This window comes from Coenobita brevimanus, chromosome 4, assembly GCF_032717465.1.
Source record: "Coenobita brevimanus isolate Jiangsu-jjx chromosome 4, ASM3271746v2, whole genome shotgun sequence".
NCBI lineage: Eukaryota > Metazoa > Arthropoda > Malacostraca > Decapoda > Coenobitidae > Coenobita > Coenobita brevimanus.
In genome coordinates this window covers 9572466-9644554 of record NC_136957.1, presented here as the reverse complement: position 1 = coordinate 9644554, position 72089 = coordinate 9572466, and positions in this window count along the sequence as shown.

Sequence of the window (72089 nt, the reverse complement as noted above, 5' to 3'; positions counted from 1 at the left end):
GGCCAGCGGGCGAGAATAGGGAATGTGCAGTTTAATGTGATGAGGCATTATAATTGTGTGAAAATGTTAAGATTGGTGAAGGATTGTGAGAGGGTAAGAGAAACAGGGTATGGGTTTGGGAGTTAGAAAGGCTGGGTAGGGTGTGCGTGTGGGAGGAAAATAGGTTTTATAGGACTGTGGGTTTATGATAGAGGCAGCATGTGGCTTTGGGAGGGTGAGATATGTAGCGTTTGGGTTTGAGATGGTAAGCATATCTGTATACTGAATATGGATGGGGGCGAATGAGAAGACATAAGTATATATTGGTGTGAGGAGCGATCAGGAAGGATCATATATGGCTGAGAGAGGAAGAGTGAGGAAGGGTGAGGGTGGATATAAGCTGTCCCGCTCACACCTTAAGCTGGTAAGAAATAAAAGCAGAAATTGAGACTGTATGGATATAACGAGGGGCTGAGGGAGGCAGCATGTGAGAGTGATTGAAAGAAGGTAGTTAAGAGGCTGTGCATGGGCCTACGAGTGTGAGACATGGGGGCAGGAAGGTGAAGAAAAGTGTTTTTTGCATGTAGGACTGTGTGAAGAAGGTACAGGACTTGGAAGGTGTGATAAGTGAGTGAAAAGGTCGGTGTTGATGTGGTTGAATGTTGCAGAGTCTTTCAGTGTGTAGTACGGTGAGATGGAGCGAAGGAGGATGTAGCATAGGTCAGAGAGGGTGCACTGGTGTGGGTGAGTGTTGGAGGGTCTGACTAGGATGTGGGAGGGTGTGGCATGAAAAAGTGAATGAGAGATGAGACTGATTCAACTGTATGACGAGTGCAGTTTGTTGTGGAACTCAATTTGTAAGTGACAGCTTGTGGGAGGGTGAAGGGATAAGCACGAGAAGTATGTATGGGATTAAGAATGCCGGAGATGAGTGTGGGAGTGTGGGAAGTTGCATGTTACCTGGTGCCAGCCTGGAATAGGAGTGGTTTGTGAGCTAGAGGTTTGTGTGGGTGTGGTGGGTGGCAGAGAGATCTATCAGAATGCGAGAGGCTGAAAGAGATAGTGTAAGAGGCTGGAACTGGAGGAATATTGGTAAATGAGGAATGCTGAGACAGTGAGTAGTTAAAGAAGATTATGCGAGGATATTTCAAGGCAGTGGATATGATCATACTAGCATACGGAGAAAGGATAATTACAGTAGGACGGTTAGCCAGTACCATGAGGCTACTGTCACGTGAAGCTTGAGTAGTTTACGAGTACAAAACACAGCACAGATTATGGGCAAATGTGTATTTTTGGAGATTGTGGGAAAGATGAGTGCAGAAACGTGCGGTTGGGGTGTAATAGGACTGGACGAGTGTAAAAGGATATGCGTAACGTTGCAGTTGTGATGGCGGTGTATAGTATCGGGTGTGTGAAAGAGTGTGTATGGGTGTGAACTCCGAAGAATGTACTATTGCGGCCAGGAGTTCTTAGCCACCCTTGTCCAGCCAACCCGTGTATATGGCAGGGTCGCATTCACGAGCACAGAAGTTGCCTTCGATGCATTTCTGTCGAAAATTATCCCTTCAGCTTTGGGCTTGTACTAATGGATAAAGCAATTGTAATATTTACTTTGAAGGTTTGACCCTGAGAACACGAATATATCATATTGATTATTTAATAACTTGTTTCTCGTATAGAGCCAAGCAAGTGACATATGTATAATTGGTTCCACTCCACGACTTCCTGTAGGGTTGAACCTGCGAACACAGAGTGAACAAGTTCGAAGCATTCATTTGTTAAAAGGAGAGAGAGAAAGAGAGAGAGAGAGAGAGAGAGAGAGAGAGAGAGAGAGAGAGAGAGAGAGAGAGAGAGAGAGAGAGAGAGAGAGTAGAGGGTGCCCATGAATTTTTGAGGAATGAGGTGGAGAAATGAGGTGCTCAACACAGTTAAACAGGGATTTTTCCTTTAATTTCGGTTGGCTTTCTATGCCTAAATGACTAAATGAAAGTAAATTATGAAATATAATAACTGGATGACGAAGTGGTAATAGGGTCTGGCTAATGGTTGTTTGGTGCAAGGTGTGCAGTGGTAAGCCTAATTCCAGGCAACGATCGCTGTTAAAAGTTTGATATTTTAGGTCCCATTTATTGTAAATATCTCCATGTATGTTTACAGTACGAGTATGGCCCTATGGACCTATTTTCACCCCATGAATATTTCATCAATGGACATTTTCACCACTTGGAGCACAATCTCCCATGGACCTATTTTCCTTAATGACTTTTTTTTTTTTCAAAAACGCCTACTTTTCCACGTAACCTATTTCCCCACGAGCTAATTTTCCCCATTGATGTATTTTCTCCTCACGGACCAATTTCTCCGTCGACCTTGAATCTTTCCATGGATGCGGGTTTCCTACATGGTCGTATACCCATGGATGTATTTTTCATAATGAATCTATTTTCCCCATAAAACTGTTATCCGACTTGGTTATATCACCCACTGATGCGTACAGTTGAAACACAGACCTCTTAACCAACAGACGTATTGCTCGATGGACCTGTTGTAACCCACTGAATATATATACCTACTTCAGCATGAGTCCAGAATAATATCCCCTGTGCACCGATTTTCCCAACTCGGACATTAACTCAAATCACTTAACTCCAGTGGACTGTTTTCCCACAATCCGTCCATCCACCTACACACCCACCATCAACGGACATACCCACAACCTTACTTAATACAGTATGTCTCAAAAGTAGGACGACACAAACCCGTCTCTTGCCTTGTCCTACAGGTAGCCCCACCACCCACCCCACTTAAACAATGCACGAAACCCACTCCACCCCACTTAACCAGCCCAACAACCCTTTCCCTCCCTCTCGCCCACTCACTCCACCTAATCCGCCTGTGAAACAACCAGCCTACACTAACCAATCCACCCACCCAGTCATCAACCTACCAACCCTCATACCGTGCTCCACAAGTCAGATGACTCTTAATTCAACACACACACACACACACACACACACACACACACACACACACACACACACGCACACACACAGAGGCGGGGTGGATTTCCTTACACGACAGATGAGTCTCATCGCCAGGGTTGCCAAGTCGCACCCTGCTCTGCCCGCGGAAACCCAACTGAAAACCAGCCCAAAAGTAGCCCAACACCAATAATTATTTTAAAAATCCTCTTATTATGCGAAATTAGTGTTTTATATTAATAATTCATATATAGGTCCCTATTAATGCCTGAAATGATCACTTGATTCACTTAAACTTTCCCTATTTCCCATAAAAACACTATTGCCCATAAAACAACAATGATTCTGTTGAAATATACTTATCATTACACTAGGTAATACAACATGCAAGTGAAGGTATTTTCTCTCCCTCTGAGTCAACTTTCCATCACACTTATATTATTCAAAAATCTATATGATCATCATCACTGTGTTTCGTTGCTGTGTACGTCATATGTGAAATTTGCTAACAATTTTGTTTGTGAAATCATTACAACACATTTTATGTCTGCATATTGCTCTAACATGAAGAGTGTTTTCAACTGTTTCATGTTGCTGTCTGTTTCTTCATTTACTTTTCGCTAAATTATACTGAGAGAAAATCCTCTCTACTGCAGCAGTGCTTGCTGGCAACGATAATTGGGATAAAACAAAACTCTCCGGAGTCTCCGCACTGGCTGCATCCACTGATCCCTGTCTCTCTCCGCCATATGTTTAAACTCTCTCTCTCTCTCTCTCTCTCAGCATATTGTCGTGATGTGGTTTAACTCCATACTAGCCCAAAAAACCGCGACAGTTTTCAAACCAGCCCAAAAAACCGCAACCCGCGACCGGTAAAATCTGCCCGCGGAAGAGCTTCAAAACGAGCCCAATTTGGCGGGAAAACCGCGACCTTGGCAACCCTGCTCATCGCTTAACTCAGTCTGTCGGTAGAAAATAGTACCGGGTACTCTTTACAGGGAGTTTGCCAGGCCGTAGATAAGAGGCTTCGTTCCGGCTACAGACACGTAATTTTATGCGATATGAGTAAATAAGGTGCTTGACCTAAACAGGGAATTTTTCCTTTGGCTGATGACGAAGGAGTTTAATCCCAGGATAACGTCTCGTCGGACAAAATGAAAGACGGGTTTTATTCTGGGTAACGCCAGTTGACTTTGTCAAATAATTTGGCAGGCCGCGTAACTTCTGTTAAATGCCTTATGTTCGCATTTTTTTCTCTCTCTGGTGGTTGGCACCTGGAGATTTTTGGCAAATTCATGAGTATTTTTCTCATTAACTGGATATCTCGCTCTGGACAGAGAGGCAAATTACTTTCTTAAGCACAGCTTTTTGTTAAATCAACAGCATTTATCTCCTAATTCATTATTCCAACGAAAGCAATCCTAAAAAAAAAAAAAAAATCAAAGCAAGGCAAGTTCTAGTGACTGATGGAAGAAATATTCACACTGTGGCCTGTTTTCAATGGATCACAGGAATCCAGGGTTTCTCATCCCTTGCATTTCCCTGCGCCAGTCTGCCTTCACCTCATTATTCCAGAAATCACAGGCGCCCACCATATACGCTCTAACTCTCTCTCTCTCTCTCTCTCTCTCTCTCTCTCTCTCTCTCTCTTCTGTTAACAAACGAATGCTTCGAACTTGTTCACTCCGTGTTCACTGGTTCAAACCTACAGGAAGTCGTGGAGTAGAACCAAATATACATATTTGTCACTTGCTTGGCTCTATACGAGAAACAAGTTATTAAATAATCAGTATGATATATTCGTGTTATCAGGGTCAAACCTTCAAAGTAAATATTACTATTTCTTTATCCATTAGTACAAGCCCAAAGCTGAAGGAATATTTTTCGACAGAAATGCATCGAAGGCAACTTCTGTGCTCGTGAATGCGACGCTGCCACACACACGGGTTGGCTGGACGAAGGTGGCTAAGAACTCCTGGCCGCAGTAGTACATGTGTGTGTGGTGGGGGGGGGCACTCCATACCAAGAAAATACCGCTGTATTGGGTCTGGTCAGCGTCTGGGCCACAAACAATGATCTGCGGAAAAAGCAGAGCCAAACTATGCAGCCCACTCCACAGCATGAGACTCCGAACCCTAAAAGCCGACCTCAAATACAAATAATACCACTGGTGCCTTTTAAAGAATTTCCGTAGCAATAGCACAGGTAGCCCTAAAACCGATTTCTGTAACTCTCCTAGACTCTTCCACCCCCATTAATGCTGGTCGTTGTAAAGCAGCGTATTCAGTTCGAACCACTTCCTTCTCCTTCTCCTCTACCTCATGGAGAATGTTCGCAGCCTTCCCACTCTACAGAATAAAAATTAACACACACACAAAAAAAAACTTTCTCATTGTACAGTTGGCCGCACTCCCGCGAGGGCCACCTTAGTGTTGGCAACGCTGGCCGAGATAGTAACCGCGAATCATTAGTAGTGAGCTCTGATCGAAGCATTCACAGGACTGAGGGAGGGAGCGGGTTTGAGGTGGGTAGGTGGGTGCCTGTACACGAGAGGCGAGATATGACGATTGTTGAGGCGACAGAAAAGTGTAATATTTATTAAAAGAAATTTTTTTTTTCGGTGTTACTTTTGCCATCATGAAAAGTAAAAAGATCAACTTTAAATATTATACTGCAAAACAAAGACAACCGATCAAGATTCATAATTGTAGACTTTAATCGTATTTTATTTTATTGTCGTTTCCAAGCAATGGACGCTGTAAAATACAGACAAAAACTGCCTGAAAATAATGAATCAGAATGCTGTTTATTAATCACATGTAACAAATGTAAGTTACTTCATCCGGAATGTGGCAGCTGCTGACACCACTGGCACATATCAACATCGCCCATATCTAGCGTTATGTAACAAGCAGTTTAAAATCGCATCGTTGCGTCATCGCATCGTGGAGTTATCAGGGCTCCCATTGACCTTCACATGATAGCACATTAAATATATATATATATATATATATATATATATATATATAGAGAGAGAGAGAGAGAGAGAGAGAGAGAGAGAGAGAGAGAGAGAGAGAGAGAGAGAGAGAGAGAGAGAGAGAGCGAGAGCAAGAGCGAGAGAGAGAGAGAGAGAGAGAGAGATCACAAATTGTTTAAAGCCTCATTGGTCAAGACGCCCATAATTTCATTTTTACAAACAACCATCTGTTGCCATCGTGTCCGTGCCTCTTTGCCTATCTCGTACTATGTAAATTTTTACATAGCAAAATCTGACTATAGCATTTAGCGTTTAGTATCATTAATCAGAATGTAGAAAAAATAGTAAGGTAAAAGAGTGATACAGCATCCCTAAATGCGGTGTTTGTTGTCGGGTGTTAGGAAACGCTTGATAAGGAGGATACGGAGGTGTGTGCTAGGGGTGTCAGCAATTACCGCATGCAGTATTAAGGATTCACATTTGCTATATTCAATAGCATTATACTTTATGGTTTCCAAGCATTAACTGTGCCACTTTTCACAGCGGTAATAACTTGACAATAAAGGTATTAAAATATATATGATTTGTTACCAGGTATTGTAGATTTTTATTATACATAGCTTCCAGCCTTCCACTCATCTGTTTCAGACGTCATCCCTCACCTCTCGTGCATAGGTATCCCCCCACTCTCCTCAAACCCCCTTCCTCCCCCCCAAACTCTCTCTGTACGACTCTCTCTTACTGGCTGTGGATGCTTCGAACGCATCTCTCTACTAGTGTTTCAGAGTCAATATCTTGGCCAGCGTTGACAACGCTGTGACCCTCGCGGGAGTGCGGCCAGCTGTACATAGTTGGATTTTTTTAAATCTTCGTAACCTGCACCCTGACTCAATATCTGATTAATAGAATGTGTTATTTCTAACTGAAATATACATAATTTACCCTTAATCCCTTTATCCATCGTTTTTATCATTTTTGTTACGCCTACCCTATTTTTCCCATATACATTTTGTTTGTGGAGAGGATGGAGAGTGAGAGACTGACGAGGAAAGTGTATGTGAGTGAGGTGGAGGGGGGGAGAGGGAGGGGGAGGCCAAGGATGAGATGGATGGAAGGTTGGAGTGGAGAGGTATATTAGAGAGGGTGGTGTGAGCTGGGAGCAGGGCAGTGAAATGGCGGGGGACAGGGCGACATGGAGGCGATTTGTTTGTGGCCACCCCTTACGGGATTAAGGCGTCTGGCAATAGATAGGTAGATAGACATTCTGTGTGTATTTTTTTTAAGCATCTCGACTTGGAAATACATTACTAGGCTCGCTGATGTATCATATCCCACTCCTGTGCTTCTCTGATCTAGTTTTTGGATCTTGCCTGCCCCATTTTTGACCCGGTAGTGGGGAAAAGGGCTTAGAGGGATGCGCGACATGGTCCATAAATAACACTCCATTACAAACTCACCTGGAGATATCTTGTGTGTTGCGGATACGACTCTTTCCGCTGTGCCGGCGTGAGCATGGCAGTGAAGGTAAGAAATAAATAAATAATGCAGGCTAGATATTAATGATGAGAAAGTCGTCCCTACAACACACGAGAAGCCGTCTGGCGGACTGCAAAAGGAGCGTTATTTAAGGGCCACTGTGTGTGTGTGTGTGTGTGTGTGTGTGTGTGTGTTCTGCTTTTGTGCTTTTCTGTTCCATTTCGTAGATCCCATCCTTTCCATTTTACTACCGATAATGGAAAGGGAGATAGAATGATTTTACTGATGATATTTTCTCTCCAGCGAAAACAAGACGTGCGAATGTGAAATTTGACAGTTTATCCCCTTGAATCCGGTAAAATATTTCTTACCATACTGCCATCCCAAAATCTTTTTTTTTTTTTTTTTCAGCTAAATTCTGGCCTTTGATAATAATTGGGTTGATGAAGGCTATACATCTCACAATGCAGGTCATAAAACAATGGAGGTAATATATCTCTTGATGTTAATAAAGTCATCTGAGAAGAGAAAAAAAAAAGACATGCTACCAAACTGAAGGGCTTAAAAGAATATTACTTAACCCTTTGACTACAAAATGTTTCTCTGTAGTGTATAAAACTTGTCAGACATTTACCAGAATATAAACCAGCACTTATCTGCCAATGCTTTGAAAGGGGAAAGTGGATCTACTTTTACTTTTCACTTCCTAATAGCTTTTTCCTTCTTAATGAAATCGTTTGTAGGTTGTGAGCAAGATATTTTGTTCTTAAATATCGCAGTGGAAGGGTTGATGTGTTTATCTCGTCATTTTCTTTAGGTGAAAAGGTAATCTACTGCAGCTGGTAAATTAACTCCTTTAAACTACTGGGGTTTGTATGTTATATTCCTGTTACAAGATGATTTTTTCTTGATCTTAGGACAGAAACCTCGTAGTGAAGGGATTAGGAAGAACAAGGAGGATATACCGGGGAGTTCGGGGGGCTGGGGGAGAGGGAGACGTGGAAGTTGTTGGGAGCAGAGAAGCGGGTAGCTGAGGAGGAGGAGACATAACGGGGAGAGAGGGGGCAGAGGGAGGTTGAAGACAGTATTCTTCCCTCCACCCAGTAAAGGTGAGTGATTTAGAGAAGAGGTAAGAGCTCCTTGGGATGTGGCCACTCAAGTGCTCTTGTGTCACTCCCGATATTGTACTTGATTTAATACTCTTGTGTCACTCCTGATATTTGTCCTTGATGTAATATTCTCGTATCACTCCCGATATTTGTACATGATTTAATACTCTTGTCACTCCCGATAACTGTACTTGATTTAATACTCTTTTGTCACTCCCGATATTTGTACATGATTTAATACTCTTGTCACTCCAGATACTTGTACTTGATTTAATATTCTTGTGTCAATCCCGATGTTTGTTCTTGATTTAATACTCTTGTCACTCCCGATATCTGCACTTAACTCTTGTGTCACTCCCGATATTTGCACTTAACTCTTGTGTAATTTTGTACTTGATTTAATATCTTATGTCACTCCCGATATTTGTACTTAATACTCTTGTGTCGCTCCCAATGTTTGTACTTGATTTAATACCCTTATGTCACTCCCGATATTTGTACTTAACTCTTGCGTCACTCCCGATATTTGTAATGGTGTTGTTGATAACACGATAATATAAGTTATATCATGGCTGGGGAGATACTGTATGTGTGAGGAAAACTGTGTGTGAAGGGGTGGGGGTGTCATGCTGGACCACATGGATAGGAAAATATTCCTGTGGGCAACTTCGCTTAGTCTCTAGGCCTCGTGCGACCATCTTGTCTGTTTCAGTTAACTTGCAGCAAAATGCTGCCAAAAACTTCATCGGAGTTTAAAATAAGGCCAGAACATTCATTTTTCAATTGCGTCCACCTGTTCGAAAGATGCCTAAGTATTCATGACGTTCAAAGAAATTCAGCAGACGGGCTGCAAGAGGATATATGCTGAGACTTGTTTGAATAAATTCTTAATACTGAAATTAGTGTTCATTATATGTATTGTAAAAAACAAAGCAAAATCCTTTGATGTGAAAATAACTTCTATACTAAAGCTGCAAGTATGGGGAATCAAATAAAAATGTATAAGGCAAGTGTTCCATCTTGCTCTCAAGCAAATGGAGAAGATTATTACGTAGGAACGTTAAACTGTGTACTCTGGAGACTTAACATTATTTGTATTCATACTAATTTCTGCTTAACCAGTGTCTAGCCTTTATTTGCGCTTACTGTAGCCGATTTTGCCAGGCATCACAGTTCTCTTTGTTGCCACTCAGTTATACACATTCAGTTTTGTCATCACAGCGTTCTTGCTACTACCGCGCGCGCGAGAGAGGGAGAGAGAGAGAGAGATTACGGAGAAAAAAGAGGAAAAAATAATACGGAAATAGAAAAGGGATGTGAAGAAAGATATGAAAAAATGAGAGACAGCACAGGGTATGGGAGGCATTATTATAAGTGAAAAGACGTAACAAAGTGTGGGAGGGAAGGAATGGAAGAAGAGTACTGGAGAGCGAGAGCCACGAACTGGTTACGGAGGAAGAGATGAATTGATCTGGGGAGAGCTGGAAAGGGAAATGGAGGGAGAAAAGGGGGATGGAATAATACTGTTAGATAATTTAAGGAAAAAGGAGGGAAGAAACGAGAACAAATGAAAGGAGAGGGTAGGAGAAAGAAAGAGGGTAGATAAAGGAAAGAGGGAAGGGAAGGAGAGAGCAGGGAGGGATGGAAGGAGAAAAGGAAGGACAGAGGGAAAGGCGGAGAGTACCATGTGCAATTGTGATATATATCCATAGATAATGGGTATACAGAGTGCGTTCAGGTATTCCGTGATTTTGGTTAGGCACAGTTTTCTTATATCTGTCTTGAATGTGGAACCACATTGGACGTCGATGAGCAGTGCAACATACGAGTATTCTGTTATGACTTATACTGTCGCGTCTGCAGAAGGTGGAGACAGGACGAAAATGTTTTGTAGGGCTAGTTTACAGGACGAGAGGTTGAAGTTGCGTATACCACCTCGTAAAAGATATAATGGATGAAGGAATAGCAGAGGATGGAAGGAGACAAGAAAGGAAGGGAGAAGGGAGAGAAGAGGTGAGGAGGAACAGAGTTCTAGTGAGGGAGTGACGGGTGGAATTACATTATGAAATTACAAATTTATGGATGAGTGAGGGAGAGAGGAGAGAAGAAGGGAAGGTGGAGGAAGGGAACGAGGGAAAGAATGAGAGAAGAATGAAGCAAGGACGCAGCGTTGCAGCCAAAAGGAAAGATAGGTTGGTGAAATAATATAAGATTAAAAAATTCAAGAAGAGAGAGAGAGAGAGAGACAGACAGACAGACAGAGACAGACAGACAGAGACAGAGAGTCTACTCGTCCATGGGTCTAATTTTTGTAGCTGTCACTGATGATCTACTTTGTTCCTGATTTGCCTTTTTTCTTCATCTGCCTTCAGTCTCTGCATCTCCAGTTTGTGATTATATTGCATCTTCCTCATTTCCTCTTCATGTTCACGTTTCTCCCTTTCATGCGTAAGCCGCTTCCTCTCACGCTCACCAAGGTCCTCTTCCTGCACCTTGCATATGTACTCAAGCATCTCCCGGCTCGCGAATTCCGACCTCAGTGCCTCTGTCGCAAGGGCCTCTTTTGTCGACATCTTGAGGTTGGAGGCACAGTGCTCCCTCAACTGTCTTCCCCGGCCACAGCTGGTAACCGCTTTCAATTCTAAGCGTAAACTAATTCCGTGTTACACACCAATCAGTTTCACTAAGCACAACAGAATTATATTATCAATGGTTTTGTTTCTCTTGTAAGTTGTAGCTAGGGTAGTCAGTCAGGTAAATTATAATAACGGCATAACAAACAATGATCAAGCTCTGTGCACACCAAATATAGGCTGTGTATGCAAAAAAAAAAAAAATGAAAATCTGCAACAGCACTTGTATTTCACCCTCACCCTGTATCCCTCACACAAACTTACAGTTATCCATAGAATGTCGTTCCTGTCCGGGAGCCAGTTTGTTCTGGCAGGGGGTGTTTCCTCTCTTCTCTTTAGAATAGCCCAGATAAGGATAAGATGGAGCCTCTGGTGTGTGTAGTGAAACCAGCTACAGAGTTGTATTACCAGTGATTAATAGAGTTGTCTCATTATCAATAATTATTATGTCATTAATCAAGGCTCACTAAACTGTTAAGTATTCTGTACAATTTAGAGAAAGAACAGTAACGGTGGAAAATGTCAGGTTCATGGGGGAAATTGTCACAATTTGTTTACAAGGTGCAGAGTCATGAGATTCTCATTCATCAACCTTTCACACCACAAAGTAACTCGTTGTGCAATGATACTCAGTGGAATTCCTAACGACCATCCACCATTTAAAACACCCTCAGTTTTATCACGGCACTTCACTACTAGCCCTAATTCCTTAGCACTAATTTCCAGCACCTGACACTTATGCATTGGAGAAAGCAGTTGCAGTTAGCTGGGGTCGCCCTTGAGAAGGCCAGACTGTGTCAGTCAATTAATAAAGTTTTTTTTGCTAATGTTAAATAGCAATTGGGCAGGGGAGGAGGTGTAATTACACTCAGGTGACCTGGTGCAAGACTTAGTACACTGGAGACTCGTATGCTCGTAGGCTAAGAGGGACCAATGGCGGAGGAACAGGACGAATAATACTGATTAACACATCTCTCTTTGTGAAAGTTTTAGAAATCTGATATTCCCTCGAGGGGAAATAGGGTGAATGTATGGTCGACGCTGCCATCGCTCTGCGCTCTCTCTCTCTCTCTCTCTCTCTCTCTCTCACACACACACACACACACACACACACACACACACACACACACACACACACACACACACAGTACATTTAATTACAAATAATGAATCTGATCTTGATGGCTAAGCGACTTGAACCCAGGAAATGGAATAGATGGTTGTTTAAATCGAATCGGATCCCATACAAAGAAGGCTTAAATCCCCTTTACTGAGGTCGGGCTTGGAGGCTGTGGTGGGGTGTGGTGGTACTTATGGTAGAGGTGGTAATGGTTGTAGTGGCTCTGTTGGATTGTGGTGGGGGTGATTTTGAAAGTTTTCATGTTACGTTCCTGATTATGATGAGTGTGGTAGTTGTAGTTGAAGGTGCAGTGGTAAATGGACTCTTAATAACGGCTTAATGACCAGCTCATGCTGCCCTTATTGTTAGTCGCATTTTCTTGCTTGGTTTGTTTTTTGTTTAATGGTCTCAGGCACTCCTACCCTTCAGAATAATCCAACTTCGACCAAACCTGGACACAATGATCAGCATATGACCTAGTTGTGTCCGTAAGGTATTGGTTGCTAGGCAACTACTCTTTGCCTAACAAGGCCAAAAATACTCTTTTTTTTAGTACTTTTCACGTTATGAGCTGCAGAAGCATTACTATTGGATATAGAAACTTTGACTTTTGGGGGGCATAATTTTGAGGTCATTCCCTAACGGAAATGTGTCATCCATTTTTCCCCTCTCTCCTCTAGTTTCCGAGTGGCAACCCTGCAAAGATGGCCTCAGTGTCCCTAGCAACCAGTGGAGCTTTTCAAAAATGCGCCCGTAGTTCCCCAGTGGCTCAATGGAATTGAATGAAAGTTTGCATCCTAAAAGATGCAAACTTTCATGGGAGGCGGTGGCTCAACCGGTAGAGAGGTGGCGGCTTTACTGATCTACCAGAAGACCCGCCGACATGTCGTAAAAATACCCCCGCTAATATCAATGCACCAGTCCTGTATGAGACAACCCTAGCATGTATTCAATATGGACGGTGGGTGTTAGCGCCGAAGTGGTGACATGTAGAGGTGTATGGTATGTAGGAGGACTGCTGGGCCTTGATAGCAGGCTGTGAAGCCTATGCCCAGAGTCGGACACATAAAAAAAAAAAAAAAGAGAGAAAAAAAAAGACATTGACTAGTACTACAAGTTTCTATCGTTCACCTATGTGCTACCTTAGCCAGGTCAGGGGTCAAAGAGCATTAAATGTGAAAATGGTGAAAACAGCTAAAATCACGACTATGCTCGCGTGAAATGCTAGGGCACCGAAGATTATTAAGCCCGGGACATGATTTTGGGGTGGAACGTTGCACTGGAATACCTCCACACGTGTCGACACTCACTGCCAGTCGCTGGTAGTGCCACCTAGAAGTTGTACCTCTGGGGGGCCATTCTGCGAATTTCAAGTTCCCTAGCTCCACAGTGGGTAGATGGAATCGAATGAAACTTTGCTTGCTTATAGATGTTAATGAGTCCTACAAGTGTGCTTCGTTCATGCATGATCTATATGCGCAACGTCAGAGGCTGAAAGTCATAAAGTTCAGAAAATATGAAAGGCACTAAGATTACAACCTTGCTCGCACGAAATGCTAAGACTCCGAAGATTATTAAGTCAGGGCCATGATTCTTGGGCGGAATGTCGCACTGGAGTACCTCCATATAAAAATGACTTTTATTTCTGAAATACACTTCCGGTCACTGGCAGCACCACCTATAATTTGTACCTCGGATAGGCCAAAGCTTGGTCCACTAAGAGCTGGCCATCATCGCCTACTGGCTTATTGATTTTGGTTGTGGTAGTTCATATGGAGGTGGCAGAGTGCGTTTTAATGGTTCCTTGTTGACTGTGGTGGTTGTGATAATTTTTCTGTAGTTTTCAATTATTTAGTTGGGTGTAGAACTCTCAAAAGAACAAAATATTTTTGGCTGTGTTGGGTGTATTAGTCTTAATAGTACAGTATGTTGTTGGTTGTGGTGAGTGTATGAGTCTTAATAGTACACGACAGTATGTTGTTGGTTGTGTTGGGTGTATGATAATTGATAGTACAGTTGTGGTGGGTGTATGAGTCTTAATGGTACAGTATGTTGTTAGCTGTGGTGGGAGTATAACTCTTAATACTGTAGTACACTTTGTTGTTGGTTGTTTTAGGTGTATAAGTCATAATGATACAGTACTTTGTTGGTTGTGTTCGGTGTATAGGTGTTTAATACGATTGAGCAAGCGATGTTTATTTTCAGTTAAGCTTGGAAATGAGCAGCTTGACCTGGCCTGTCCCCATCCGACCGTCTTGCGAAGCAGAAGCTAATAACTTTACTCCAATGCAATGCAGAGTTGAAATTCTTTCTGCATGTTATACGTTCATTCAAAAAGTTTTGTTATTAACTAAAATCTCACCATAAAGGCATAGCAACCCCTCAAAATCTCGAGTTTTCCAAGGAAGTGTGTGTGTAATGTGTGTTTCTGCTTTAGTGTGTGTGTGTGTGTGTGTGTGTGTGTGTGTGTGTGTGTGTGTGTGTGTGTGTGTGTGTGTGTGTGTGTGTGTGTGTGTGTGTGTGTGTGTGTGTGTGTGTGTGTGTGTGTGTGTGTGACAAACTGTCTTTCTCTCCAGTATATTTTTCATTGTTCACCTACCATCATGAAATGATGTCAGAGGGAAATTGTGATAATATGGCTTTCTCCCGCTCGTTACGCGCCCACAAAACGCACTGTACATTTAGTACAGTTTGTTGTTAGTTGTGATGGATGTATAAGTTTTAATAGTACAGTACAATATATTGTTGGTTGTGGTGGGTGTAGTATTCTTCCTAGCACAATATGTTGGTTGTGACAGGTGTAGAAGTCTCTATAGTACAGTATGTTGCTGGTTGTGGTGGGTCTGGTAAAGTTGGTGAACTATGGTAGCTGTGGCCAGTGTTATGGATTGTAGTGGAGGTGATAGTGGCTGTGTTAATGGTATTTGAGACTGTGATGGAAACGATAGTGATATTGATGCTGACTGTTGTCATTATTTTGGTTATGATAGTTGAGGCATGCATGAGAGTGGATGTAAATCTGAAAGACTTGGGATGAGGTCATCGAGTGTGACCGCAGGCATAAGGGACTGAAAAGAGAGGCTGTTAGAGGTCGAACAGCATGGAGATCCGCTGTCTGGTAACCAAAGCCGACGCATGCAAGTATATAGCAAAAAAGAAAAATCTGATACAATGTGTAATTATTTTTCTGATAGTAATAAATGATGTTCCTTATAATATTGTCTTAGATGATAGGATCTTGGTTGTAATTATTCCATTTACTACGTTAACGTCTTCAGTATTCTATGTATCTCCTGGATTTATTTCTCTTTTCTATTTTTCTTACTTTTCGAAATGCAAAATATTACATATAACCTTCATTAACGCCCACATTACTAGAGATCCTTCTTATGTTTCATAAAATGTCCAGTTGGCAGTGCAGTAACAAAATTACCACAATGAAGAAGTTAAAACAAATAAGATGACATATAATATTCTATCTATGTCTTGGTCAACAACGATTCTGTGAGAGCTGGTGTCCACAACAGGACCCGCAGCCGTTTCTGCCACTGCTCAGTAATGACACCTTTTCCCACGAAACACCACCCATCGTTATATGGCACCTTGGCTCTCGATCTTGTTCTCTGTGTGTCTCCTTGTCCACCCAACCATCTCATTCTCACACACTCTCCTGGAAGAAGCAGCCGTAGCTTTGTAGGTTTTTGTTGTTGGGAAAGTTGATTTTGTACAACTCGGTTGGGAGAGTAGTTAATTTTTTCTATTATACTGTATATATTAATGAGTTTATATCCATTGCTTATGGGCACACACACACACACACACACACACACACACACAACAAAATTTCTTCAGGAGATCTCTGGTAGCGCCGGCTGAAGGGACCAGATACCACCAGTTATCTGGGGTCATGACAGCACTTACAACAACAGTGATAATATAAGTAACAAGATCATCGACAACAACACCAAAGACATGAACACCAACGTCATCGTCAGACCCAAGATCAACAACAATAACAACATAAAAGCTGCAACAAAAACAGCAAGGAGAGTAACCTGGTAGGAAATATCAGTGTCAATAGTTGATGTAACAGCGTGAGTTTGGTTATATTGGTAGTTGCGACAGTTTTAGTGCCCTGGCTGTAGCAATATTTATCAGTTATTGCTGCCGTGCTGCCGTTGGTAGTGATGGCGGTGTTGTGGTGGTGTTGTGGTGTTGGCTCAACTCCGAGCACATCCATACAAAACAACATTATAACTATTGGACATTGTTAGCGTAGTTCACAAGGGAAAAATATACACTGAACAGAAACTGTATAAAACTCCGAGCGGCAAGCACCCTTTCCCCTGAGGTATTTACAGTATACTATATATATATATATATATATATATATATATATATATATATATATATATATATATATATATATATATATATATACAGTATATACGCTCGCGCAGGAGTCCTCTACCAAGCCACAACACAGCACAATCACTTCCCCAGAATGAAATATTAGAACTCCACTCAGTGCCAAAAGCCTGTCATAAACAAGAAAAATCAATATTTATAACATTTACATTCGTGACACCTCCCACGACGCACAAGTGCAATATAACTCTCATCTACTCCAAACACAAACACGTAACTATTATAATGTAATATTTGTGGAATTTAATACTAAAAACATTACCTTGTCCAAAAGCAAAGCAACCGCCGAGGCCTCGACATTGCTTCATAACAATATTTACAGTACATTCTCAGTTACATCTGACAACACACATTCATACCACACCGCGCAAACCGCACCTCCTCATCCCAAGACATCACACTGTGTTCTCCAACACTTGCACTTAGCACTACCTGGCGAACGGAGCTCAAGCTCGCTATAGATGATCTCCCCATTATTATTACCATAGGAACACACACAAACCAGAGCAATTACGCCTCGGGTACACAAACTACAAGAAAGCAACTTGTGCAAAATTCACTGAAGAAACTGAACACTTAGGCACACGAAATAACACACCCATCACAAACATTAATAACCACATTACAATGTTCAGGATCATCATTCCCAACACTGATAAGCACCACCTTCTACGAGGCAAGAGAATACATTGCAACACAAACATTACACTAGCAGGTTACCAATTAACTAGAAAATATGAGAAGATACAAGTAGCCATACAGAGAGAGAGAGAGAGAGAGTAGCGGAGAAGTACTGCGCAGTACATAAAAACTTTGACGTGCGAATAGATAGACAGAAAGGTAGACAGATAGATCAAATGATGAAACACGACCAACTTCTGTCTTGAGAAAAGAAGGTAAACAAAATGTAGTATATTGTGTTAAAGAAAAGGGCAAAAAAATACCTAGTATTATTATTTTTGTCAACATAATTAATTAGATATCAGTTTATTAAACGAACTCTGATTAAGTGATGTTGTCTTACTTTAGTCTTGCTAACGCCAGACATTTAGTCAGGTTAGGAGACGGTGCTGGATCTGGTGAGGGTAGATACAGCTTCCAGTAACTCCAGCTTCATAAGAGGCATTCCCTAAGCTGAGTAGAATCGTCAGGAAGTGGCAATATTAATCCACACAAAAACGTGATAATTTTCACAAAGTTAAAACGAAAATAAAGTTTTGGTGCAAGACAAAAGGATATACTGTAATGAGATTATATCAGATGAGATCAGTTCTGTTAGAGACACTGAATACCTCTCTCTCTCTCTCTCTCTCTCTCTCTCTCTCTCTCTCTCTCTCTCTCTCTCTCTCTCTCATTGGAGCCCAGTGTCCCCAGTATTGGACAGAACTGGGAGGTTTCAAATCTTAATAAAGCAGGGAACCCCAGGGTAGGAACCTATGAGCTTCACGACTATGAGCCGATAGGCGGAGGCCGGTACGCTTAGGACCCTCCCGGAACAGTGCCTCACCCAGCAACTCTGGGATCCAATGGGTTAAATATATATATATGTGTATATATATATATATATATATATATATATATATATATATATATATATATATATATATATATTATATATATATATAAAATGTATATATATAAATATATATATACATATTTATATATATACGTATATATATATATATATATATATATATATATATATATATATATATATATAGATAGATAGATAGATAGATAGATAAATAGATAGATAGATAGATGGATATATATGTATATATATTTTTATGGAACAGAGAAAGATAATGTACACTTTAAGTGAGAATACTAAAAATCACTACTGTCCCGTAAAGTTCCAGGTTCAAAACAAAGAGTTAGGTAAAAATACAAGTTAAAGTTTAATGCTCAAACTAACAACAAAACATTCAGGACTCATAAGGATAATGTAATGGCAAAAAAACAGGTTAAATATATGGTTAACTGCAATAGCCTCTATTAACACGAAATTAGCAAGAGTAAATTTACCTAAGTCAGTCCTGATAAAATGAAAATACACTGGGTAATGCTCAGTTAATGCAAGATAAATTATTACAGATACAAACTATTATGAACAATGGCTAACAATAAGAACCCTACATGAATTACAAAAAACCTCACTAGGCCTACAAATTAACAACTTATGCTATACAGTACAAGAACAAAATGCAATAACACTTATACTCAAATTACACAGCTGCTAGATGGTTGGAGACTTCCTGAGCACTCACAATAATAACTGTACAGGGGAGGACAGAGATGTGAACAAAATGAGGAGCAGATCTAAGTGGCAAAAATGCAGAGACTGAGCTCATTATATAGGGGCCGGCAGAGCTTGTTACAACTTGTAAGAAGGACGCGCAAATGAAGCCATGGGGACAAAGAGTTGAAAATCCTGCTCTGAACAACAGAAAGAACGACTTACTCTACTATAACGGTAGAAGGGGGGACTGAGGCAGAACACGCTCGTGATAAAACATGCAGCATACTGTGCGTTAAAATTACACAAAGGATGATGAAATCATAGGCTATGTAACACCTCCCCACAAAGAAAAAGAAATTTACAAAGGAAATTTCTTATTATTCTAAAACAATCTGTCTAAAGTCTAGATAAGCAATCTGCAATAACATTTTCTTTCCCCTTGACATGTTGTATGTCTAATGAATACTCCTGAAGAAGTAGACTCCATCTTGTCAATCTCTGATTTTTATCTTTAAACTTACTAAGGAATTTCAGTGGGTTATGATCGGTATAAATGACTATGGGGTCAAAACCAGAACACAAATAAAATGAAAAATGCTGTAAACCCAAAATCAAGGCCAAAAGCTCTTTCTCAATAGTTGAGTAGTTCTTTTGAGGTGGAGTGAACTTCTTACTGTAATAAGATACAGGGTGTTCAATACCCTGATCATCCTCTTGCAACAAAACAGCCCCAGCTCCTGTATCACTTGCATCAACAGCCATCTTAAAAGGCTTAGCAAAATTTGGAGTAGCGAGCACTGGCTGACTTAATAGGATAGCTTTAAGTTTGTTGAAAGAGGATTCACAATCATCGGTCCAGACAAATTTAACTCCCTTTTTCAGTAGGTCTGTAAGTGGTGATACAAGAATAGAAAAGTTAAGAACAAATCTCCTGTAATAACCTACCATTCCCAAAAATCTTTGTAGCTCTTCCTACCTTTAGGTCTGCGAAGATCACTTATAACCTGAACCATAGCTGCTGGTGGTGCAACATGTCCTTCACCAATTACGTACCCAAGGTACTGAACTTTAGCTTGACCAAACTCACACTTTGATAAATTAGCTACAAGATTAGCATGAACCAAACGCTCAAGAAATTTACTGACATGGCATAGGTGATCTTTCCAGTTGTCACTGAAGATTAATAAATCATCAATACAAAGAACACACCCTGCCAAACCCTCTGTTACAACATTCATGAGCTTCTGAAATGTGGCTGGCGCATTCTTCATACCATATGGCATTACAGAAAATGCAAAAGTCTTTCCTAGTGTTACAGAATATGAGATCTCCCTAGCACGTTCAGTCATAGGTACTTGCCAGTATCCCTTTAACAAATCAAACTTACTTATGTACCTAGCCTTTCCGATCTTGTCTATGCAATCTTCCACACGAGGGAGAGGGTAAGTGTCTGTTTTGGTTATCTGATTAACACGTCTGTAGTCGATGCAAAGCCGCTGTGACCCATCTGGCTTAGGGACTAGAGTGACAGGAGAACTCCACTCGCTCTGACAGGGCACAATCATCTTGTGGTCCAACAGGTAGCCAAGCTCCTTCTGGATGAGAGGAACTTTCACTGGGATCACACGGTAAGGAGGCAATTTAATTGGCTTTGCGTCTCCAACATCGACATCATGCATCAACACAGTGGTTCTTCCTGGAGTGGCACGGAACACTTGCGGGTACTCCTGCAGTAATGCCGAAAACTCCTGCCTTTCCTCGGGAGGTAGATGAGAAAGCTTAGTCTGGAGAAAATGCATGATATCAGGATTCTTCCCCAAACTATCACTCAGGCTCATGCTGCATGGGAGAGCTTCACTTGCAGACTCGGGTGGAACAGCTACAGTGCAGAGTGAGTTATTTTCGTCCCGCCTGTGATATAACTTTAGCATGTTGATGTGACAAAGTTCCTTGTTCTTTCTACGATCTGGTGTGGCGATGACATAGTTGACATCACTGAGTTTCTTCTCCACGAAATAAGGACCACTAAACTTGGCTTGAAGAGGTTGCCCATGCACCGTTAGCAGAATCAAAACCTGATCTCCTGGCTGAAAGTGGCGTAACCTGGACTTCTTATCATACCAAGTCTTCATCTTCTCCTGAGCAGCTCCTAAATTCTCTCTCGCCAGATGTAAAGCAGTGGACAGCCGTTCTTTGAACTTCATCACATACTCCAGCAGGTTGACATCATCTTCCTCCGACAGCCAGCATTCCTTGAGTAGCTTAAGGGGTCCTCTTACTTCATGGCCAAACAGTAGTTCAAAAGGTGAGAAGCCCAGTGATTCATTTGGAGATTCTCTTGCGGCAAACACAACGAATGGAAGACCTTTATCCCAGTCTTTCTGATGTTCCAAACAGTATTTCTTGAGCATCGATTTGAGTGTTTGATGATATCTCTCCAACGCTCCTTGGGTCTGGGGATGGTAAGCTGAAGACGTGATCTGGGTGATGCCCAACTCTTTCAGAGACTGCTTGAAAACATTTGACATGAAATTACTTCCCCGGCCTGACTGTACCTCCTTGGGCAGACCAAACTTTGTGAAGAACCCTAGCATTTCCTTAACCACGTTCTTTGCTGAGATATTTCTAAGTGGAATGGCTTGAGGATAACGAGTAGCCATATCAATCAGGGTCAACACATAAGAAAATCCTGAAGAAGTCTTAGGAAGAGGGCCCACAATATCCACCAACAACACGGGTGAATGGCGCCTCAAAAGGAGGAATGGGAACTAGAGGTGCAACCTTTTCGGTCTGATTACACTTCCCCACAACTTGACAGGTGTGACGAGACTTACAATACCAGGAAACATCCCTGAAGATACCTGGCCAGTAGAAGTGTTTTAAAATGCGTGCCACAGTCTTCCTCACTCCAAGGTGTCCTGCCAAACTGGAATCATGAGCCACTCTAATGATATCCTGCCTACAAACACGAGGGATGACAACTTGATGTACAACCTCCCATTCACAGTCGGCTGATGCTGTTGGGGGTCTCCACTTCCTGATAAGTACTCCTGACTTTATATAATAACAAGTAGAAGCACCAGCTGACTCTTCCTCACTGCAAGCAGAGTTGGCTAGACCTTTCAACTCAGGGTCAGCAACCTGCAACTCAACCAACTCTTGACGAGACAAATTATCAACACTACGGGGTACTGCCTCATCTGGTGAGTGGTCCAAATTAGCAAGAAAAGTGTCAGCTAGGATAACATCATCATCATCATTATCCTCTAAGTCACCAGTAACTTTAGACTTAGCCCTAGTGACAGGACATGCAGGGAACACATCAGGGACATTACAATCCTGGGCCGCAGCCACTGGCTCACTAGACAACTGAGGAGCTGGACACACTTGACTTCCACCAATATCATTTCCAAGTAAGAAAGTTACACCTGACATTGGGAGTGTCTCAACCAACCCAACCATAACCGAACCATTAACAAAACCAGACTCTAAATTCACTCTGCACAGAGGGACAGAGAAGTAATTATTCCCAACACCTTGTAAGATTACAGTTTCATCAGAGGAATTAACATTAGAGCCTAGAACACTGGTCAGCATAAGGGATTGGCAAGCACCTGTATCACGATATATTTTAACTGATTTCCTGTCATTACTGTCCAGAGGACTGACAAAACCATCAGACAGGAAATTAGTACATGAACTCTTGAGAGTGTCACCCACGTTACTGCTCAAAAGAGGAGCTCCATCATGAGAATTTAAGTTACCCCTCAAAGCAGGTTCAGTTAACTCAGTTAAAGAATTCTGGGACCTCTCAAGGGTGGACACTAGACCAATTGACTGAATATTTAAAGACTCCTTTTTGTTCACATCACGCTGTCTCCTGAAACATTTCTCCGTAGTATGACCAAGCTTACTACAATAAGTACATTTACTTTTCTGAAATCTAGAGGTGGAGCTGGTATTTACTTCCTGAGAAACATCATCTTTATTCTCTTTCCTGTTACCTGTACTCTGAGTAGAGGCAACGTACTTACTCTCCGCTTTCCTTTTTTCTTTAGAATATCTCTTGTAGTGAGAACATATTCATCAGCTAAAACTGCAGCATCAGACAAATTATCTATTCTTCTTTCATCAAGATATAGGCTTACATCTTTATAAATACACCTTTTGAAGTCCTCCAGCAAAATCATCTGCTTAAATTTATCAAAATCAGAATCCACATTCTTAGAATTTAACCACTGCTCTAATAGATCTTCTTTGATTTTTGCATACTCAACATGGGATTGCTTATCTTGCTTATAAGTTGTCCTAAATTTTACTCTATAGGCTTCAGGAACAAGCTCATAGGCCTTAAGAATCAAGCTCTTAACTACATCATAATTATCAGATTGATCCCGAGGCAAAGATGCATAAGTTACTTGAGCTTTACCGGTGAGAACAGTTTGAAGGAGTACTGGCCAATACTTTTTGGGCCAATTAAAACCTGTAGCTACCCTCTCAAACAACTAAAAATACTTTGTTAAATCAGATTCATTAAAAGGAGGGACAAGTTTAACATTTTTAGCCACATTAAAATCATCAGAGCTAGATGATCCAGTTCCACCTTGTTTCATGCGATACTCATGGTCTGCCTGAATCCTAGCAAGTTCAACTTGTGCCTGAAACTCAACCTCCTGAATACGAGCCTGAGACTCCGCCTCCTTAGCCTGAGACTCAGCCTCCTTAGCACGAGCCTGAAACTCAGCTTCTTTAACACGAGCCTCCTGCTGAGCTAGCTGTAACTTAGCTATTTCAATCTGCGTTTGCTCATTTGGAGGAGTTACATTAAACAAACTTTTATGAATCATGCTAACAATTTGATCTTTAGAATGATAAGAGTGAACTGCAATTCCCAATTGTTGAGCAACAAGCTTAAGTTCATTCTTTGTTCTGTTTTCTACATCACACACTGTCTGCACATTTGACAAAAAATCTTTAGCTTCATCAAGCGTAGTAATAGTAGACATCATGAATAAATCACAGTCACAAAATATCAAGCAATATCCTTATGATAATATCCTGAATATCCTGATAAGTGGTCGCCAAATTTATGTTACGGAACAGAGAAAGATAATGTACACTTTAAGTGAGAATACTGAAAATCACTACTGTCCCGTAAAGTTCCAGGTTCAAAACAAAAGAGTTAGGTAAAATTACAAGTTAAAGTTTAATGCTCAAACTAACAACAAAACATTCAGGACTCATAAGGATAATGTAATGGCAAAAAGGTTACATATATGGTTAACTGCAATAGCCTGTATTAACACGAAATTAGCAAGAGTAAATATATATAAGTCAGCCCTGATAAATGAGAGAACCAGATAATACTCAGTGAATGCAAGATATATTATTACAGATACAAAATATTATTAAAAAATGACTGACATAAAAACACATGAATCACAAAAACCTTACTAGGCCTAAGAATTAATACCTTACGCTACATAGTACAAGAAAAAATGCAGTAACAGCTATACTCAAATTACACAGCTGCTAGATGGTTGGAGACTTCCTGAGCACTCATAATAATAACAACTGTACAGGGGAGGACAGAGATGTGAACAAAATGAGGAGTAGATCTAAGTGGCCATTAAAGTAGAGACTGAGCTCATTATATAGGGGCCGGCAGAGCTTGATACAACTTGTAAGAAGGACGCGCAAATGAAGCCAGAGGGGACAAAGAGTTGACACTCCTGCTCTGAACAACAGAAAGAACGACTTACTCTACTATAAGGGAGAAGGGGGGGAAGTGAGGTAGAACACACTCGTGATCAAACATGCAGCATACTGTACGTTAGAATTACACAAAGGATGATGAAATCATAGGCTATATATATATATATATATATATATATATATATATATATATATATATATATATATATATATATATATATATATATATATATATATATATATATATATATATATATATATGTATATATATATATATATATATATATATATATATATATATATATATATATATATATATATACAGTATATATATATATATACAGTATATATATATATATATATATATATATATATATATATATATATATATATATATATATATATATATATATATATATATATATACTGTATATATATATATATATATATATATATATATATATATATATATATATATATATATATATATATATATATATATATATATATATATATATATATATATGTGTGTGTGTGTGTGTGTGTATGTATATATATATATATATATATATATATATATATATATATCTATATATATGGCATTTTTTTTGTTTTTATGTGTCCAACTCTGGATATAGAGTTCATAGCCTTCTTTCAAGGCCCAGTAGTCCTCCTACATGCCATACACCTCTACATGTCACCACTTCGGCGCTTAACATCCACCGTCCATATTGAATATATGCTATACATTCTAGAGCTTTCTCATACAGGACTGTTGTATTGGTATTAGCGGGGGTATATTTATGACATGCCAGCGGGTCTTCTCGTAGATCAGTAAAGTTTGATTTTTATGAAATTCAAATCCTTTAACTGTTCCCTACCCGAGCGGGGGAAGTCCGGTAGGACTACAGGCCACCTCTCTACCGATTGAGCCACCTCCTCCTCCAAATGCTGGTCGGCCGTTGCGAGTTTGTATGATGTTAGTAGTTGGGGATCCATTACGTAAATGGATGAACTTAATCCTTATCGTCATTTTATATGTCCCTCTCTCTCTCTCTCTCTCTCTCTCTCTCTCTCTGTATGTATACAGTGTATTCGGAATTTTGGAAGATGGAAGATACCACTGAAAGGCTGTTTTCATAACTATATATATATATATATATATATATGCACAGTACACACTACACTTCCTATTCAAAATTCAACAAAAATGGCGTCTCTTCATCAAGCCTTGGAGTCCCCAGGGGGGGACCATAAATGCCCCACCATCCGCCCCTCTCCCGATGACGACTCGACGTGCCTGGAACCACTGTCTGACTCTCTTCTTCATTTCTGCAACATTCACGGCCTTTCCTCTAACTTTCACTCTGTTGAGCACCACCTCTCCTCCTCTAAACCTCACCTTCTTTTTCTAACGGAGACTCAGCTGTCTGAGGCAACTGACAGCAAACCCTTTTCTGTATCCTCCTACTTTCTCTATTCTCATTTCAAAGCCAAAGGTGGCTGTTGTGTATATATACGCAACAACTTATCTTGCTCTCGTGTTCCTGAACTCGATTCTTCTGAATTCTCTACACTTTGGCTTCGGCTTTCCTGTCATTCTCTGACTAAATATATCTGTGCTGTTTACTTATCCCCTAATTCTACTGACTATCAAAAATTCTTCGACTATCTTACTTCTACGATGGAACACATTCTATCCATTTCTCCTTTCTCTGAAATCTCCATTCTAGGAGATTTCAATGTTCACCACCACCTTTGGCTCTCCTCTCCTTTCACGGATCCATCTGGTGAACAAGCCTACATCTTTTCTACCCTTAATGACCTAGAGCAGCTTGTACAGCACCCTACCCGTATCCCTGACCGCCTTGGAGAGAGCTCCAACATACTTGACCTCTTCCTCACAACTAATCCTTCTGCTTACTCTGTTAATCTTTTCTCTCTGTTGGGCTCCTCTGATCACAACCTTATTACCTTAACCTGTCCTATCACTCTGGTACGGCCTGTGGACCCTCCAGGGAAACGTCGTCTGTGGCATTTTGGAGCTGTGGACTGGGAGGCCTTCAGGCAGTACTTCTTTGATTTTCCCTGGAATGATCATTGCTTCCATGGCCGGGAGCCATCTGAGTGTGCCTTGTGCATTACGGAGGTTATTCTCTCGGGCATGGAAGCATACATTCCTTTCTCATATCCTTTGACTAATGCAAGAAAACCTTGGTTTAATCACGCTTGTTCTACTGTACGCAACAAGGAGAGGGTCTACAAAAGGTACCGGAGCCAACCCACCCCTGAATCACATCGTCTTTACGTTTCTGCCCGGAATCATGCTAAGTCTGTTCTTCACTCTACTAAAAATAATTTCATCCATACTAAATGCTCTCAACTCTCCAACTCGAATTCTTCCTCGTTCCTTCTGGCACCTTGCCAAAAATCTTTCTAACAACTTTACCTCATCATCCTTCCCTCCTCTTTTCTACTCTGATGGTTCTGTAGCTATTTCTTCTACTGATAAAGCAGATCTCTTCGCACAGACTCTCCTCCCATTTCACCTTAGACGATTCCGGTGCTGTTCCTTCATCACTTCCCCCCTCTGACTTCCTCATGGCTGACATTAAAATTTCTTCAGTTGATGTATTTTCTGCCATCACTGGCCTCAGTACTAACAAGGCATATGGGCCTGATGAGGTCCCTCCTGTTGTTCTCAAGAACTGTGCTTCTGTGCTTACACCCTGCCTAGGCAAACTCTTTCGCCTTTGTCTGTCAACTTGTACCTTTCCTTCTTGCTGGAAGTTTGCTCTCATTCAGCCAGTCCCAAAGAAGGGTGACCACTCCCAACCCTCCAACTATCGTCCAATTGCTTTAACGTCCTGTATTTCAAAAGTTTTCGAGTCAATTCTCAATAGAAAAATTTTAAGGCATCTTTCCTATCACAACCTTCTTTCCGATCGTCAGTATGGGTTCCGTCAGGGACGCTCCACTGGCGATCTTCTCACCTACCTTTCAGACTCCTGGTCATCCTCCTTTCGGGACTTTGGCGAAAGCTTTGCCATTGCACTTGACATCTCAAAGGCTTTCGATCGAGTCTGGCATAAATCTTTAATCTCCAAACTGCCTTCCTACGGTTTCTATCCTTCTATCTGTGCCTTCATCGCTAGCTTCCTTTCTGGTCGTTCTATAGCCGCTGTTGTAGACGGCCATCGTTCTTCTCCTAGATCTATCAACAGTGGTGTTCCTCAGGGCTCTGTCCTTTCACCAACTCTCTTCCTTTTATTCATCAATGATCTTCTAAGCTGTACATCTAACCCTATCCACTCATACACTGATGACTCCACCCTTCACCTTTCGATTCAGTTCCCGCAACACCCATCTCAACAGTTACTTCAAGAAACAAGGGATGAGGCTATGGCACACCTAATGTCTGACTTGGCTCGTATCTCTGACTGGGGTAAAAATAATATGGTTGTTTTAATGCATCTAAGACTCAGTTCTTACACCTATCAACCCGACAAAATCTTCCACAGGTATACCCACTAATGTTTAATAATATTCAGCTTAATCCTGCATCATCCTTGAACATGCTTGGGGTTTCATTTACTCGGGACTTATCTTGGAAAGATCATATTACATCTCTTGTAAAATCTGCTTCCAAGAGATTGGGTGTGCTAAGCCGACTCCGCTCTTTCTTTACCCCTGCACAGTTGTTGACTCTATACAGGGGTTTTATCCGCCCCTGTGTGGAGTACAACTCTCATGTGTGGGTAGGCTCCCCACATACAGCTCTTCTCAATAGGGTGGAGTCAAAGTCTTTTCGTCTCATTAACTCTCCTCCTCTTACTGACTCCCTTCAACCTCTGTCTCTTCGCTGCACTGTTGCATCTTTATCTCTTTTCTATCGCTACTTTACGAGTAATGGTCACTGTTCCTCTGAACTGTCTGCTTGCATTCCTCCACCTCTACGACGGGCGCGTAGCACCCGTCTGGCAGCAAACTCTCATCCCTTTTCTGTCCAACTCTCTAACGCAAGAGTTAACCGTTACTCCCAGTCTTTCATTTATGCAACAGGTCAGCTCTGGAACTGTCTCCCTCTGTCTGTATTTCCTGCTGCCTATGATCTCCAGTCTTTCAAACGCAGTGTGTCCAGGCATCTCAAAATGATCGGATCTTGATTTTGGCTCTCTGTTGTATTTTGTTTTTCTCTTGGAGGGAACTGTTACTGCGGGCTCATGGCCTTTGGTTCCTTCTTCCTCGCATAATATATATATAAGACCCACCATGATTGCCGAAAGAGATGAGAAAATGTTCCTGAATGATTGCCCTTAGGAAATATTTTTGGCGCTTTACGGCTACATCTTGCTGTTTATAGGAAAAAGTCCTGTATCCGTAGAAGGCATATTTACGACAGTTTCATAATTATATGATGTCCAGCAACTGGTTCATTAGATGAGAGAAAAACAGTTTGGGTGCTCCTCAAGCAGGGTAATTTACAAGCTATAATTCCCAAGAATTTTGCACCCAATTTCAGGTAAAGTATCGAGTTCTCACTCTCTTCAACGATTAAGCAGAATACCCGAACGACACAGACACACATAAGAAGTTAAAGCAATTAATGAACCACCTCCAAACTTTAGAGAATAGTGAGAGAACACTCTAGGTGGAGATACACTTGGCGTGCGCTCTTGAACAAACACCGCCGAAAAGACATTCGCGAGCGTTTGCGTATATGATGCCATACGTCCCCGTGAGCATTGGTCCATGCCCCGGGGCCTCCGCTGTACAAGTAGGCTTCAGTGTCCCCGCTGCAAACACTCAAATACCAGAATGTCAAGGGAAGAGACGGCAGTTACATGTGCTGGAATTACTGTCATACGTGGACTACTGGAGGAAAAGATGTTCCGAGGCGCATTTGAATATTCATATATGCTTGGTTATGTTCCATTATGCTCGCCAGATCGGCTATGCATCCCTATTATCTGTGTTCGCTATAGCTTTTTCACTTTCAGTCAAAAGGTGTAACTTCACCCTAAATTTAACAGCCTGAAGAAATATGAAGCGTTGGAAGAATGAAGCCAAAAATGGGATATGCGGGCAGATTAAGAAAATAATGAGATAAAAGGCAGAACGAAACAAAAATCATTAAAATAAAAGGCAAACTCTTGCTCCCCCAGAAATCTGAAAGAAAAGTGAGGTAGACGTCTGACAAAGATCTGAGGAAATAATGTGGGGCGTGTGAGGGGAAAGAGGAAGTCACGTCTGGGAGTTTTCCTGACTGGTGGGGAAATTTGCCCAATTTACTGATTCTCTGACCTGTGACTGGAATATTCTGCCACTGTGTGTGTGTGTGTGTGTGTGTGTGTGTGTGTAATCCACAGTCCTATCACTAGCTGAGTCGCCTGGCCTCGGCGTTATTTGATATGCTGACTGTGATTGCACGTGTGTGTGTGTGTGTGTGTGTGTGGAGGGAGGCGGAGGTCACACATCTCGCACATCCATGCATGTACAGTACATTATGTGTTTCTGTAAAGCATGTGTATTCGCTTATGTTCCATTCATAAATTATATATATATATATATATATATATATATATATATATATATATATATATATATATATATATATATATATATATATAATTTTCTTTATCCTGCGGCTTTTTGTGAGCAGAATATTAAATGCGTAACTTTGTAGCTTTATGTGAATAGCCTGAATATATATATATATATATATATATATATATATATATATATATATATATATATATATATATATATATATATATATATATATATATATATATATATATATATATATTGTTACGGAACAGAGAAAGATAACGTACACTTTAAGTGAGAATGCTAAAGAGTCACTACTGTCCCGTAAAGTTCCAGGTTCAAAACAAAAGAGTTAGGTAAAATTACAAGTTAAAGTTTAATGCTTAAATTAACAACAAAACATTCAGGACTCATAAGGATAATGTAATGGCAAATAAACAGGTTAAATATATGGTTAACTGCAATAGCCTCTATTAACACGAAGTTAGCAAGAGTAAATTTATCTAAGTCAGCCCTGATAAAATGAGATACCAGATAATACTCAGTGAATGCCAGATAAATTATTACAGATACAAACTATTATCAAAAATGACTGACATAAAGATCCATACACGAATTACAAAAACTTCACTAAGCCTACAAATTAAACTTATGCTATACAGTACAAGAAAAAATACAATAACACTTATACTCAAGTCACACAGCTGCTAGATGGTTGGAGACTTCCTGAGAAATTCACAATAATAATAACTGTACAGGGAAGGACAGAGATGTGAACAAAATGAGGAGCAGATCTAAGTGGCAATGATGCAGAGACTGAGCTCATTATATAGGGGCCAGGAGAGCTTGATACAACTTGTAATAAGGACGCGCAAATGAAGCCATGGGGACAAAGAGATGACAATCCCGCAAAGTATAACAGAGATGACGACTTACTCTACTATAACGGTAGAAGGGGGGGACTGAGGCAGAACACGCTCGTGATCAAACATGCAGCATACTGTGCGTTAAAATTACACAAAAGATGATGAAATCATAGGCTATGTAACACCTCCCCACAAAGAAAAAAGAAATTTACAAAGGAAATTTCTTATTACTCTAAAACAATCTGTAAATGGCATTACAGAACATGCAAAAGCCTTTCCTAGTGTTACAAAACATGAGATCTCCCTAGCACGTTCAGTCATAGGTACTTGCCAGTATCCCTTTAACAAATCAAACTTACTTATGTACCTAGCCTTTCCGATCTTGTCTATGCAATCTTCCACACGAGGGAGAGGGTAAGTGTCTGTTTTAGTTATCTGATTAACACGTCTGTAGTCGATGCAAAGCCTCTGTGACCCACCTGGCTTAGGGACTAGAGTGACAGGAGAACTCCACTCGCTCTGACAGGGCTCAATCATCTTGTGGTCCAACAGGTAGCCAAGCTCCTTCTGGATGAGAGGAACTTTCACTGGGTTCACACGGTAAGGAGGCAATTTAATTGGCTTTGCGTCTCCAACATCGACATCATGCATCAACACAGTGGTTCTTCCTGGAGTAGCACGGAACACCTGTGGGCACTCCCGCAGCAATGCCGAAAACTCCCGCCCCTCCCTGGGAGGTAGATGAGAAAGCTTAGTCTGGAGATCATTCATGATATCAGGATTCTTCCCCAAACTATCACTCAGGCTCATACTGCATGGGAGAGCTTCACTTGCAGACTCGGGTGGAACAGCTACAGTGCAGACTGGATTATTTTCGTCCCGCCTGTGATATAACTTTAGCATGTTGATGTGACATAGTTGCTTGCTCTTTCTACGATCTGGTGTGGCGATGACATAGTTGACATCACTGAGTTTCTTCTCCACGAAATAAGGACCACTAAACTTGGCTTGAAGAGGTTGCCCATGAACTGGTAGCAAAATCAAAACCTGATCTCCTGGCTGAAAGTGGCGTAACCTGGACTTCTTATCATACCAAGTCTTCATCTTCTCCTGAGCAGCTCCTAAATTCTCTCTCGCCAGCTGTAAAGCAGTGGACAGCCGTTCTTTGAACTTCATCACATACTCCAGCAGGTTGACGTCATCTTCCTCCGACAGCCAGCATTCCTTGAGTAGCTTAAGGGGTCCTCTTACTTCATGGCCAAACAGTAGTTCAAAAGGTGAGAAGCCCAGTGATTCATTTGGAGATTCTCTTGCAGCAAACACAACGAATGGAAGACCTTTATCCCAGTCTTTCTGATGTTCCAAACAGTATTTCTTGAGCATCGATTTGAGTGTTTGATGATATCTCTCCAACGCTCCTTGGGTCTGGGGATGGTAAGCTGAAGACGTGATCTGGGTGATGCCCAACTCTTTCAGAGACTGCTTGAAAACATTTGACATGAAATTACTTCCTCGGTCTGACTGTGCCTCCTTGGGCAGACCAAACTTTGTGAAGAACCCTAACATTTCCTTAACCACGTTCTTTGCTGAGATGTTTCTAAGTGGAATGGCTTCAGGATAACGAGTAGCCATGTCAATCATGGTCAACACATAAGAAAATCCTGAAGAAGTCTTAGGAAGAGGGCCCACAATATCCACCAACACACGGGTGAAAGGCGCCTCAAAAGGAGGAATGGGAACTAGAGGTGCAACCCCCTCGGTCTGATTACACTTCCCCACAACTTGACAGGTGTGACAAGACTTACAATACCAGGAAACATCCCTGAAGATACCTGGCCAGTAGAAGTGTTTCAAAATGCGTGCCACAGTCTTCCTCACTCCAAGGTGTCCTGCCAAACTGGAATCATGAGCCACTCGAATGATATCCTGCCTACAAACACGAGGGATGACAACTTGATGTACAACCTCCCATTCACAGTCGGCTGATGCTGTTGGGGGTCTCCACTTCCTCATAAGTACTCCTGACTTTACATAATAACAAGTAGAAGCACCGGCTGACTCTTCTTCACTGTAAGCAGAGTTAGCTAGACCTTTCAACTCAGGGTCAGCAACCTGCAACTCAACCAACTCTTGACGAGACAAATTATCAACACTACGGGGTACTGCCTCATCTGGTGAGTGGTCCAAATTAGCAAGAAAAGTGTCAGCTAGGATAACATCATCATCATCATTATCCTCTAAATCACCAGTAACTTTAGACTTAGCCCTAGTGACAGGACATGCAGGGAACACATCAGGGACATCACAATCCCGGGACACAGCCACTGGCTCACTAGACAACTGAGGAGCTGGACACACTTGACTTCCACCAATATCATTTCCAAGTAAGAAAGTTACACCTGACATTGGGAGTGTCTCAACCAACCCAACCATAACAGAACCATTAACAAAACCAGACTCTAAATTCACTCTGCACAGAGGAACAGAGAAGTAATTATTCCCTACACCTTGTAAGATTACAGTTTCATCAGAGGAATTAACATTAGAGCCTAGAACACTGGTCAGCATAAGGGATTGGCAAGTACCTGTATCACGATATATTTGAACTGATTTCCTGTCATTAATGTCCAGAGGACTAACAAAACCATCAGACAGGAAATTAGCACATGAATTCTTGAGAGTGTCACCCACGTTACTGCTCAAAAGAGGAGCTCTATCATGAGAATTTAAGTTACCCCTCAAAGCAGGTTCAGTTAACTCAGTTAAAGAATTCTGGGAACTCTCAAGAGTGGACACAAGACCAATTGACTGAATATTTAAAGACTCCTTTTTGTTCACATCACGCTGTCTCCTGAAACATCTCTCCGTAGTATGACCAAGCTTACTACAATAAGTACATTTACTTTTCTGAAATCTAGAGGCGGAGCTGGTATTTACTTCCTGAGAAACATCATCTTTATTTTCTTTCCTGTTACCTGTACTCTGAGTAGAGGCAACGTACTTACTCTCAGCTTTCCCTTTTTCTCTAGAATATCTTTTGTGAGTGAGAACATACTCATCAGCTAAAACTGCAGCATCAGACAAATTATCTATTCTTTTCTCATCAAGATATAGGCTTACATCTTTATAAATACACCTTTTGAAGTCCTCCAGCAAAATCATTTGCTTAAATTTACCAAAATCAGAATCCACATTCTTAGAATTTAACCACTGCTCCAACAAATCTTCTTTGATTTTTGCATACTCAACATGGGATTGCTTATCTTGCTTGTAAGTTGTCCTAAATTTTACTCTATAGGCTTCAGGAACAAGCTCATAGGCCTTAAGAATCAAGCTCTTAACTACATCATAATTATCAGACTGATCCTGAGGCAAAGATGCATAAGTTACTTGAGCTTTACCGGTGAGAACAGTTTGAAGGAGTACTGGCCAATACTCCTTAGGCCAATTAAAACCTGTAGCTACCCTCTCAAACAACTGAAAATACTTAGTTAAATCAGATTCATTAAAAGGAGGGACAAGTTTAACATTTTTAGCCACATCAAAATCATCAGAGCTAGATGATCCAGTTCCACCTTGTTTCATGCGATACTCATGGTCTGCCTGAATCCTAGCAAGTTCAACTTGTGCGTGAAACTCAGCCTCCTTAACATCAGCCTCCTTAGCACGTGCTTGAAATTCAGCTTCCTTCACACGAGCCTCCTGCAGGGCTAGCTGTAACTTAGCTAATTCAATCTGCGTTTGCTCATTTGGAGGAGTTACATTAAACAAGCTTTTATTAATCATACCAACAATTTGATCTTTAGAATGATGAGAGTGAACTGCAATTCCCAATTGTTGAGCAACAAGCTTAAGTTCATTTTTTGTTCTGTTTTCTATATCACACACTGTTTGCACATTTGACAAAAAATCTTTGGCTTCATCAAGTGTAGAAATAGTAGCCATCATGAATATATCACAGTCACAAAATATCAAACAATATCCTTATGATAATATCCTGAATATCCTGATATGAGGTCGCCAAATTTATGTTACGGAACAGAGAAAGATAACGTACACTTTAAGTGAGAATGCTAAAGAGTCACTACTGTCCCGTAAAGTTCCAGGTTCAAAACAAAAGAGTTAGGTAAAATTACAAGTTAAAGTTTAATGCTTAAATTAACAACAAAACATTCAGGACTCATAAGGATAATGTAATGGCAAATAAACAGGTTAAATATATGGTTAACTGCAATAGCCTCTATTAACACGAAGTTAGCAAGAGTAAATTTATCTAAGTCAGCCCTGATAAAATGAGATACCAGATAATACTCAGTGAATGCCAGATAAATTATTACAGATACAAACTATTATCAAAAATGACTGACATAAAGTTCCATACACGAATTACAAAAACTTCACTAAGCCTACAAATTAAACTTATGCTATACAGTACAAGAAAAAATACAATAACACTTATACTCAAGTCACACAGCTGCTAGATGGTTGGAGACTTCCTGAGAAATTCACAATAATAATAACTGTACAGGGAAGGACAGAGATGTGAACAAAATGAGGAGCAGATCTAAGTGGCAATGATGCAGAGACTGAGCTCATTATATAGGGGCCAGGAGAGCTTGATACAACTTGTAATAAGGACGCGCAAATGAAGCCATGGGGACAAAGAGATGACAATCCCGCAAAGTATAACAGAGATGACGACTTACTCTACTATAACGGTAGAAGGGGGGGACTGAGGCAGAACACGCTCGTGATCAAACATGCAGCATACTGTGCGTTAAAATTACACAAAAGATGATGAAATCATAGGCTATGTAACAATATATATATATATTTATTTATTTATATGCTGGAGAAATTTTTTTCCAGAACTGAGTAGTCCCCGATCTGCAGTGGAGTGTGACAGATATTTTTAATGTTCACATAGTCGTTCAGTGTAAACACACTGTTGGAAAGAAATACGAGAGAGAGAGAGAGAGAGAGAGAGAGAGAGAGAGAGGGTAATGTACAAAAAGGCACGTCTACAAGATTATTGGGCATCGCTTGTGTTGATCATTGTAATGAATTGTCGGTGGGAAAAGATCTTGTAAGCTTGCTGGACTGATGCACCATCCCTGATGTTGATTCACTGTAAATAGCGTGTTTCGTCACCATACTTTGAAACCAAGGGGTAGAGTCCTCGGGCACCACAGGAGCCCTCTGACCGTGTGGAAGGGTGTTAACAGGAAAAGCGGTGAAGGATAGGGGTATACGAGAGTTCATAAGAGTACGGTACGAATTAGTTGCGAGCCTATTGGTCTATTATGAAGGAAGCTACTTGAGTAAATCTAATTACACTTGAAATCTAATTGAAGTGTTTGCAACGAGGATGGAAAATAGGGAAGGCTGTTCCGGTATAGAGGAAAAGGGAATTATGGAGAAAAGAGAAAGCGGAGGGAAAGAGGAGTTTAAGTGACAGAAAACAAGGTGTTTAGTGGGAAGAGAGGGTAAGAAGAAAGGAAAGACACTGACGAGGTAAGAAGTAGATCCGGATGTAACGAAGGAAGAAAAGGAAAAGATAATGAGAGACAGGTCGTAGGAAGTAGGAAAGGGGAGAGATGCAGGAAGGTAGAGAAGATCAGAGGATAGAAAATGAGGGAGAGTTATAAAGGTGATGGGAATGAGAGGAAGAAGCGAAGGAGAGAGGGAAGGAGAAGGAGGAGGAATGTGAGAAAGGGAAGGACCAGAGAGCTAAAAGGAAAGGGTGGGGGGAAGGAAAGAGAGAGAGCAAGAGTAAAGAAAATCTATCTATCTATCTATCTATCTAGAGAGAGAGAGATAGATAGATAGATAGATAGATAGAGAGAGAGAGAGAGAGAGAGAGAGAGAGAGAGAGAGAGAGAGAGAGAGAGAAGGAGGAGGGTGTAAATAATGAAAGAAGGACGACAGGCTAGTGAAAAGGAGGTATGGGAGGTGGGAGGTTGTAATTGAGAGCGGAATGAAAGAGGGAGAGAGTGAACAGAAAGGTAGTAGGTAGGGAGGGAAAGAGGGAGCGAAGTCAGGAGTGTGAGAATTGATGGAAGGAAGCATTGTATGGAGTAACATTTGCTCTATAATGTCAGAATTACTTATTCATTGCTTTCGCCACTAAGTGTCATTACTATTTATCAGACCAGCCTCATACAAAGCAACCTTCTTTTCCCAAGGTGGCTCCTCTCCGAGTGTAGTCCCTCGTGTACGGTAACATCATTCTCGTCTAGTTAGTACGCTGCTTTTTTTTTCCTTGTTTCGAGACGATGCTTCTTATCATTTAAAGATTTTCGTACTGAGGAGGTTGATTCCCTCTCCTTGAAAACTCTGTATGATGGCGTCTATTTCTGTGTTTACTTTTCTTATCTGTACATGAATATGGGAAGGAAGAACGAGTAAAAGCAGAGGATGGAAGGATGTTAATTGAGATGGATGCAGTAAGGAAGAGATGGGCAGAGTATTTTGAAAGATTGTTAAATGTAGAGGAGGAAAGGGTGGCTGAGATTGTGGCGGATGGAATGGTGCAGGGAATAAATGTGTTGGGAGAGTTGAATGATTCTTTGATCACGAAGGAGGAAGTGGAGAAGGCAGTAAAGAAGATGAAAACAGGGAAAGCTGCAGGTATGGATGGGTGTGCTGTGGAATGCCTGAAGGGTGGTGGAGTGACTATTGTTGACTGGTTAGTAAGATTGATGAATGTGTGCTTTGTGAAATGTATGGTGCCAATTGACTGGGCAAGTGCTTGTGTGGTCCCACTGTATAAAGGCAGGGGTGATAAGTATGAATATACTAGCTTTAGGGGTATAAGTCTGTTGAGTGTTTCAGGTAAGGTTTATGGTTGAGTGTTAATTATGAGAGTTAGAAAGGGTGCAAAGGGAGTGATTGGTGATGAGCAGTGTGGCTTTAGGAAAGGGAAGGGATGCGTGGATCAGGTGTTTGCTGTGAGACAAGTGTGTGAAAAGTATTTAGCGAAAGGCAAGGATGAGTTTTGGGCATTCATGGATTTAGAGATAGAGTATGATAGAATTGACAGGGAGGCTTTGTAGACTGTTTTAAGATTGCATGGACTTGATGGTAGGTTACTAAAAGGGGTGAAAAGTTTTTATGTAAATAGTAGAGTGTGTGTAAGAGTGGGAAATGCTGTGAGTGATTGGTTTCCCGTGAGAGTGGGGCTGCGACAGGGATGTGTGATGTCGCCTTGGTTGTTTAATATTTACATGGATGGTGTTGTAAGGGAGGTGAATGCAAGAGTTTTAGGTGGAGGTCTGAGTCTGGTGAATGTTGATGGTGGAGAGTGGAATCTGAAGCAGCTGCTGTTTGCAGATGATACTACACTGGTGGCTGATTCAGAGGAGAGATTGAGACAGTTGGTAGAGGAGTTTAGAAGGGTGTGTGAAAGGAGGAAATTGAAAATTAATGAGAATAAGAGTAAAGTGATGAAGTGTACGAGGTTGGTAGATGGTAGGGGGATGAATATAGTTTTGAATGGCGAGTTGCTTGAGGAGGTAGAGTGTTTTAAATATCTAGGGTCACATGTTGCTATGGATGGAAAAATAGATGCAGAAGTGAAGTTTAGAATAAATGAAGTAGGAAAGGTGCTGGGAGGAATGAAAAAAGTGTTTAGATGTCGTTCACTTAGAATGGATGTAAAGAGAAGGCTGTATGAGGGTGTTGTGGTACCGACTGCATTATATGGGGCTGAAACGTGGAATATGGGTGTAGCAGAGAGGAAAAGTTTGAATGTAATGGAGATGAGGTGTCTGAGGAGTATGTGTGGAGTGACGTGTATGGATCGAGTGCGAAATGATGAAGTGCGAAGGAGAACTGGAGTTGTTCGGGAGATGGCTGGTATAGTTGAGCAGAGGGTGTTGCGATGGTTAGGGCATATGGAGAGAATGGATAATGAGCGATTGGTGAAAAAGATAACTAGATCTGATGTGAGAGGTGTCAGGCTGAGAGGAAGACCACGAATAGGATGGATGGACAGTGTGAAGTGAGCGCTGGATGCGAGAGGGATGTCTGTTGAGCAAGGAAGAGTGGCTGTGCGTGACAGAGATCAATGGAGAGAAATTGTGAATGAATAAGTGATGACGCAGCCCTGAGGAGATATTCTCCCGCATTTGGTCTGATCAGCTAGTCAGGTCAGGTGCGGGTAAGGGGATGGGTCTGTTATGATGTGGCAGGGGTAAACCAGCTCCGCTGTCGGGCCCTGCTGCGGATGTCACTGATTGCATTGCGCAGTTGACCCTTGTGCGGTGTGGTGCGGTGAGGATCTGTCCGTTCTACCCTTTGGGGCTAAGATGTGAATGAACGTGTTTGAATGGATGAGTAAATGGGGAGTGTGTCGTCCTGTCTCGGCTACCTCCCTTTCCTTGGGGGAAGCAGCCTAAGTATACAGATACAGACAGACATGATTCTATTCAAATCAGGGACAAGTTTTCCAGCTGCAAGGGTTAATGTAATTATTACTGCCTCAAGCGATTTGTCTCAATTGATGAGAGACATTTATTATGAAAGTAGATAGAGACATCCCTGCTTACTCCTCAGTATTGTTATTTACCGTTGTCTTATACTTGGTACTGTGAAACGTTGTTATTGGACTGGGAAGGTCCGTCATAGTGAAGGAATAAAAATATGGATTTAAAAAAAAATGCCACTCTTTCTTAGTAATTTCTATACAATGATATTTTTATTCACTGCTAAATCCTTGCAAACTCCGGCCAGTTTCATTTAGCTCAGGAAAGACTCTCCAAACAGAGGATTTAGATAGACCATATATTAACCAATACTAGGGTGCATTACTGCGATGAGAATGTCGCCCAGCAATATGAAGGAAAAATATAATTCCCTTGTGCTGAAGCGGTCAGTCTGATAATAAGGCCTGACACAACGTAACGACAGTTAGATGTATTCATAGAACTGAGAGCTGCGATATGATAGCACAGGTTATGGCAGTTATTTCCTGGTGTGGGGGTTCCAGTGTTAATATGTTGGAAAAGGACAATTGCTAATAAAATAGGTTCAGTGTTTCTAAGTTGTTTACTATTCACGAGGCAATATCACTTTCTCTGACGAAAAGAGGGGAATGCCATGATAATCGATCTTTTAACACACACACACACACACACACACACACACACACACACACACACACACACACACACACACACACAACTTAGATTAATGCATCAAAGACTTAGTTCGTACACCTATCATCCGGACGAAATCTTCCACAGGAGTACCCTCTACTTTTTAACAATATTTAGCTCAATCCTCAATCATCTTTAACCCGCCCCGTCCCGACGACGTATGGGTACGTCACCACGATTTGCATTTGCCAGTCCCGGCGACGTACCAGTACGTCGTGCAATTTCAAGGTACCTAATTTGCACAATTTTCAATTTTCGCACTTGATTTTTCGTATGTATACACGGGACACCTTCCTCTATTCCTGTACAAGATACCAAGCAGGGACAATGCCTTACACTGCATAACCTCCCCCCTCCCCCCCTCACGCCATTGTCTTGGCAAAGGACCTGTTACCAGTGACCTGGCTAGTAAAGTTATTCAGGGCCAGAGTGATTCCCCAATCGATGACAATGTGGAGGACAATGTTTACATAGCATTAGAAGAAGAAACAGCCAGAAATAATGATCAGGTAGTGTGGCAAAAATAGGTCAGGTATGGTGATTAGTTAGTGAGTGAAACAATGCTTATAATGCCTTTATTACTGCTTGAAAACCGATATACTGTCATACTTCATATACATTCGTACCAAGTAAATAAATAAATACTGTTTATGAGTGGATAAAATAGTTACCCTCCCATAGAACTCGTTTTCTTTGGTGCTAGCATGTTAGAAAACCCACTCAGGTAAGGAGGAACTCCTACCTGGATTGGGCACTTTAAATCTCAGGTGAGCGATTTCTCTATGAATTTTCGATGTTTCTCACCAAAAGCGAAGGTTTTAGCCAAAAAAAAAAAAATCGAAAATACCTCGGGACTGGGGGATGTCGGAGGTGCGGAATACCTCGTGACGTGACGGGTTAAAGGTTTCACTCTATCTGGATTTGTCTTGGATGGAACATACTACCTCCCGGGTAAAATCTGCATCCAAGAGATTAGGTGGGCTAAGCCGACTCCATACCTTCTGTACCTCTGCACAGCTGTTGACTTTATACACGGGTGATATTAGCCCCTGCTTAGAGTACAGCTCTGACTGGGAGGGTTCCTCACACACACAGCTCTTCTCAACAGGATGGAGTCAAAGTCTTTTCATGTCATTAACTCTCCTCCTCTTACTGGTTCCATTTAACCTGTGTCTCCTCACCTCACTGTTGCATCATTATCGCGTTTCTGTCACAACTTCAATGGTCACTGCTCTTCTGAACTGTCTGCTTGAATCCTTCCACCACTACGGCGGGCACGTAGCACCCACCCAGCAACCAACTCTGATCCCCTTTCTGTTCAAGACTTTAAAAGTTAACCGCTTCTGAGTCGTTCACGTATGCAAGAGATCAACTCGGGAAGGGTCTCTCTCTGTCTGTTTTTCCTGCTGCCTAAGATCCCCAGTCTTTTAACACATCGAGGACAGCATCATTCTTTCCTAAACACTTTCTTCTTATTGTCTTCACCAAGCTACATGCATATTATTTATCACAATTTTTATTCAGAACTTCTGATAATGGTGTCTGACAACCAGCCATGGAGTCCCCAAGGGGAGACTGTAACCCACCATCATATCTTCTGGAGACATCCTGGGTATTTTTCCGACGCTCTTTCTATTCGCTTCTGCAGTACTTGTGGCTTTCCTGTTAATGTACTATCCAGCGAACACCACCATTGCTACTCGAAACCTGCCTCCCTTTTCCTCACTTAAACTTAGCTGTCTCAGGCAGCTAACAGCATTCCCTTCTCTGTATCCCTCTATCTACTTTATACCCATTTCAAAGCAAAAAGTATCTGTTTCAAGTGTGTGTATGAAGCAATCTTGCTTCTGTGTTCTTGAACTTGAATGTTCTGAATACTCTACTGGCTTTGATTCTATCATTCGCGGGCTAAATATATCTGTGATGTTTACTAATCCCCTAGTTCTGCTAATTGTACTCAAGTCTTTGACTACCTTCTTCCAAAAAAGGAACGGATTCTTTCAGTTCTTCCTTATCTCATCTTAGGTGTTATCAATGCCCAACGCCACCTCTGACTTTTCTCTTCATTCACTTGTCCATCTGGTAAACAAGCATACATCTTTTCTATCCTTCATGACTTACAGCAGCTTGTAAAGCACCCTACTCATATCCCTGATGACCTTGGAAAGAGGTACAGTCAGCAAAAAGAAGAAGAAGAAGAAAAAAAAAAAAAAGATTGCACAGGTAGGCTACGATAATCATATCCGAAATGATCAATATACTCGTAGCGCATGAATCATCAAGAGGATGTATGTATTATCACCTTACAATACATATGATAACAAAATGGACTAGATAATATCACAAGCAGTTCATATATATACCAACATTAAGGAAGTAAGTTTATCAACATTGGGAAAAATCGCCATTCAGTTTGCAATACCCATCACTTGTTGTCTCAAACTGCATCACGTCGCACGGCATATTCGGCCATTTTCTTAAAATAATCCATTTGCTTATACTCTCACAATTTTCTCTTCTGTTAGGCTTCTCAGATCCCATCCTAACTAGGTAACCCGTTCTATCACTCCAGTAGGGTCAGTTTACTTTCCTAAGAAGTGGCATCTGTGGTATTCTGGAGCTGATTTTCACTTGAATGATTATTACTTCCACTGCCAATACGCATTTCAGTGTGCGTCACACATAAAGGAAGTTTGCAGTCCTGCTTCTTACTGGTTGTAAACTCAAGAATACCTGGTTTAATCACACTTGTTCTAATGCTGCCCACAGCAAGGATATGACTTTCACGAAACACTGTAGCCAACTTTCTCCTGAAAGTCAGTGATCTTTCGTTTTTCTCCAGGATAATGAGTGGTAGGTGGGGGCGCCCACCATCCACCCACTTAATATGGTGGTACTCTGTTTTTGGGATAGCCCTACATTGAGTGGAAAGCCAGATGATTTGCTGTAAACCAGGAAAGCATTTACAACGCTGGGTGGTGCCCTTATAACCAACCAAGACGTGTTCCCTACCTGACAACAAGTAGGTTGGTGGAGGGTTAGTGCCGCTCCCAGGAAAACAACTAAGTAAAAATACGAACAACAAGCCTCGGACCAGGACTGACCAAAAGGTGATGACTAAGGACCGAACAAAGGACATAAAACGGATGGCGACGTGGAATGAAAGGAGTGCAAATGATAAGGTGAAAGAGACAGAGATTGTCCAGGTGCTGAAGGGTGCAAAAGTGGATGTAGGTGCATTAACTGAAACTAAATGGTGAGGTGAGAGTGTGACAGAAAGAGAGTATGGATGGGGGATATGTGTGGGAGTAAGTGAGAATGAGAGGGCAAAAGAAGGAGTGTGTACTGTGGTGAGTAACAGATGGAAGGAGAATATATGAGAGTACGGATCACTTGGCTCAAGGATTGTGTGGGTAAGAATGAAAGCTGGACTACAGATGTGGGCAACTGTGTGCGTGTATGGCCAAAGCAAGATCGTGCAAGCAGAGTGAGAAAACAGCTCTGAACAAAATTAATGTGGAAGCATGCATGGAAAAGTTTGAAAGGAATGAGAGAGTGTTTTTGATTGGCAATATGAATGGAACAATAGCGAATGTGAAGGTGGATGGAGTAGTTGGTGAAAGGGGTGTGCCTGCTGAGACAGATGGGGATGGCAGTGCTTTAGTGGACATTTGTGACGGGAGAGGTTTGGAGATAGTCAATACCCTCTTCTGGAACAAAATGATCCATAGGTATACATGGCGAGTGTTGAGAAGGGTGGGTGATGAACGGAATGAACGGAAGGAAATGATTGATTATGTGTGTGTGCATGAAAGGATGCGAAGGTGTGAAATGGATGCAAGAGCATATAGAGGCTGGGGAAGTGGACTTTCTGACCACAACTTGGTGGTGGTGAGAATCAAGGTCCAAGTGAAATGTAGCAGTAGAAGAGGGGAAGGACGGGAGGAAGTAGTATATGCAAGGAGAGTGGAAAGGTTACAAGAGGATGAGAAAAAGGCAGAATATAAGAGAAGTGAAGGAGCGATTGGGTAAGTATGAACTCAAGCAGATGGGGGACGTGGAAGGTGTGTGCAAGATATTCGTAAAAGAAATCTGTGCAGCATGTGAGGTGGTGTGTGGGGTGAAGAGAAGACGAAATGGGGTGCAGGGAACAGCATGGTGATATGAAGAGGTGAGAGAGGCTGTGGCAGAAAAGAAGAAAGCATAGAGTGAGTGGATGAGAAACAGGGGCGTGGAAGAAGTTGAGAGATGGAAAAAAGAGTTATATGCAGAGAGGAAGAGAGAGGTGAAAAGATTAGTAAAAGAGAGTAATAAGAGAGCAGATGAGGAATTTGGAAGGTATTTGAGTGTAAAGTGGAGGGAATGTAAGAAAATGTTCTGGAAAGAGGTAAAGAGAGTTAGACAGGGTGGCAATGAAGTTAGTCTGGGAGTGAAAGATAAAAATGGTAGATTATTAGTGGAGAAGGAAGAAAAAGTGAGCAGATGGAGAGAACACTTTAAGGAAATGTTGAACACAGAGAATGAAAGTAATGCAAGTATAAGTGGCTGGGGAATGGCTGGGAGAAGGAGGGATGTGAGAAGAGAGGAAGAAATCAGTAAGATGGAAGGTGTGAAAGCAATGAAGAAAGTCTAAATGGGGAAAGCTCCAGGAATTGATGGAATGTGTGGTGAAACGCTGAAGCATGGGGGAGAGACAGTAGTAGAATGGATGTGGAAGATGTGCAGATTGGCATGGGAGGAACGTAGAGTCACGGAGGATTGGAAGTCAGGTATAATTATTCCCTTGTACAAAGGAAAAGGGTAAAAAGAAGTGTGTGGTAATCTTAGGGGCATTTATCTTCTTAGTGTAATAGGAAAAGTATATGGTAGGATACTTACTGACAGAGTTAGGGAAATAATAGAGGAATTATTTGGAGAAGAACAGGGAGGTTTTAGGAAGGGAAGAGATTGTGCAGTTCAGATATTCATTCTTAGATCTTTTGTGGAATAATTTGTAGAAAAGGGAAAGAAGTTGTATGCGGCTTTCATGGATTTGGAGAAAGCATGTGGCAGGGTGGATAGACAAGGATTATGGAAAGTATTAAGTGCATATGGAGTAGATGGGAAGTTGTTGAATGCTGTGAAGAGTATATTTGAGGCTGCTAAGGCTGCAGTGCGTGTGGATAGTGAACTGAGCGAATTTCTCCACTTGCAGGTTGGATTGAAACAGGGATGTGTCATGTCTCCATGATTGTTCAATCTGTATATGGATTGGGTTATAAAAGAGATACAAGGTAGGGCAGTGGTTGTCGGAGTGGCCCTAATGAGAGGGGGTAGTGTTTGGAAACTCCCTGTACTGTTGTTTGCAGATGATAATGTGTTGTTAAATGAAAATGAAAGGGAGTTGCAGGGCTTGGTGAATGAGTCTGGAAGAGTGTGTAAGAAACGGAATCTAAAGGTGAATGTAGGGAAGCGTAAAGTTATGGTCTTCAAGAGAAGTGAAGTCAGTGAATGTACAGTGAGGCTGGATGTGGAGGAAATGGAAAAGGTGAGTGCATTTAAGTACAGTCACTATTCGTAATACGATGGGGTTACGTCAGGTCATACCTTAATGTATAACAAGTTTATTGTAAATCGGGAGATTGAAATACATTATAAAAGGGGGATTACGTCAACTCAACTTCCCAAAGTCACCTTCCCAAAACTGAAACAAAAATGACAACCCACCTTAATCACTTCCTGTGTTGGTCCTAGTCATAACCAAGTCGTCCCCTCCCAGAGGCTGGGAGGGGTGAGAGGTGACGATAGCAGGGGGGCACACGTGAAAGAGTGGAAAAGACAGGGCTTTGAAGGGGTGGTGGCACTCTGCAACTGAACCAAAACAGTGATCTGCACTCCGGGGTCGCCTTGCGTCCGCCTGGTGCTTCATACGAACTTTTCCTATGGCAATATCATTATAGCAGGAAATTAATTGTAAATTGGGTTTTGGGATGTAGCTTTTTTTGTTATCACTGTAGCAAATTATCGTATACTGGTTCAACGTATAACGAGTAACGACTGAACTTGGATAGTGTGATAGGTAAGGATGGGAGTTTGGGGGGTGAAGTGCTTGAAAGGGTACAACAAGGAAGACAGGTTGCTGGTTCCTTGAAAGCAGTGATAGGAAACAGGGATGTGAGCATGGGAGTGAATAAGTTACTAAATTACAGTATTGTGATACCAACTCTAATGTATGGAAGTGAAGCTTGGTCCTTGCTGGAGGGTCAGAAGTCAAGAGAACAGTGGAAATGAGTTATTTGAGAGGAGCCTTTGGAGTCACCTGGAGAGACAGACTGACAAATGAGGATGTGAAGGTGCGTTGTGGTGTGGATGTGGACGTGATAGGAAGCGTTAGGAGAAACACACTGAGGTGGTTTGACCATGTGGAGAGGATGGAGAGTGAGAGGCTGACGTGCAGAGTGTATGTGAGTGAGGTGTATGCGGGAGAGGGAGAGGAAGGCCAAGGATGAGTTGGAGGGATGTAGTGGAGAGGTATATGCGAGAGAGGGGTGTGAGCTGGGACCAGGGCAGTGAAATGGTGGGGGACAGGGCTACATGGAGTCAGTTTGTTTGTGGCCACCCCATTTTGGATTAAGGCATCTGGCAGTAGATAGATAGATAATGCTAGGTCTGTTCTTTGTCTTTTTTTTATTATGCAAGGAAGAAGGAACCAAAGGTTAGGAGCCCACAAACCATTCCTTTCAAGGAAAAAAAAAAATCAACAGAGAGCCTATTTCAAGATCCGTTCATTTCGAGATACCTGAACACACTGCGTTTGGAAGACTGTAGATCATAGTAAGTAAGAAATACAGACAGAGGGAGACAGTTCCAAAGCTGACCTGTTGCATGAATGAAGGACTGGGAATAACGGTTTACTCTTGCATTAAAGAGTTGGACAGAAAAGGGATGATATTTGCTGTTAGAAGGGAGGTGCGGTCCCATTGTAGAGGTGGAGGGATGCAAGCAGACAGTTCAGAGGAACAGTGACCATTGAAGAAGCTATAGAAAAGAGATAAAGATGTAACAGTGCGGCGAAGACAGAAGTTGAGGGGAGCCAGTAAGAGGAGGAGAGTTAATGAGATGAAACGCCTTAAATTCCACGTTGCTGAGAAGAGCTGTGTGTGGGGAGCCTACCCACACATGAGAGTTGTACTCTACACAGAGGCGAATAGAACCTGTGTATAAAGTCAACAACTGTGCAGGGGCAAAGAAGGTACAGAGTCGGCTTAGCACACATATCTCTTGAAGCAGATTTTACAAGAGATGCAATGTAATCTTTTCAAGTTAAAACCTGTGAAAATGAAACCCCATGTATGTGTTAGGATGATGCACGATTGAGCTGGATTTTATTAAACATTATTAGGTACTCCTGTGAAAGATATTGTCGGGTTGATAGGAGTAAGAACTGAGTCTTTGATGCATTAAAAACAAGATTATTTTTACCCCAGTCAGAGATACGAGCTAAGCCAGACATTACGTGTGCCATAGCCTTATCCTTGTTTTGTTGAAGTAACCACTGAGATGGACGTTGCGGGAACTGAATGGAAAGGTGAAGGGCAGAATCATCAGCATTTGAGTGGATAGGTTTAAATGTACACCTTATAAGGTCATTGATGAATAAAGGGAAGAGAGTTGGTGATAGGACAGAGCCCTGAGGAACACCACTGTTGATAGATCTAGGAGAAGAACGATGACCGTCTATAACAGCAGCTATAGAACGACCAGAAAGGAAGCTATAGATGAAGGCATATATAGAAGGATAGAAACCGTAAGAAGGCAGTTTGGAAATTAAAGATTTATGCCAGACTCGATCGAAAGACTCTGAGATGTCAAGTGCAATGGCAAAGCTTTCGCTAAAGTCGTGAAAGGAGGATGACCAGGAGTCTGAAAGGTAGGTGAGAAGATTGCCAGTGGAGCATCCTTGATGAAATCCATACTGACGATCAGAAAGTAGGTTGTGATACGAAAGATGCTTTAAAATTTTTCTATTAAGAATTGACTCGAAAACTTTTGAGACGCAGGATGTTAAAGCAACTGGGCGAGAGTTAGAGGGTTGCAAATGATCAGCCTTCTTTGGAACAGGCTGAAAGACAGCAAACTTCCAGCAAGAAGGAAAGAGTTTACCCTGGTAGGGTGTCAGCACAGAACCACGATTCTTGACGATACCAGGAGGGACCCCATCAGGCCCATATGCATTATTAGTATTGAGGTCAGTGATGGCAGAAAATACATCAGTTGAAGAAATTTTAATGTCAGTCATTAGGAAGTCAGAGGGGGGAAGAGATGGAGGGCCTGCACCGGAATCATTTGAGGTGGGATTGGTGGAGAACGTCAGAGCAAGGACATCTACTTTATCAGTAGAATGAATTGCTACGGAGCCATCAGAGTAGAAAAGAGGAGGGATGGATGCTGAGGTAAAGTTGTTAGAAAGGTTTAAGGCAAGGTACCAAAAGGAGTGGGAAGAATTCGAATTGGAGAGTTGAGAACATTTAGTACAGATGAAATTATTTTTAGCAGAGCAAAGAACAGACTTAGCATGATTCCGGACAGAAACATGAAAAGGATGTGGTTCAAGGGTGGGTTGGCTCCAGTACCTTTTATAGACCCTCTTCTTGTTGTGAACAGCATTAGAACAAGCGTGAAGAAACTAAGGCTTTTTTTTACATTAGTCAAAGGATATGAGAAAGGAATATATGCCTTCATGCGAGAGAAAATAACTTGCATAATGAGCAAGGCACATTCAGATGGCTCTCTGCCATGGAAGCAATAATCATTCAAAGGAAAATCAATGAACTACTGCCTGAAGGCATTCCAATCAGCAGCTCCAAAGTGCCACAACCGACACTTCTTTGGAGGGTCCACAGGCCGTACTGGAGTGTTAGGACAGGTTAAAGTAATAAGGTTGTGATCAGAGGAGACCAACAGAGAGGAAAGATTAACAGCGTTAGCAGAAGGATTAGATGTAACGAAGAGGTCAAATACGTTGGAGCTATCCCCAAAGCAGTCAGGGATACAGGGAGGGTGCTGTACGGGCTGCTCTAGGTCACAGAGGATAGAAAAGATGTAGGCTTGTTCGCCAGGTGGATCAGTGAAAGGAGAGGAGAGCTAAAGGTGGTGGCGAACACTGAAATCTCCTAGAATGGATATTTCTGAGAAATGAGAAACGGATAGGATGTGTTCCATCGTAGAAGTAAGATAGTCGAAGAATTTTTCATAGCAGAATTAGGAGATAATAAACAGCACAATATATTTAGTCAGAGAATGGCAGGAAAGCCGAAGCCAGAGAGTAAAGAATTCAGATGAATCAAGTTCAGGAACACGAGAGGAAGATAGGTCGTTGCGTACATGGACTTTTGGCTCTAAATTTAATGTAGAGAATGTAGAAGGATACAGAGAAGGGTTTGCTATCAGCTGACTCAGACAGCTGAGTCTCAGTTAAGAAGGTGAGGTTTAGAGGAAGAGAGGTGGTGCTTAAAATAGAGGAATTTAGAGGAAAGGCTGTGAATGTTGCAGAAATGAAGAAGTATGTCACACAGTGCTCCCAGGCAACTTGTTGAGTCATCACTGGGAGAGGGGCGGATGGTCTTACTTTTAATATTTTGATTTTTTCCAGTACTCTACACTCTCTGACTATAATTCCCCTGCTCCTTCTGGCAACTTGACAAACCTTTTTACAGTAACTTCACTTCGTTCCATCCTCTTTTCTATTCTGAAGGCTCTGTAGCTGTTTTTTCTACTAATGTAGAACCCTTCGCCACTTTTGTTAAAATCCAGTCTTCTCCTCCAGCCTATCGCCAAGCTGACATCCTCATACATATAAATTAAATGAACGATCATTAAGTTGAACGATTTTGGAAGTCAGGAGTGATGCAAATCATTTGCAGCTGTGTATTATGTCAGCAGTTATAAGTTTACCAATATTGATAGTTACTCTGGTGGGAGTTTGAGAACACTGAAATCCCTTTACGTAAATTCTTTTTAAAGTAACTAAACACGATCTCCTTACTTTCCCTGAATAACTGAATAATGTTTAAGTGATAATATGATAACAATGGAATCCTTTTACATGAATCTTCTCAAATACAAACTTAATACGATGTCCTCATTTCCCCTTAAATCAGTACAAACATGCACGTAATGTTATTTGTGATTACCTTATTACGACCTTGTTTTTGCTCTTACTTCTCAACATCACATACTCTAATAACTTCCGTGTCCGAAGCATCATAAGTATAATGAACTGCTTCGAGGTTATCGGAACAGGTTATGATGGGACAGACCCTGACCTGGTAATGGGCAGTGCTCTCGGATCCAGGTGAGCGTTTTTTACTTTAACCATGTCACAGTATTTATCGGAATGGTATGATGATTGTGTTTACATGAACCAGGTGATTATTTTATGTACCCACCAGGTGGCGGCTGCGTTTACTTCAACCAGGTCTATGTACCTATCTATTGCCAGACGCCTTAATCCCGTATGGGGTGGCTACAAAAAAATTGCCTCCATGTCACCCTGTCTCCCTCCATTTCATTGCCCTGCTCCCAGCTCACACCTCCCTCTCTCATATACCTCTCCACTCCATCCCTCTATCCCATCCTTGGCCTCCCCCTCCCTCTCCACCCCTCCACCTCACTCATATACACTCTCCTAGTGAGTCTCTCACTCTTGATCCTCTCCACATAGGCAAACCACCTCAATGTGTTTTTTTCCTAACGCTTCCTATCACATCCATATCCACTCCACAGTGCTCCTTCATTTCCTCATGCGTCAGTCCGTCTCTGCATGTGACTCCACATGCTACTCTCAAATAACTCATTTCCACTGTTCTCACTCTTGACTTCTGTCCCTCCAACAAAGTCCAAGCTTCACTTCGATACTTTAGAGTTGGTATCACAGTAGTGTCATGTAGTAGCTTTTTCACTTTCATGCTGACTTCCCTGTTTCTTAGCATTGCTTTCAGGGAACCAGCAACTTTTCTTCCCTGTTGTACCCTGTCAAGCACTTCACCCTCTAAACTTTCATCCTTACTCATCACACTACCCAAGTACTTAAATGCACTCACATTTTCCATTTCCTCCTCATTCAACCTCACTTTACATTCACTGACTTCACTACTCTCGAAGACCATAACTTTACTCCTCCCTACATTCACCTTTAGATTCCGTTTCTTACACAATCTCTCAAACTCATTCACAAAGCCATGCAGCTTCCCTTCGTCTTCACTTAACAACACAGTATTATCTGCATACAACAGTACAGGGAGTTTCCAAACACTGCCCTCTCTCACCAGGGCCGCTCCAACATCCGCTGCCCTACTTAGTATTTCTTATATAACCCCATCCATATACAGATTGAACAACCATGGACATGACATCCTTGTTTCAATCCAACCTTCAAATAGAAAAATTCACTCAGTTCACCATCCACACGCACTGCAGTCTTGCACCCTCAAATATACTCTTCACTGCCTTCAACAACTTCCCATCTACTCCACATATTCTTAATACTTTCCACAGTCCTTGTCTATCCACCCTGTCATATGCTTTCACCAAATCCATGAAGGCCGCATACAACTTCTTTCCCTCCTCTAGAAACTTTTCCATTAAAGTCTAGGAATGAATATCTGATCTACACAACCTCTTTCCTTCCTTAAACCTCCCTGTTCTTCTCCAACTGATTCCTTCTGCTATTTCCCTAACTCTGTCAGTAAGTATCCTACCATACACTTTTCCTATTACCCTAAGAAGACAAATGCCCCAATGATTACCACACACTTCTTTTTCCCCTTTTCCTTTGTACAAAAGAAAAATTATAACCTGACTTCCAATCCTCCGGGACTCTACCTTCCTCCCAGGCTAATCTGCACATCTTCCACATCCATTCTACTATTATCTCTCCCCCATGCTTCAGCATTTCACTACACACTCCATCAATTCCTGGGGCTTTCCCCATTTAGACTTTCTTGATTGCTTCCACAACTTCCATCCTCCTGATTTCTTCATCTCATCTTACATCTCTCCTTCTCCCAGCCATTCCCCAGCCACTTATACTTGCATTACTTTCATTCTCTGTGTTCAACATATCTTTAAAGTGTTCTCTCCATCTGCTCACTTTTTCTCCCTTCACCACTAATAATCTACCATTTTTACATTGCACTCCCCAATTAACTTCTTTGGCACCCTGTCTAACTCTCGTTACATTTCCTGCACTTTACACTCAAATTCCTTCCAAATTCCTCATCCACTCCCTTATTACTCTCTTTTACTAATCTTTTCACCTCTCTCTTCCTCTCTACATATAACTCTCTCTCTTCTGTCTCTCAGCTTCTTCCACGCCTCTGTTTCTCATCCACTCACTATATGCTTTCTTCTTTTGTGCCACAGCCTCTCTCACCTCCTCATTTCACCATGCTGTTCCCTACATTCCCTTTCATCTTCTCTTCACCCCACACACCACCTCACATGATGCACAGATTTCTTTTGTGAATATCTTGCACACATCTTCCACGTCCCCTGTCTGCTTCAATACATATTTATCCAATTCCTCCTCCAATTATCTCTTATACTCTGCCATTTTCTCATCCTCTTGTAACCTTTCCACCCTCCTTGTATGAAGTAATTCCTCCCGTCCTTCCCTTCTTCTATTTCTCCATTTCATTTGGACTTTGATTCTGACCACCACCAAGTGGTGGTCAGAAAGTCCACTCCCCCAGCCTCTATATGCTCTTGCACTCATTACACACCTTTTCATCCTTTCATCCACACACATATAATCAGTCATTGGCTTCCTTTCATTCAGTTCACCACCCACCCTTCTCAACACTCGCCATGTATACCTATGGATGATTTTGTTCCTGAAAAGAGTATTAGCTATCACCAACCCCCTCCCGGCACAAATGTCCACTAAACCACTGCCATTCTCATCTGTCTCAGGAGGTACACCTCACTCACCAACTACTCCATCCACCTTCACATTCCCTACTGTTCGATGCATATCTCCAATCAAAAACACTCTCATTCCTTTCAAACTTTTCCATGCACACTTCCACCTTTGTCCAGAAGTCTTCTCTCACTCTGCTTGCACGATCTGGCATTGGCACATACACAGACACAATTGCCCACATTTGTAGTCCAGCTTTCAATCTTACCCACCCAATCCTTGAGCCAACTGATCCATACTCTCTTATATTCTCCTTCCATCTGTACAATACACACTCCTTCTTTTGCCCTCTGATTCTCACCTACTCCCGCACATATACCCCATCCATACCCTCATTCTGTCACACTCTCACCTCAGTATTTAGTTTCAGTTAATCCACATACATCCACTTTCACACCCTCAAGCACCTGGACAATCTCCCTTTCTTTCACCTCATCATTTGTATCCCTTGCTTGTCCGGTCCTTAGTCGTCACCTTTTGGTCAGTCCTGGTCCGAGGCTTCTTGTTCACATTTTTAGTTAGTTGTTTTCCGGGAAGGGGCACTAACCCTCCACCAACCCACTTGTTGTTACGTAGGGAACATGTGTTGGTTGGTTATATGGTTACTACTCAGTGCTATAAATGCTTTCCTGGTTTACAGGAAATCATTTGGCTTGCCACTCGATGTAGAGACAAGTGATGGCTGTATTTAACTGAACCAGGTGATGGCTGTTTACCCTAACCAGGTGATGGCTTTTTTTTTTTTAATGCAAGGGAGAAGGAACCAAAGGCCAGGGGTCTGCAAATTGCTTGCTTCAAGACAAAAACAAAAACAAAATAACAGAGTGCCAAATTCAAGTTCCACTCATTTCGAGATGCCTGGTCATACCAGAAGATATGATGGTGGGGGCATTTATAATCTCCCTCTGGGGACTCCATGGCTAGATGTACAGACACCAATTTGAAAATTTCCAAAAAGAAAGTGTTATAAATAATATGCATGTAGCTTGGTGAAGACAATAAAAGGAAAGTGTTTAGGAAAGAATGCTGGTGTCCTCGATGTGTTACCGAAGGAATGAAAAAAGTCAGAAAAGGGAAATGGTCAGGAGCTGAGGTCCTGAAGGCAGTTAAAATGGGATCTCAGCTCTATCTTCAGCTTGCCATTACCCTCGGGAGCACTGCACTCTGTAACTGATGCTAATCACACACACATTAATAATCAAAACACTTTACCCTTTCTCCAATTCTTTAACTTAATTCATGTCAGTTAGTCCCATATGTTGCTACGTACACCCAATTTACCAAAAACACTGCCCCAAACTTTCACAGTTCAGACCGCTTCACTTCCTTGTCTCCTGTCTCACTGCTACATCTTGTGATTTTGCTTCTTTGCCCACTCATTTTAAATTTCCTGTCCCACGAACTCATCGAAGCTCAGAGTTTATTCTAGAGTTTATTGTCTCGTGTGCAAGGAATGCTATACCATTTGCAAACAACAAATGCCTTTTCCTTCCTTGCGTTCCTTTCCCTGCATGTCTTAAACTTTCTTTTCTTCCTAACACTCTAGCATCTACCTGTCACAGCAGTCCGTCCATGAACAAATGAAATGTCAAGTATACATATCACATCCTTGAAGCAATCTCACCTTTGCCTCAAAATATTCGCCATCCTTTGTTGTTTCCACTCCTACGTATACCCAACTTCTCTGTTAACAAGTCTTTACTGCATTTAAATGCATTCTTCCCAAACCCTAAATCTGTAACACTTGGTACAGGTCATATCTGACAACTTTGCCACAGGGCTACCTGTCCCTAAAATGTATTCATTAACCCTTTCACTAAAAGTTGGACAAAATCACCTCTTAATAGTACTGAGGATCAAATGAAAAAGTCGTCTTCCTTATATATATTAACAATGAAAGTGTCCCAAACCACGCAAGCCCTTCACCAGCAACACCAGAACTAAACACCTCTGGTAACATATCAGTTCAATCTCGGTATGCTGGACTGCAGTTTTGGCCAGGGTTGCTTTGTGTGCCATAATTGTTGTGTAGCACAAATATTACAAGTATTCAGCCATCAATTTCACTTAGCTTTATTGCCCGTGATGACGCAAGTGGGTGTGTGTGTGTGTGTGTGTGTGTGTGTGTGTGTGTGTGTGTGTGTGTGTGTGTGTGTGTGTGTGTGTGTAAATTTTGATAGTTTTTTTTTCACTTTGTGTATGTGTGGATGTGGCTGTGTGAAGGTAACTCTTTTTGAGCTGGTGTGGATGCATCTGTAGGCGTGATGTGAAGGAAAATTTTTCCTTAAATATAATACCTTTTTATTTCTTCCATCAAACTCTGGAGTAGTGGTTAACTAAACAGTTTTTATTAATATAGCATTAAAAATAAACTTACATGGTAAATAAACTACCCCTCTCTCTCTCTCTCTCTCTCTCTCTCTCTCTCTCACACACACACACACACACACACACACACACACACACACACACACACACACACACACACACACACACACACACACACACACACGATTTTTATTAATATAGTATTAAGAATAAACTTACATGGTACATAAACTACCCCCCTGACACACACACACACACACACACACACACACACACACACACACAAGAGAGAGAGAGAGAGAGTAGTAGGAGTGGTCGGAAGCATAGCAGCTCGCTCCAGTCTGGGCATACCTAAGTTGTATCTATTTAAATGAGTCAAGCTCGGTATTTGGCTAAATTAAGTGATGATTCAACATAGTAGAGCTAGTAATATAAAAAAGTGTAGTCTAAAGAAAGTAAACAACAAAAATCAGTGTCTAAGGAATTTGCTGAGATACAGTAAGCTAAGTTGCCAGACATAACAACCAGGGTGGGTGCACATGACAGACAGATATGCCGGGCTGTTAGTAGAGATAATCGTTCTGTAAGATGGTTTACTTTTGAAGTGTGGCTCTATAAGATGGTAAGAGAAGGTAAAAAAGTAGATAACAGAATGATGACTTCCACTCAGATCTGGTTGAAATGGGAACTTATGAACTACTAGAGAAGGTTCATAAACAAAAGAAAACTTTTCAAATGGAAATAGAGGCAATTAAAAAGCAATTACCCAAGCACAGTGAATGAAATGAAGAATTAGTAAAGGAACAAAACAGAAAAACACATTAGATGAGCCGTCAATTGAGGTAGATTCGCTAGGAAACAGGAGCAGTGAAATGGCGAGTTCAATTGTCAACCATAAGAGAAAGATGGAGGAGTTCAGAAATGATACAGAGACAATTAGGCAAGCACGCAGTCTGATAGACCAAAGCAGTGATACTGAAGAGAAGCTAACCTAGGAGAATGATATGATGAGAAATTGCAAAGATGAAGTACAAATTACATAAGCTGAAATACCGAAAGTAAAAAAAGATATAGAAACAAAAGTCGAAGAAAAAAATATAAGACAGGAAGTGAATAAAATCATTTTTAAAAAAACTGGTCAAGGAATCAGCAGAAATAAATAAATCTATAGTAATCATGCGAATAGACGAAGAACTAAGAAACAGAAGAGGAGACAAAAAGGAGATGGTAAATATAATATAATAAACATATTAAAGGAAGTATCAAAGGGCATCTGTGCTAAAGATATCGAAGAACATAAAAGGCTAGAGAAATATGAGAGATACAAGTCAAGGCCCTTAAAAGTAACCGTCCGAAGTGTGAACACTGTACAGGAAATATTAAGAAATGATACCAAACTCATGGAAAGAGAGGAATTATAAAAGGAATGGATATAATGATGCCTAACTCAGGAGGAATCGGGGTCGCTAAACGAGAAAAGAGATGAAGCAAAAAAAAAAAAAAAAAAAAAAAAAAAAAAAAAAAAAGAAAAAGAAAAAGAAAAAATGAAAGATCAGGAGAAGAGTTGAGTAATTTCTTTTTACAAAGTAGTTGGGTTACAAGTAAGAAAGTGGTACATAAACAAGGACTAAAAAAAATTAAAGTAGCACATTAAAAGAGTGTCAATTATATTCACAACATGATTAAGATGATGTACTCAAATGTAGATGGAATGATATCCAAATTATCAGAGATAAAGATTATACTAAAGAAACAGAACCTCATATTATTTGCCTAACTGAAACAAAATTAATCCAAAGGATATCAAACGACACCTTAAACTTTGTGGAATACAATGTATGGCAAAGAGTTAGAAATTTGAAATTAGGAGGAGGAGTTATGATATTAAGAAAGAAGAATCTGCAAGTCTCTGAGATAGAACTTGTTATACCCTCACAAGTAGAATTAATTGCGGTATAGAGACCAACACCTCTGAAGGGCAAATGATGGTGGCAAATCTATACATGCCCCCAAAAACAAACACTCGAGAAAGATGCACATATGAAGACCTGGCAAAAAGTACAATTCAGAGTTTAAGAGCATTACTACATAGAAAGGAAGAGAAATCTTAAAGAATTATATTAACTGGAGATTTCAATACAATGATAAATTTGAACACTCTAGATTTATGAAGCTATGAAAGCTGTTGGGATCAAAGGCTTCTGGGTCATGTATAGGAGTTTTTCCTGACACAACATGTAAAGGAAAACACCAGAAATAAACAACCAGAAGATCCATCATTATTGGATCCTATACTCACTGGGCAAGATGATATCGACAATATAATGTATCACCTTCCATTCGGCAAAAGCGACCATACAGTATTAAACTGAAACTTCAGGACTGCATATGATATAGTTAGCAGTAATGAAAATTATAAAAAGAGCCTAAACTACAAAAAGTGGAACTATCATGTCCTTAAGAAGTACTTTGTAGAAACAGATTTGGGAAAGGAGCCTAGAGGACAAGATATAAATGTTTTATATAGAAAATTCTTTGAATTTTATGAAACAGGAGTACAAAATTATATCCCTCAGCACAACAACACAGAAACAAGGATAAATAAATGGTTTAATACAGAATGTAAAAAATCAAAAGAGAAAAGAGATTGCTGTGGAATAGATACAGAAGACACAATAGTGAGAGGGCATATAACAGCTATAAAAGGCAAGAAATCATCACACAAGGATAAGGAAAGAAGCTCAAGGATAATTTGAGGAAGACAATAAATAAAAGTAGCGATCATCCAAAGCCGTTTAACAGTTTCATCCGAAGCAAAACCAAGCTAAAGATAACATACAGTCCATCATGGATGAGCGGATAACCTATATCCGAGAAGAAGATATTTGTGAAGTACTTAACAAAAAATTACAATCAGTTTCTGTCGAAGAAAGTAGTTTCAAGTGAGATAATAAGGAACATGCATGCCCACACATATTACCAGATATACGAGTACAAGTATCGGAACAAGAGGTACAGGAAGAGTTGAGTAAATTAGACACTGGAAAAGCAAATGGTCCTGACGATATTTCAAGTTCGGTGCTACATGAATGTATGGAATTAAGCAGACCAATATATTTGATATTCAAGGAATCACTAAGTCAAGGTAAACCAGCTGATATTTGGAAGAAAGCAAACACTGTTCCCCTATTCGAGAAAGGAAATAGACAAAATCCACTCAACTAATGGCCAGCAACCCCGACCAGTATTGTTGGTAAAATAATAGAAAAGTTGATAAGAAAAATTTCGGTAAAACGTCTGGAGAAATACAATATGATAACAGAAAGACAGTTCGGTTTTTAACAGGAAAAATCATGTGTTACTAATCTATTACGCTATGACAGAGTTGCAGAAACACTACAAAAGAGAGTAGGATGGGTAGACAGCATGCGCTTAGATCTCAAAAAAGCATTTGACAAAGTGCTGCACCAAAGACTTATGGAAACTACCATCACGGAGGAGTCCAAGGTAATCTGAACTGTTGGCTGCAAGATTTTATCAGAAAAAGGGAAATGAGAACAGTACTAAGGGAAAATTACACATCATGGAGAGAAGTAACTAGAAGAATTCCACAGGACTCGGTGCTGGCACCAGTTATGTTTTTAGTATATATAAATGACACTGACAGGAACACTGGAAATGGAAGCTATCTAAACATGTTTGCTGATGATGCAAAAATACAAACGAGAATTACAAACACAGACTCTTGCAGAGAGTTACAACAAGAGGTAAATAAACTTCATGAATGGAGCAATAGATGGCAAATGGAATTAAATGTGGACAAATGACATGTAATTAAGCTGGTGAAAGTGGAAAAAAAAATACTGGAATTATAAGCTAGGAAGTTCAACCCTACACTATTAGAAAAGGAGAGGGACCTGGGAGTGATTATCAATAACAGACTATCTCCAGCTGACCACATCAATAAGAGGGTACGGAACATGAATACACTGATTGCTAATATGAGAATAGCATTCACATATATAAATGAAGACATGCTGAGAAAGATTAGAACATCATTCATCAGATCAACCCTGGAGTATGCATCAGTAGTCCGAAATCTACATCCCCCCCAAAAAAAAAAAAAAACTGTAGGCCTACAGTAGATAGCTCTGAAAAAGTACATAGGACTGCTATAAGGTTGGTACCAAGTTTAAGGGATCTAAGCTATGAAGAAAGACTAGAAAAACTGAACCTACCAACACTACAAGAGAGAATGGAAAGAGGAGACATGATTATGTAACATAATTGCATCACATGGAAAGAGAAAATACACATAAATGAGTATATAACTTGTGGGGAAGCATCAGCAAGAAAACACTGCAAAGAAACGCTTAAAAAGGGAGTTGATAAAGAATTAAGAAAATACAGTTTCACAAACAGAGCAATTAATCTGTGGAATGCACTACCGAATGAGATAGTATGTGCCAAAACTATTCATAAATTTAAGGATATGTATGATAAAAATCGTTTAGTACACGAGATCGTACGAGCTTGACTCATTACTATAAAGTTACAATTAGTAAGAACAATTCGGTAGGTAAGAACACACACACACACACACACACACACACACACACACACACACACACACACACACACACACACACACACACACAGACACACACACACACACAAAGTCTAAGCACTCTAACATCTACATTATATACAACAAAGCAGTAAAAAAAAAAAACACACAAACAACCAAAACAGCCTCTCAAAAAATATCAGACTGGACCATACTTAAAATGTCAGCACCTGCACCCCCAGTGGTTGAATGTACAAAGCTTCATCATACATATTGTACTTGCATACAAACATACATACATACATACATACGTCCACTACAAACTCAACATTATTAATATAGTTAACAATGTACAGTAGAAAGGAAAAAGTGGCTTTAAAGGTTTAGGCCTGGGACAAGGTGGCTTTGCTGCCACCTTTGTTGGAGGACAAGTGTGGCTAAAGTACTTCCTCAGAGGACATCAATCAAAGTTTTCTTTCTCACAGATGCACGTACATCGGAACAATGAGTAACAAGTGGTGCCAGGGACAACAAACCTTACCTGGAAGCAGTTATTATATTTTCAATGGTTTTCAAGTTATAGCCCTCTGAAAATCTGTGCTATTTCATTTGACCTTTGAATTTCACTCAAGGTCAAAGGTCATGGTATCAATTAAAATCCCATCTGCAACTTTCTATATGAGGTCCTGCACGCCATAAGGGACAAAGTGGCACATTTACAATTTTCCACAAATCACCTTTAACATCTGGTGACAAAAAAAAATTTGTAGAGATGTTATTTTCTAATTTTAGTGTCTAAAATCTGGACATAAGGTACATAAATGTGAGTATTTTAAGGGCAATATCTAAGAAATTTGGCACAATAATATTTTCATTGTTAAAATCACATCATCGGAAAAGTATTTTTCGCTAGTGTCCCTTTCCTTGGGTGAAGCAGCCTAGGTATATAGATAGTCTTGCCGGACTTTGTGAGCATTTTGCAGCCATTTTTGTTTTGTTTTTCTTAGCCACACCAATAAAGTATCATATTCGTCCAGTACTATTATAAAGGTAAGTTGTTTCTTAAGGGCAATATGGAAGAAAACGGTAAAGTGCAAAGTGCTACCCGAGACAAGGCATTAGTCCCTGGGTTGCTTTGCACTCAGCAGAGGTGATGCTTAGACTGAGCAGGTAAGGCACCACCCTTGAGAAAATCGGCTGCTCTAATTGGCCGTGCGTGGGTGACATAGCGCATTCTGTTTGGCTGGCTGGTCACTGCTGTGGGATGATTTACGAATGGAGTTTACCCTTTGTGGCGCACAACAGAACCTACATCCCAGACCAAGTGTCAACAAGGTTGCTTGGGGCACACTTCTTACTTCAGACTTTCACCCTTGCTGCACTAATTGGAATTGAGCAAAGCGACCTTGTACAGTCATAGGATAGTGTTTGAGGGAGAGGCTGGTGGAAAAAATGCCTCATATGTTGATAATAGTAAATATCTATCTGCAACCAGTTTCAAGTTATGACCCCCTTATTATCCATGACCTTGAGTTTGACCTCTCAAGATCACTCAAGGTCAAAGGTTTTGGTGCCAAATGTAAGCCCATATTGGAATTCCTTATGTTGATAATGGTAAATATCTCTGTCTTCAACTGGTTTCAAGTTATAGCCCTCTGAAAATCCGTGACCTTGGTTTTCACCTTTCACGGTCACTCTAGTGCCTTCAAAACTTAATCACTTTCTTTTAGGACCAATGCCCACATATCCTGAAAGTTTCTTATCATTTCATTCAGCCGTTTTTCAGTAATGTTGCTAGTAATCAAACAAAGGAACAAAGAAACAGAAATTCGACCAAAAAGAATACCTCGCCGGACTCCTTCCAGGCGAGGTAATAAATGCATGACAAAACCGGAGTAAACTTGCTCCCTGCACCCACATTTTGTTTTTGTCCTCTGTCACAGGAATAAAAAATTTTCGAAAACACCAATTCACAGGTTATCAGTCTGAACCAAACGTAAAGTGTCAGCTGCTGGGCCCGAAATGGTTGTGGATGTTATGTTTGTTGTTACATATATGCATATATACTTACATACGGCTCTACAAACCCAGCAGGAATAGCATAATTGATAGTAAAACGTTATTTGCAAGATATATTATTAACCCCTAAACCGCGGGGTTGTTTTGGCTTGACTTGCGTGTCTCGCGGGCATATTCGAGCTCCGACAGACACTCTAAAAATATTTGCCAAAAATCAGTTATTAGTCCTAGAATATTAAAATTATATATGCATATGGCACAAACCTTCAGCTTTCTCCTGGGATGTTTGTTCAGCCTTCGTCGGGTACCATAGGACTTGTGGAGACCTCTGAAGTTGGGTAACGAAGTCTCCACTTTACACTTCCCGACAACCCATAATATGATTACCACAGCCTGATATTATCACTAGAAACACTATTCTATGATTTTCAAATAGTTTGGAATCCTTACTAAAAAAAAAAAACACTGTGAAAGCAATGAAAACTACAAGTGCGTATGACCTTCCCACTTGTGCTCGTTCGCCGCTGGTGTTCTGTCATTTATTATTCATAAAAACACTCACTTTATATTTCTATTACCATATAACACTTATATATATCTGCAGTCTTTATCCATTAGTTTCCTTCAGTAATAGTAGTTTATTGTCACTGTAGGCATTCAATTTCTCTTTTAGTAAAATATGTAGCATTCACTTTCTCGTCCTGTATACTAGCGTTGAGAGCGAATCTGTCACTTTCACTTTCATAACTCACAGTATTCATAGATGCTAGAGTGAAACTTTCACTTTCATTACTCCTAGTATACATACTCATATTCTTATATTACTACTCATTTACATATTTTCTATTTACATTCTCTATTTTATTTACATTATTTGCATTTCTATTTTATTTACACTGTGTTAGGCACTGTCACTTGCAGTAACTTATAAAACTATTTTCCACTGTTCACTTATATTTACATTCATTGCTTTCACTTGCTGTTTACACATTATTTACACATTATTTACATTTCCGGTTGCACTGTTTTACTCACCAGAAAGATCGTAGTCATTGTCCATCATTTTCATTGATAAATTAGCCAGTTCACATTCCACAGCAGTCACTTAGCTCTTTACCCCTTTCCACACGAGGTTTAGTAGGGGGTAGAGGTCACAGAGCCCTTTGCATGGGGCTAAAATGCGGCTGAATTGGACAGGCGCGAATCCGACGTGCTTTCACCTTGAAAGACGACAGTAAACAGAATACAGTGTGGTGGCCTAGGGGGAGTGCAATGCTGCCAATGTCAGTGTGGTGACAGCTGCTAATATATACGCTATGAAATGATTGGCAGGAAAACTAGATAATACATAATAAATTAAGTAGTTCCAGGTGAATGTAAATATCACTTAGGCTTCTCCCTTCCTTTCTTATATATATTTTTATTACGAGAATAGGTTATACGGCATATTTCAAGGGGAAATAAACAGGTGAAATTAGCGAACGAGTGCACATGAGGTGTTGTCAGGTGATAATTAGCCAATTCCAGGTGTATGGCACTATGACTTACCTTATTTCATTTTTGTATATATTATTTGGTATAAGAATAGGGCATAGGGCTTATTTCAATGGATGAAATCAGTGGAAAATTCCAGGGAATATTTACTTGGCGCAGCACGGCCGGGCAGGTGATAGGAGAGGGCAATGGAGGAGAGGTAGGTAGGGGAGTCAAGAATGGGGAGAAATGGCTAAATTGTCAACAATGGATGGGAGTACAGATGAGATTAGGAGTGCTGACTAGTGTTGGACACTGGCAGTACTGCTAGATGATACAAGCCACCACTTGAAAGCCCGGGCGAATTCAAAATAACACAGAATCACAAAAGTGACACCCTGCAGTATGATCCCTTGCTCCCAAGCATCACGAAAGTGACGCCCCGCAGTTAAGGGGTTAACCCCTAAAACGCGGGGTGCCGTGTTTGCGACGCTCGCCAAAAAGGACATAACGGCGGATCGTCGCATTTGCGATTCAAGCTAATTTTGAATAAATGCGGGCAAGGATGTTCCAGCTGGTATTGTCTATCAGTACCACCACCCTTTAGCTACAATTAGCATACTTTACCTTTGTACTACTGACCTCCGTTGTTGCCAAGTATCGCGTTTTTCCCCCCTCCCCCCCACCACGGCCTGGCCAGCCTGGCTGTGATACATGGCAGGGCTCTGACTGCTCAGAACTGTAAATCTGCACTCTCCTCTCACAAGCAGTTTATGCAAATAGGAAACGCTTGTTTCCCCAGGTGTCACACTAGCTTTTTTTTGCACGGTTTGCCCCTGCTTAGCGTCAGTTTACCGCAGGCTTTCAAAGTGACATTATGGCAAGTTCTAGCTCTTCCGAGTCAGTGTGAGTGGCCGACAGGAACGAGAATAAAGTGACGGGCGTAAGGCAGAATAAAAAGCGCACTGCGGTAATCTTTTGGGAGGTAATATGATTGAAAATAATGTAGTATACATGTTTTTAGCTGTGAAAATGGAAACGTTTGTTGAGTGACAGGAAGACCGCCGCCGAGCTGCATGTCGGCCGTATCCTTCATTGATTTTAGCCTTATTTTCAGTGCTTATTGTACAAATACGGATTCCAAACTACCTGTACGTTGTAGTATAAAGTTTACTGTGGCAGAATGAGGCTGTGGCAGAGGGGAAACCGGGTTGCTGGAGGTGTGAAAGTGAAGATTTGGTTACCCAACTTTGCAAGTCTCCACCAGTCCTTGGGTAGTCCACGAAGGCTCAACACCTGTCTCTGGAGAAAGCTGAATGTAAGTACTATATGCCATACCAAGTATAATGTTCTAGGGTTAATCTCTGATTTTTAGCTAATATTTTCCTACAGGTACTCAGACCGCGATCGAACCCCGCCACCCGGGGGGGGGGGGGGGCCGGCTGTCCATCGGCCGCGTATTAGGGGATAAGGAAGTGGTGATATTATCCCTCCAAAAGGGGGGCAGAAGCCTCTAATCTTGTGAGAACCTTTGTTGAAAACCTACCACATTATACGTGATCGGCTGTTATTCCCTACTGCAGAGTGCCGTCAGAATCGATAATGAGTGACCTTTCTGACTTCGTTACATATTTCAAAAATATTAGAAATCGGAGGCTTGCTTTTTCCACAGTGATTAATGGGTTTAGCGTACGCCTTTCATCTCCCTTGTTTCAGTTTAAGATCAGATGAGGCGGCGATGTAGCTATTTCCTTGACCATACCTGTGAAATTGGTGCTGAGAAGGCTGTTAATGTCTGAGTGTTTTTATTAATAGTACACAAGAACGTGCATGAGACAGTGCGGGCTTAAGTATTTGTGATTGTAAAACTGGGCATACTCAGGTGTTTAGTGATGGACTTCGATTTGATAAAGGCGTTATTAGCAATAATATAAGTAAAAACATAAACGGCGGTGTTCCAGGTGTATACACACACACACACACACACACACACACACACACACACACACACACACACACGCATATATATATATATATATATATATATATATATATGGGCATATGACTGGGATATTCATGTGTGTAACTGTGGCACTAGTATTAATGAGGGTGTTAGCATCAGGATATTATGAGACAGCATCATGCACAAATGTATGTGGTGTTGGTCATTTGGGCAGTGCAAGATCGGGTGCCTCCGAGTGTGGGGATATCGAATTAATGTTGACAAGAGCGTTATTCTGTCATTCTATCTATAGCCGGACATCATAATCCCGCAAGGGGTGACCATTTGTCGGCCAACCCACTTTTTGACAAGTAGGGAACACTATGGATTGGCTATATGGTTACCACACAGCTTTATAAATGGTTTCCTAGCTTACAGGAAACCAGATGGCTTGTCACTCAGTGAAAACCACCTGAAATGGAAAGAAGGGAAATAAAATGTGGCAGGAAAGATGGGAGAAAAAGGAAAAGAGGACAGCAGACATAGAGAATGATAAAGGTGAAGGAAGAAGTAAGCAGCACTACATCAAGTGAGTGCATGATGATAGCTGCCACCTACCACCAGGTGTTAGTCACAGAGAGTAATATTCTCATGAGCATGTTTCCACGCACCTCTTCCGTACCTCTGTATTCCTGCATATGGTTTGTTATATTCTCGTGTGTGCTGTTTTACAAATTAAATCAATACGATATCTAAAACCATGTAAGGGAATAAGCTGGCAGAGCAGCCAGGGTAAATTGTTAAGAAAAGGTACCAGAAAGCCTACTAAGCCAAGTTACGATACAATAGAAAATAGCACCACCATTCTTTCCTTCATACTTGGCAATGCAAACCAAGAAACAGGAGGCGCCAAACTGTATAGTACATGCACGTTATTACCTCCGCCAAGGAGGATATGTTTTCATCCCTGTCCGTTTATTTGTTTGTTGGTTGGCTGGTTTGTGAGCAAGATTACACAAAAACTATTGGACGGATTTCCACGAAACTGGTAGATGAAAGGGCATACATGAAATTAAATTTTGATGCAGATCCGGATAAAGGTGCAGATCAAGGAATTTCTTTTCACTTTCTTTAACATTGCGAGATAGGGCGTTGGCGGAGGTATGCGCTCTACTGAGTGCCATTCTAGTCTAATATTATGTTGTAAGCTTGAAATTACTAGATAATATTATATAAGTTGACATACTCAATCTCCTAACTCATATCATCAATCAATCAACCTACATGGAGAAACTCATGCAGTAGCCCTTGATATTTCTAAAGCTTTTGACAGAGTATGGTACCGTTCCCTGTTGTCTAAACTCCCTTGCTATGAACTAAACTCTTGTTCCTTTGATTTCCTCATATCTCAGTGACAGAAAAATAAGAGTAAAAGTAGATGATGTATATTCCAATTTCCACTCAATTAACGCTGGCGTGCCACAGGGATCAGTTCTTGTGCCAACCCTGTTCCTGGTTTATATTAATGATCTCTTATCCATCACCCACAATCCCATCTATTCATATGCAGATGACTCAACACTTCATAGTTCATTCACACTCAGATACCCATTTACAAAGTGTGATATCTCTAACTCTCATCTTAGTACGGCCATTTCCATAAACCAAGACTTATCTACAATCAGTAAATGGGGACAAGACAACCTTGTCTCATTCAGTGCTAGTAAACTAAATTTATACAATTTAATAACAGACAGGTATTGCCAGATTCGTATATTACCTTCAGTGCTACAAATATTCCCATCTCCAAAAGTATTGAAATTCTCGGTGTCTCACTTAACAATGCCCTCAGCTGGACCTATCATGTTAGATCACTTGCTAAAACCGCCTCAGAGAAAATTGGATTATTATACAGAGTCCGTAACTTCTTCACTGACGAGCAGTTAGCTATAATTTATAAGAGTCATGTGCGCTCTCAGCTTGAATACTGCTCACCCTTGTGGAATGGATGTGGAAAGGTTGCATTAAAACAACTAGACAAAATTCAGAACAAAGCTGTTAGAATTATTAACAACCCTGCCATTACAAATAAACTACCTCCCCTACAAATAAGAAGGAATGTTGCCTCCCTTGCATTATTTCACAGATATTTTTATGGCAAATGCTCAGACGAAGTTGCGTCCATTGTGCCGCCTCTCCATGCCTTCCCTCGTGCTACACGGGCATCTGGTGACGCTCATGACTGGAATGTCACTCTGCCTATCAGAATTCTTTCATTCCCCGAACTGCATCTCTCTGGAACTCGAATCCCCAGAGTTGTTTCCCTCAAAACTTCAGCCCACAGCTGTTCAAGTCTAACTGTTACAGATACTAAATGAACAGAGGACACCAGTAATCTGGTGTATGGATTATTTTTTTTTTAATCCATTTGATTTCCCTTCCTCTGTTCTGTTATTTATATATATATATATATATATATATATATATATATATATATATATATATATATATATATATATATATATATATATATTCTTCTTCTTCTCCTTTCGGCTCTCCCCTTAGGGGTCGCCACAGCGGATCACCCGTCTCCATCTTACTCTGTCTTCTGCATCTTCTTCTCTTACACCTACCACCCGCATGTCCTCCTTCACTACATCCATACACCTTCTCTTTGGCTTTCCTCTCTTTCTCCCGCCTGGTAACTCCATTTCCAGCATCCTCCTCCCGACATATTCCACATCCCTCCTCCGCCCATGTCCAAACCACCTCAGTCTCGCCTCTCTAGCTTTGTCCCCAAACTGACTTACGTGTGCTGTCCCTCTAATATGGTCATTTCTAATTTTGTCCAACCTCGTCACTCCTAGTGAAAAACGCAACATCTTCAATTCTGCTACCTCCAACTGTACCTCCTGTCTTTTTGTCAGTGGTATTGTCTCCATTCTGTACAACATGGCTGGCCTTACGACAGTCTTATAAACTTTCCCTTCATTTCTGCAGAGACCCTTCTGTCACAGATCACTCCTGTCATCTGTCTCCACCCACTCCATCCCGCCTGCACTCTCTTTTTTACCTCTCTACCACACTCTCCGTTATTTTGTACAGTTGACCCTAAGTATTTGAATTCATCTACCTTTGCCACCTCTACACCTTGCAGCCTCATGGTTCCCCTGTCATCTCTCTCATTTACACACATGTACTGAGTCTTGCTTCTGCTTACTTTCATTCCCCTTCTCTCCATTGCATATCTCCATCCCTCAAGCTCTGCCTCAGCTTCCTCCCGGCTCTCACTACATATCACAATGTCGTCCGTAAACATCATTGTCCATGGAGGCTCCTGTCTAATCTCATCTGTCAATCTGTCCATCACCATTGCAAACAAGAAGGGACTCAAAGTCGATCCTTGATGCAATCCCACCTCCACCTTGAAACCCTCAGTCATTCCTACAGCACATCTCACTGCTGTTACACTATCGTCGTACATGTCCTTCATCGCCCTCACGTACTTCTCTGCCACTCCTGACTTTCTCATACAGTGCCACAGATCCTCTCTCGGTAATCTATCATAAGCCTTTTCCAAATCTATAAACACACAATGCAACTCCTTCTGGCCTTCTCTGTACTTCTCCATCACCATTCTCAAAGCAAATATGGCGTCTATAGTACTTCTCCCTGGCATGAAACCAAATTGCTCCCTGCAGATCCTCACTTCTCTTCTCAGCCTAGCTTCCACCACTCTTTCCCATATCTTCATTGCATGGCTGATCAGCTTTATACATCTGTAGTTGTTGCAGCACTGCACATCACCCTTGTTCTTGAAAATCGGAACTAGAATACTTTTTTTCCACTCCTCCGGCATCCTCTCACCTTCCAGGATTTTGTTAAACAATCTGGTAAACAACATCACAGCCATCTCTCCTAAGCTCCTCCATGCTTCCAGTGGTATACCATCTGGGCCCACTGCCTTGCCATCCTTCACCCTCTTCATAGCATTCCTCACTTCCTCCCTGCTGATCTCTTGCACTTCCTGACTCACTACGTCCAACTCTTCCATCCTTCCCTCTCTCATATTTTCTATATTCATCAACTCTTCTAAATACTCCTTCCACCTTCTTAGTACACTCTCCTCACTTGTCAGTACATTGCCATCTGCATCCTTTATCATTCTAACATGCTGCACATCCCGCCCAGCTCTGTCTCTCTGCCTGGCTACTCGGTACAGGTCTTTTTCCCCTTCTCTACTATTCAACTTCTCGTACAGCTTCTGGTATGCATTTTCTTTTGCCTTAGCAACCTCTTTCTTGGCTATGTTCCTCGTCTCCTTATATTCCCGAATGCTTTCTTCGTCTCTGTGTCTATCCATGTTCTTCTTTGCCTGCTTCTTCCTATTTATGCTATCCTGTACTTCCTCATTCCACCACCAAGTCTCCTTGTCTTCTCTCCTCTGTCCCGATGTCACCCCAAGTACCTTCTTGGCTTTCTCCCTCACCACTTCCGAGATACCTGCTCATCCGTGCTCGTCTTCCTTGCCTCCGAAAGCCTGGCTCACCTCATCCCTAAATTTACTACTGAAGTCTTGCTCCTTCAGCTTCCACCACCTAATCCTTGGTTCAGCTCTCACTTTCCTCCTTGTCTTCACTTTCAGACTCATCTTTCCAACCAACACCCTATGCTGTCTTACTACACTCTCCCCTGGTACTACCTTACAGTCACTGAATTCTTTTAAATTGCATCTCCTGCGTAGGATATAATCTATATGCGACCTCCTTCCCCCACTCTTACACGTAATCCTGTGCTCCTCCTTCTTCTTGAAATAAGTGTTTACTACAGCCATCTCCATCTGTTTTGAAAAATCAACAACCATCTAACCCTCAGCGTTCCTCTCCCCGACACCATACCTGCCTATCACCTCCTCATCACCACTCTTTCCTTCTCCAACATGCCCATTCAAATCCGCTCCCATAACCACTCTTTCCTCCCTGGGTATGCTCTGAATCACTTCCTCTACTTCACTCCAAAACTCTTCCTTTTCCTCCAAGTCACACCCCACTTGCGGGGCGTATGCTATGACATTAATCAGGACCCCCTCAGTTTCCATCCTCAAACTCATTACTCTATCCGACACTCTCTTCACCTCCAATACACTATCTATATACTTTTCCATCACTACCACCCCTACACCATTTCTCCTCCCATCCACGCCATGGTAAAACAACTTGAACCCTCCTCCAGTCATCCTCGCGTTACTTCCCTGCCATTTTGTCTCCAGCACACACAATATATCCAACTTTTTCCTCTCCATCATATCGGCCAGCTCTCTCCCTTTACCCGTCATCGTGCCCACATTCAAAGATCCCACTTTTATCTCCGTATATATATATATATATATATATATAAGCACCAAATTATATAAGTGCACAATGGTTCAATGACAGGTTTCAAAACCTGTGGATGGTAGCGTAAGCATTTTCATCATTAAATTAACCAAAATGAATGTCGCCATTAAGATATTTTAGAGTATAACATCATTGTTCTAATTGTAGCTGGAAAGGTTACACATCCAGAAGGGAGAGAAGCATGGGGCTGTTTAAAAATTATGCCTTATTTGTTTGTTAGTTCTCTCTCTCTCTCTCTCTTTCTCTCTTTTTTTTCTCTCTCTCTCTCTCTCTCTCTCTCTCTCTCTCTCTCTCTCTCTCTCTCTCTCAACATGTATCTGTCCTCTCAGGGATGGTGAGAGAGTGATCACCTCACAGGACGACCCACGCTCACACAAGGTGCTGTTCCCTGATGGCTCGTTGTTCTTAGTGGCTATCAAGAGGAACAAGGAGATTGATGCGAGCACGTACACTTGTCTTGCCTCCAACAGCCACGGCAGCGCCACGTCCACCAACACCACCATCACCGTAACCAATAAGTACGCTAACAAAGGGACAGGTATTAATGGCTGGGGTTCATGTATTTGACAGGCCTCCAACAACCACGGCAGTGTGCACTCGAATAATACCACGAACTCCAGAGACAGTGAGTAAACCAAGAGGGAAGGGAGAAAGATGGATATGGCAGGGGGACACAGATTCTGACAGCCTTGTTACAGGCTGACAGTGCTAGGTCTACCAGTGCCGCTATCACCATAGCCAGTGAACAGGCTAATTTGGAAGTAGGTGGTATTGCAAGGAAAACATGTTCATGGCAGGGGGACACATGTACTGTACGTACCCTGATAAATGAAAGGTGTGAAGAGGATATAAAATGGTCTCCATGTGTTGTGGCAGTGCCAGGTGCAAGAACACAGTCACTGCCAGTGTTTATTAGTAGATGGACAGGTATATTGAATGTCGACAGGTGTGGCGCTAAGTTTGGTGTAAATCGATTCAAATCTATTTGACCTAATTTTTTAGGGCCATCAAAGTACAAATCCACTGCATGGCAGGTGGATTTCGAAAGATTGGGTGATAGGACGAATATTTTTGACATAAATGATACTCTGATCCGACTGGAGATATAACTGACAGACACTGGGAGAGAGTAAATAAGGGAAACAACTGCATGCGATTATCATATCTTTTTT